This window comes from Glycine max, chromosome 8, assembly GCF_000004515.6.
Source record: "Glycine max cultivar Williams 82 chromosome 8, Glycine_max_v4.0, whole genome shotgun sequence".
In the NCBI taxonomy this organism is placed as follows: Eukaryota; Viridiplantae; Streptophyta; class Magnoliopsida; order Fabales; family Fabaceae; genus Glycine; species Glycine max.
Window position 1 is genome coordinate 18,608,703 of NC_038244.2, and position 72,089 is coordinate 18,680,791.

A 72,089-nucleotide genomic window follows, 5' to 3' on the forward strand; every position below is an offset into this window, starting at 1 on the left:
TCCATGTAGTTTATCATTTAATTTTCAATAGGTCTCTACCGTTAAAATTGTTTAACACCGTTAAATTATTATTGACAGTCGAGCTATCCTTCCCGAGAACTCCCTCTCTTCCGAGAGGCCCCCACCTTCTGCAACAACGAGGATTGCAGTTCCTCTCCCTCCGCCACCATTAACATAGCCATGACCCTCAACACCAATTACCTCTGTGGCACCATGAATGCAAAGGAAGAAGAACAAGAGATAGGTCGTTAGGGAACATTGTTATGATGATGTTGTGGCCGCAAAGGACGCTTGATCGCCATGGGACGGCCGCAAACGACAGCTTTGTAGACGTAGTCGTGGCTCCCTTTGTCAAGGAGCTTGCGGTCGGAGAAGCCATTGGTGGCAGCTTTGAGGTCACTGTACAGAAACTCTTGAATCTTAATGCTACTGCTTTTCTCTTTGAAAGAGGACACAAAATTAGAGGTTGAGACCACAGATTTGACTCTGCAAGAAAGGTAGAGGTACCCATCATCAATTCAAGTTTGTGGCTTTTTAAAGAATGAATCAAGAGGTGCTTGAGATGAACATAGAACAAGGTGAATGGAACAAAACAAAACAAAAGCAGGGCAAGCAAAAGATTTTGTGTTTTGGCCACAGATCAAATGTGCTTCTGAGTGTTACAAATTAATATCACAAAAAATTATTTTTTATGTTTTGTTATGGAATTACAAAAATGTGCATCCGTTTCATCCATGGTGCCGCGAAGGTAATTGGTGTCGAGGGTCATGGCTACACGAAGGGAGAGGAACTGCAGTCTTTGCCTTTGCAGAAGGCGGGGGCCTCCCGGAAGTAAGGGAGCTCCGGGGAAGGACGGCTCGACTGATAATAATAACTTAACGGTGTTAAACAATTTTAACGCTAGGGACCCATTGAGAATTAAATGGTAAATTCTCGAGACTAACAAAACTACTTATTAATTATAGGGACTAAAATAAATAAATTTGAAAACTATAAGAACTAAATGGGTAATTAAACATTTATTTATTTATACCTTACAATAGTGTCTTTTAAAAAGGGATCATCTTGTTGGTGCATTCGTGCGGTAACGGGAGGAGACAATAAACGTCTCCGTCGCTTACATAGCTGAAAACTTCCTTTCCCAGTATCTGTTACAATTCAACATTCACGCTCCAAAGTTCAAACCTCACTTCAGATTTTGTTTACTGGGTATCATTTTTTTGTGCTTTCTTTCATTCTTAACGTTATCTGATTCCATTTTGGACTCTTTCGTTGCATGAGTAGTTTTTCATATCTGCGCATCGTCTGTTCGATTATTTGCCCAAGTGGTTTACACGCTGGAATTTTTGCTTTTTGTTTATGTTGCTCGTGTACCTTATTTTCAGAGCTTTGAGTATGTTTGTGGGGTTCCATTTATATGGTTGACTCGTTAGGAAATTTGAAAATGGTGGAGGCTTTATTTTATTTTTTTATCAATTTGTTTTTTGGCGAGTTCAAAAGGAAGGGTTTTGGGTTTGTGACATTTTTTTATGATAATTTGTATTGCTGGTTTTTCTTGAAAATGCTAGATTGGCTTGTAACTGGTTTGTATTAGGGTGCTGATAGAAGCTGAGTAGTGACTATGCATTTTATGTTATAAAAAACTTAAATACTGCTCCTTAAGGACTTTTCGTGTTGTTCTCTAATCAGAATTGGAGTTTTGCCACCATAATCTATAGTGACATTTAATTCAAACCTTTATTATGCAGTTTACTGAGGTGAAACTCTAATTCTGATTGGAAAACATCACCAAAAACACCTAAGGAATTGCATTTTAAGTTTTGTTCTTCTATGTTTTGATATTGGTTTGTGGATGATGTGTTGTCATGCCTATACTGCAGCTGGGAGATTAAATGGTATTGGATTTTAATGTTGAGGTTGCTGGCTGAATTTCAGAAGGAAAGTGTTCAAAGGATCCAATCCATACATGAGACGCAATGGCAACAAACACACTCATGTTAGCTTCAATTTGTTATTATTGCTGCCACTGTGATTCATGAATAAGTCACTGTCTCAAAAGATATGGAGCTGTTTTCTTCCAGTGCATCTTTGGTTTGAAATTTATGTAATTTTCTCTGAAAAGTGATTACTAGTTTCCTCGAACAATAATGGAAGCAGCAAAGGTTCTTTCACACTGCAAAACTGCCCCTTTTGGTTTCTCTATCGTGAGCAACAAAGTGTCTCTAAGACCTTTCAACAAACATTTTCATGCTGATGTACTTGCTAACAGACCCAAGAACATTAGTTTTCAATTGAATTGCACCTTTGGAAACCCTTCTTCCTCAGTATCAAAACCAGCAAGAAAAAGGGCTGATTTGTTACATTTTCCCAGATGCTCAATTTCCAGTAATGCCAGCACTGAATCTCAAAATTCAGTCATAGATTTCTTCAGAAATCTATCATTTGATTCAATAAAAGCTACTCTCCTGCAGTTGACTCCAATTGATGTTGTAAAGTGGTCTGGGATATTATGCATCATAACCGCAGCCACAAAATGGACTAAGAATATGCTTTTCAGTCCCTTCTTTTGGATGTATTTTAGCTGGACCTGGTTGTTCTGGCCTTGGATGGTGGCCGTAGTGCTTGCAGTCTATGGGTTATATTGCTTTCGGAAACATCTGCATGGTGAGGCAAACATATTTGAGCAATTGGCAATTGTTACATCAGTTTTTACGTGGCTCACTCTTGTTCCACCTGGTCATTTCAATGGCTACCTTGAAGGCTGGCCTTATGTTTTCTTTTTTGTGTATCATTATTTCTTTTTCTTCAATGTCAGTGTTAGAAAGCGGTTATATGGAGATTATTTTGCTAGGCCCCATGACCCAAAGTGGGATGTGAACTTGCCGACATGGTCTCGCCTATTGTTCAGCACAGGAGTCATGGTTGGCCATTGGCTTGCAGCATTTGAAGGGCCTGAGCTTCACCTCATACCGGGTGGGTGGAGCAATCTTGGAATCTGGGCTTTAATCATTACAACTCTGCTAATGCAGTATAACGCAACATTGTATCTCGCCAAGTATTCAGAAAATGTGGTGGAGCCAACTGCTGTTGTGCAATTTGGACCTTATCGTTGGGTCCGTCATCCAATATATTCATCAACCATGCTTTTGTTTGTAACATACTGCATTGCACTTCGAGCACCTCTGAGTCTGCTATTTATTCTAGCAGTATGCTTGTTGTATTATAAGCAGAAGGCAGAGAGGGAAGAGGATTTGATGGTTGAGACTTTTGGCCAGAGTTACACAGAATATGCAAGCAAAGTTAAGTACAAGCTTATTCCTTTTATCTATTAGTTGATCTCCAGAAGTTTAGTCAGTCATCAAAATCTGATTGTAATGTCAGGTTTAGGCAAAAGATAGTACCAATTCTCAAAATCCAAGTGTATGTCTTTGTTTACTCTTTACTTTGTTATCTTTAGTGTTTTTAACTTACCTTAAATTATGGCATCCTGTGTCCTTGTGGTGATTACAGTTTGCTATTTTAGGTTTTCGATGATGTTTTGTTTCATATAAGCTTAGATGGTTTAATGTGTCTTTGCTCAGAACATGCAAACTTTGACTATATAAATCTTTTGTCTATATTGAGCTGTGTGCCTTGATTGGTGTTAAATTTTACTTTGCCTAATTCATAGAAACTAAAGTTTCTACCATATATAGCTGCTTTCTGCAAAGGGTTTTACTTGAAATGAAAGGGCCCATCCTCATGCATTTTCCTGTTCGTAGACAAAACAATCGATCATGTTTTCCTATTATAATATGACCTATGCTGGCACTCTTATCCAAAAAAATTGTAATAAAATACTTGGCATGTTGATGTGGTTGGGGTTTTCAGTTCTTGTGTTCATGGGCAATTGGCCATTCTGTCCCATTAATCTGGATTGGCCCAAAACTAATTATAACGTGTTCGAATTGTGTTTTGGATTGTTCTTAGTTTAATTAGTGTCCTGTATTTTATAAAAATTTATAACTTCTTTAACAATTATATATTACTAACAACTTTTTGACTCAATGTATAACATGTTAGGGATTGCTAGTATATATTTTGATATATATTGAAGAATACATCTTAATTTTAGTTTAATATTTCTTTAATTCAATGATTTGATTAAACATAATATTAAACTTTATATATTATGTCTCTATAGTGAATAGTCTATTCTGTTCATCTCATATTAGTGGGGCTTGACTGAGTCAGGTTCAAGTCTAAATAAATGATGCTATGAGAATTTCATGTTATGTAAGGATTAAGATAAACTCGGCTTATTTGTTCGGCGTGAAGGAGGGAAAAGCCCGAAGATAAACTCATGTTACTCATCTTAAGGACACTTCTTGCACCCGCCGGACTCCAATTCTTTATTGTCCATCAAGTTGCATTTTTTCTTTATGTTGCAAAAATCAATGTGTAATTGACCTTTTTTTGGGGGGTGAATGTGCTTGACCATTTTTTAAGTGGACATAAGCTTAGTATCAATTATCATTAAAAAAAATTTAAAAATAAAGCTTACTATCAATTTAGCTACAAATAAAAACGTAATATTTTTCTTCTTGTCATAAAATAAAATGGGAAATATGAAAACCATTTAAATTTTGGGTTTGGCTATTGGATTTGCACACATCCTGATCATATCAATAATTATATTTAGAGTCACACACACATATCCTGGTCATAACAATAATTATTCTTAGGGTCACACACATCATGGTCATTTCAATAATTATTCTTAGGATCCATTTGATTCGGTAAAATCTTGGTACGAGACAAGAAGAACAACATTTGATATTTATATTATTGGACAAATAATGGACGTTGCAAATAAAATATAATAAAATACTCTTTTAATATTTTATCTTAATACAATTTAGATCAAATTTAATGTGTTTACCAAAATAAAAGTGGGAAGAGAGAAATTTGAATTAAAAAATCTAGTATTTTTTTAAAATGATTATGTAAGTCAATTACTATTTTTTTGGTTATTAAATAGATAAAAGTGGAGATAAATGCCTTTTTAATACTTTATACTTGAGACAAAAAATTATCTCATAATTTTTAAGTAACAAACATTTTTTAAGTAACAAACATTAGAAATTTTATCTTGTCCTCATCTCCTTAATATGTGTTGTCCCCTAATCATTTTTCAAATCTAATCATCTAATACCATGATTTTTAATAACTAATCAAACGGTTCATTATTATTAAATTAATTTAGGAAGATAAATATTCTAACACATGCATACTAGCGGTCGGCGACATATAGAACAAACCAAACCAGAGATCAGATTTCAGATCTCAACACTAACTACCATGCCCGCAATAAATAAAAAAGGCAAAGGAAAAGAAAGCCCAAATTGTTTAAACAAAGGAAAACTGGCCTTTGCAGTTTGCATCCCCAATGCTATAAAAAGTCTGAACTTATCATCTTAATGTATGCTGCATTTGCATTATCCCCTAAGAATAGGAATAGTTCAATTTCCCCTCTCTCCATCTTCTTACCCAAAAATAAATAAATAAAGGAACTATGTTGCACCCAAATCACATTTTTTATTTTTGCTCCTTTATACTAAAATCCAAGTCTAAAATGAAAGATAAGGGAGTATGGATGAAAGGAAAATCCTAAAACCAATGAACACGTTCACAAGTCACCCAATGTTCACACCCATCCACCTACCTATCACAACAAATCCCAACAACATACATTAAACCCAATAATCTACACAAGGTTCCATTCCATGTAAGCTCATCCAACACCCTTCTGAAGAGATCATAGATCTAGAGCATAGTCACAAGAAACTGTAGTTGTTGTAGATGATGGTGAAGAAGAAGAAGCAAATGAAAGCATCTTCTTCTGCTTATTATTATTATCCACATGATGATACACCATGCTTCTTCCACCAGCCCCATTTGTGTCTCCACACTCAACACTATCCAAAACTGCACTCATGTTGTTGACATCACTCTCAGTCTCATGATCACCAGGTTGTGTGCTGAACAGAAAATCAATGTCTTCCTCAAACCCTGCACCATCAAACATGCCTGCCAAGTCATCATCACCTTTGCTTAAAGCCAAGTTTGGATCTTGAAACTGAGACAAGCCAGTGTACATGAAGCTCCATGGCAGATCCTGTTCAAGCACATGCTCCATAATTGTGACCAGTGATGATGATTCTTCATCCCTTGGAGTGACATGGTGGGTGTATTGAACTTGGTGTTCCTGTGGTAGCATGTGCAGATTTTCAGATGGGGGTGGTGTAGTTATTGTTGTTGTGTGTTGTTGTTCTACTTCTGCTTCTTCAGAGTCAGAGGAGTTAGGAACTGTTTCTGTTTGTACTTCTGTTTGTTGTTGTTGTAGGGTTTGGTCATTTTTCTTCTTTATTTTGTCCATGTAGTTGCTTATGTCAAAATTGGTCACTGCATTGACTCCACGGTACTCAATTGCTGCCATGTCATATGCCACTGCTGCCTCCTCTTGAGTTTCTTTGGAGTTCAAATGAAGCAAAAGAAAAAATGACCCCAAAAGATTAGCAATTAAAAAAGGAGAAAAAAGATTATACATTAAGAGTAAAATAATTTATACAGTCATCTAATAATAATCTTTCATGTATGATAAATTTATTAACTTTTAAAATAATTATCTTAAGATAATTTAAACAGTGATTTGCTATTATTGAATGTCAGTGCATAGACATTAAACTCTTAAAAAAGAAGAGTAAATAATTTATGCAAATGAATGTGTAAAGGATAAATTATTTTTACACTTTCATGTTTTCATTTAATTACATATCATTTGAAAAGTTTGTTACCTTAAAAATCATTCTAAGGATTTCTAACTGATTCAATGTAAAATAAATAAATTAGATTGACATTGTATAGAAATTAAACAGACTAAAATAACATGACTACATGAGTGACTGTTAAGTAAAAGTGGTTGGTGTCTATTTAATTCATCAAAGAATAAGATTTGCAAAAAGACAACTTTATGACATACATTATTATACATAGAATCTCACAAAGCTAAAAGCTTGAAGTATCACGGCAGGATTACTATTCACGTGCCCACTGGATTTGGGGGGTTGTTAGTGTTCTGCTTCTTGATCTAGTTTTCTTTTTAATTTAAGCATTTCTTTTTAGCTGACTATAAAATTATTTAAAATGAACTTTCATTTTTACTCTGCTTTCAAGATCGGCAATTTTTAAATTGTCACTTTTGACCGACATGTTGGCAGGAGATTGTGGACACTGCATATGAACAAAGTACAAAGTCAAGGATATGCTGTACCATCATGCTTGTCTATTGGGTTTAGGGCTCTATTGTCAAATGTTAGATTCAAATTTGGCCAACTAATTGTGCATCAAACATAGCTAAATTTTACATAAACACTATTTAGACATTTTTTTTAGTTTTCAAAAAATTGTCATAGCACAATATTTAAGTTAAGATAATCACATAATTTTATTTTGCCTATTGTCATTTTATGAATTTGGTTTCTTTTTTTTTTTAATTTGATCTCACTGATTTAATTGTACAATTTTGGTTTATCTGTATAATGTTGGACTACAAGTTATAAATCAAAATTGTACAATTAAAATAGGAAGATGATCAAATTCCAAAAAAATAAAAATAAGAGAATTAAATTTGCAAATGATGATAACAAAGGAACAAAAATATGATTAAACTTAAATTTATTTTCTATCAAGTCATATGCAAATACATCTACTATATGTGACAATTTATGAAAAATGAAAATTTCAATATGGTTGCACAAGAATTAGAATTATGGGTATGTTAACCCTACACACAAGCCCCTGGTGGTCACTTTAAATAAATTGGACCCATCAAGAAAGGGGTGTGGGGAATGCATGTGCCATGTTGCTTACTGCTAGCAGCTGTAACTTTCCTATGATCCTATTTTTATGTGATCCACAACCACATATTATACTGTCAGACCAGAAATTGATGCATACACTGCAACTAGTGGACAACAGTGCTGCAGCTACAGTTCATGCAATGAGCACATCTCACACATGCACCCTAAAACTGAAGCTTTAACTGTCTCATTAATTATGAGAACTGCAGTTTGACAAGCTGTACTGTGGTAAAATATTTGTCTTGAGGATTAAATCTTCCCCCTCTTTTCTATCTCATTTGATAATCTTTTAATTGAAAGATAACACCCCAACAACAAAAAATAAAAGAAAGAAAATTGCCACTAAAAAAAGAGTTTTTTTGTTACTGGTACGTTATTTTTTGAATGAATTTTTTTGGTCAAAGTTACTTTCCAATTAACAAAAATGGTAACAAAACAGGTAGAGCAGACAGAGAGAATAGGAAATTTGAATCCGCCTACATGTGGTTCGGACTGCTAAGAGAATTTTTGTCCTATACTATATATAAAAATGCAATTTTGAAGAAGCTACTAGATCTGTATATTTTGTTTAACCAGAAGGAGGATGAGTAGAAAGAGAAAATTTTGAAATCTGAATTGAAAAGAAAAAGAAAAAGAAAGAAAATAAAATTTTGTTATTGAAAGTAATTTCTTTATACTAATTCTTTAGTCAACTAAATAAAAATTACCAATATTCATTTTTGCGAGTAAAGGGTGGACTTATTGTGTGTAATTATCAAATAAATAAAAAGAATATTAATCTAATTGAATATATTTTATTTATTTATTTATTTTTTGTTGTCATGTTATTATAATGGAATATATCGATAATTAATTTTCATCACGAAATCATCACATTTAAAGGAGATTTTTTCTTTCAATCATTTTTTTATACGCAATGTTCAAACTCGAGTGAAAATATTTTCAAAATTAGCAAAAAAAAAATGCAGAGACTGGATGAAGGTGAAAAATAGCATCATTTAATTATGAGCAATTTATGAGGCGCCAGATTCCTTTGCTAACGGATAAAGGAATTTTATTTTATGAAACACAAATGCGAATGCGAAATAGTACTCTCGGGTCTACACATTGTACTTTTCCCAGCTATAGATAGCCACATGCCCATGTGACATTCTTTGCTTAGGTTGCCAAAGAGAGAAAAGAAATTACACTTTATATTTTCCCTTTGCAATTTCACAAAATTCACCTTATAGCAAAGTTTTAATCTAAGAAAATATAGATGTGACAACTTACTATATGTTCCCAAGTAGAGGTACTTGTTTCCACATACTCTTCCAATGCGAGCTTCCCAGCGACCATTATGATGATGCCTATCCAAAGTATATGATATGTATTAATTAATATCATAATACTTGATTTACTAAGAATATTTTGTCATTTTAATTACCAATGTAAATCCAAAAACCCATAATCTCCGACCCAACCAAGACAAAAAAAATAAAAAATTCACTGAAGTGAGTTAAGTGATTTTTTACACTTCAATTCTTATGCACCCAATTGTAAAATTAACTAGTGAAAGAAATCGACTTTAATTATGAGAAAATATCTTTTGAATGGAACTAACCTAGCAACCCCACGGTACTTAGAGATGCCTCTAGAAAAGCCACTGCTTTGGCGCCGCAAAGAAGCTAAATATTCTTCTCTTGAAACCTTGTCCATTTCCTCGAGGTCCTTGGTATAAGTTTCTATCTGCACGGTTCAACTATAATTAGTTAATAGAATAATTTTTTTATCATATTATAAATTATACAAAAATAATTAAAATTAATATACCGGGAAATTCAGGGTGGCATCTTTTCCCCAGTACTTAAGGGCTGCAAGGTCATAGGTACGTGCTGCAGATTCTTCAGTATCATATGCCCCTACATGAACAAAAATAAAGAATTGGGTCCAACCAACCGCATCAGGATCAGAATCTTTCTTGATCTTAAAAAATAATCCGAAAAGAAGGGATACTGCAATACAATTAATTAATTTGAAAAATTGAAAAGTCGACTAGGATTGTGTGAGATCCAAGTGCATGAGAAAAGGACTTACCCAAATAAACTAAACCAGCCCCAAGAGTGTATGTGAACGTTGCAATCACAAAGATTACCAGGAATAAAACAAGGTCAGAAATGATAATAATAATAATAATAATCACCACTTAAAAAAATACACAGCAAAAATAGTAAACAAAAGGTAATAGATCTCTTTGATTTTCTCTCTCTTGTATTTTTTTCTCTCCTTTTTTTTTAATTTTTTTTCTGCATTAATTTAATCACCCCACAGAAAACAAAATTACCTTGTTTACCCTTCTTGCTCTGAATGTTGTTCCAAGAGCTCTTATCCCATAGGTGAGCTTCAAACCTCCCTGTCCACCTATGCCTATTGATCAAAGAACAATTATTAAGTAACATGCAAATGCAAGTGAAACCCCATTTAGGAGAATAATAATAATGCAAAACAGAATTGAAAAAACAGTGACTCAAATCAAACCTTGTAACTCCTCTATAGATAGAGCTTCTTCTGCCACCAGTGGTGGTTTGGTTCTGCTTGCATTTTTGTGACTTCAAATTATTCCTCCTTGGATGCTTAGGCCTTCTTTTTTCAATGGGATGATGAACTTCAAACCCAACAGAGGAAGTGGATGATGAACAAGAAGATGCTGGAGACCTCTTCATTTGGAGCCTCTGTCTCAATCAATGCCAAAAACACCCACCTTTATTGCCCCAAAAGAACAAAAAAAATGAAAAATACTCAATGGGTGTGTTTGGAGATGAATACTAGACCACAAACAAAAAAACAAGGATTTTGAATGTGTTCCCACTTCCCAAGTTTCTCTCTTTTTATGATAGCATCTTTGTATATGTAGTAGCAGTAGTACTAGTAGTAGCAATCTGGTTACCTAAAGTGGTTTACCAAAACATAGAGAAAAAAGGGAGAATGAAGAAGGAAATTTTTTTGGGGGGGTTTTATAAAAGGAGGAGAAAATTAGTATTTAAATAAGCAATTGAATCTTTAATTTCTGGGGGGTGGGGGTGGGAAGGATGTGAAGGGAGTAATGGGTTTAACCTTGGGTTGGAATTTAACTTGATCAATTAACCATGGCTAATTAAGTGGCTTGAATTTGAACAACACTTGGCAAGGTGGTGCAGCCATGCTACCAATGGGGTTTTGTATTCGAAGCTGGCTGGCTTTCCTGGTTAAGGAATCTCAACCCTTTTGTCAGCAATTTAAATGGGTTTTTTTTTATTTTAATAAAAAAAATTAAAAATAATAATGATAATAAGATGAAAACTTTAGCTGGCTTGGATGGTGTCAAGCGTCCACGTCAGTTACTGTGAGTGTGTTTCTGAAATATTAATAGTTGGAACAGGGCATGTAAGAGAGAAGGGAGAGAAGGTATCTTAATCAGAAAATTAGTTGGGAATGTTATGTGCAAACGTTCTGAAAGTTAACCCAACAATGACAGGAAACAAAAAAAATTTCAGAGATTATGCAAGGATGGAAAAGACCCTCATCGTTTGTTCTGTTTGCTTGCTGCTGCTTTTTTTTTTTTTCTTTCGTTTTTTCCTTGACTCTTGAGTATAATAAAGATTGTAATCTTTGTGGGTGCAATTTACAAGACAATGAATGAATAGTGGGGCTTGGAAGTTGAATCACACTAAGCAATGGATTAATTAGAATTATTTCCGCAGATTCAAACATCAATTCAATCTTTCATATACTAATACGAAAATTACTTTGTCTGAATTGAATTTATCTTTCATCTATTGTATTGACTCATCTGTGATGCCTACTCACATCAAATAAATAAATAAATAAATACTATATGATACCTTCTAATTATATGATTATGTTTTTTCACTTTTGAATTAAAATTTAAATTTTCTTAAAGATGCAAAAATGATTATTTATCTTATTTTCTTTTTTACTCCTTCTATCTCTAATTATAAAAGTTTAATTAATTTATGTTCCTTAAAAAATAGTTAATTTAGTTAATCATGTTAAATATGTCAATTAATTATAATATCTTTCTAAAATTATCCTTTTTATTATATTTTTATTTACTTAAGTATTTTTTATTAATGTTTGAAGAGAGAATAATTAAAGAGTATATAAAGAAAAAATAATTAATACATCTAAAAATTAGAAAATAATCTTATAAAAAATAAATAGACAATTTTTTTAAAAAAAATTATAATCAACAATGAAGAATTATTAATTATTTTGAAATGATTCATTTAACAACTCAGATTTTTTACCATATAGCACGAAAAAAATGGAAGTAATAATTTGAAATACTGGCTTACATTAATTAACTATGAAGATAGGCCATTAAAAAACATTAAAAACATTGTCGCTTTAAAACTAAACATTTAATAGTTATTAGAATCTTATCGTTTACCAACCCATCGTTAATTTGAATTAAATTGATTGTTTATATTTTTTAAGTAACATCTAAGTTCAAATCTTGTGAGTAGAGTAAATGTAAGAGGAGAGATAGCACTAAAAACGGCTAATAAAATCCTCTTATAAAGATTAACAAGGAATTAAACCAATGAATGAATAATACAGTAACTCAAAAAAGAATTGTATTGTTCACTGTTCTAATTAGAGAAATGTTAAAACATACTCACTATGAATTGTTAAAAATTATTAGAAATCACATATATATTTTTTTGGGCCTCGCTTATAATTTAATAATTCTTTCTCTTCATTTTGAATTTTCAATCATTTTATCTAATAATAAAGTATGGTGAAAACACTTCTCTTCGAATTTTATGATTTAAGCTATTTGAATTAGCTATATGAATAAAATGGATCTCAAATCACTTTGAATCTTACAATATATGGATAAAAATCAATGCAATTTCTTATCATTAACACAAATCATACGATTCAATTTTTTGTTTTTTTTAATAGTAATTCTCGAGAAACAAATAAAAAGTCATATAAATTTAAAATGTTTTTTTTATTAAAACCCAATGTGTACAAGATGTACAGGTAATACATACATCAAAAAATGGCTTCTCCTAAGTTAACTTTCAGTCCCAAAAAAATGCCACAGTTAACTTCTCTAACATCATCACATAGTAATCACTGCCGTGACATATGTTTTATGACCGACATATGTTTGCCCCTAAAGGCTGTGTTGTTTCTGTGGTTTCATATGCACCACCAAATTGATTGATTTTATTTTTAGTTTATTTGTTGATTTTTATAAGATTTTTTTTTCAATTTTTCTTTTGCATTACTTTTTTTACTAAAATATTCTTAACTAGTTTACAATAAATATTATGAAGTAAAAATATAAATGTATTATTTTTCTTGTTAGGAATGAAGACTAGCCTGCATTAATTAATTAGATAGAAAATAATTAGTTAAAAGAAAAGGATGATGAGTTTCAATAGTTTTAAGGATAAATTTAAAAAAATAATATAAATTATTAATAAATTTAATATTATTAATTAAATTAATTTTTTTAAAGGATGTGAATTAGTTAAAATATCTTATATTTACGAACAAAGGGAATATAAGATATATTTATGCCTATAAAAAAATCTATAAGATTTCTTTTATTATCACATATAGATATAAATTATGATTAACAATTTTAAAATTAGATTGATGATTCACAAATTGAATAATAAATTTTTTGGCTTTGGTAAGCTAGTGGGATTCAATTTACCTAAATTTTTTAAGAAAAAATTGAATAAAAATTGATAACCTCTATGTTTTTAAATTTCTTATAAGATACCACTATCTCATACTCCCTTTGTTTTTTTTTATAAAAAAATGAAATTTATTAAGAAAATCAATTAAATTTATTAAATTGTATTATTTTCAATAAAAAAATCCTAAAATATTTTTTATTGGAACTTGATATTAAATATAAAGGTAAATAGTCATTTTTGTCCCTTCATGTGTAATTCATTAACAAATGTGTCCTTGAACGATAAAAATATAAAATTTAGTCTCTGAAAGTGTAAAAAGTGCGATAAATATATTCGGTTGTTAACTTTCATTCATCATCGTTAATAAAATAACTTACGTGACACAAAAAGATGAATTTGTCACTGAAATGATTGTCAATGTGATCATGTTGACTAGATTGGATGAAAATGTCAAGAAGATACCATTTTTGGACGCATATGTCTATAATTTTTTATTAAACGAAAATGTCAATATTTTTTTATTGGAGCAAAATGTAAGTTTTTTTTTTTACCTAAATATCAGTATGTTCCATTAGACCAAAATGACAATAAGTCATTAATATTGGATAAAAATATTAATAATTTTTTTATTGGATCTAAATATCAGTATACTTCTATTGAACTAATTTGTTAGACTCGAAATTTCATTTCATTTTTAAGGATAAAATATAATTTTAGATTAAATTTTCACTATTTTTTATTATTACAAGCATATCATTACAATAATCATTTATATTGGCAAACATAATTTAAAACAAACATAATAATAACAATAATATTAATTATCAACCATAATTTGTCTATCACAATAAAAATGATCCAAAATAAACATTGTAATAGTGTATCAATCATTACAAAAATTTTCAAATTATAATAATTAGTCACAATCTACTATAAATAAAAGATAAATATACCTCATATTTTACTTCTTCGAATCTTGACTATTTTATTATCAGTGACGGACAGAAGTTAACGGTCAGATATATATGTCACACTTTTTACACTTTCAAAAACTAAATTTTGTATTTTTCATCTTTCAGATATGTATTTGTCGGTGAATTACACATTTAGGAACAAAAGTGGTTATTTACCTTATCCTTATTCCCAAAGGGTGAGAAGAGGAAAAGTCAAGATCATATTATATGACAAATATGTCCCTGTGTTGACAATTAGAGATGGTCACATTGATAATCATTTTAGTGACAAATTCGTTCTTCTATGCCACGTATATTATTTTTATTAACGGTGACAGACGAAAGTTAAGGGCTAGATATATTTGTTGTATTTTTTAATACTTTCAGAGACTAAATTTTATATTTTCATATTTCAAGAATGCATTTATTAGTGAATTACACATTTAGAGACAAAAGTAACTATTTACCTGATATAAATATCCTATTAAATAAATGAAATTTTAAACATAGTCTCATTTTTTTTAATTAAAAATAATCAAGATTTCTTTATAAAAGAGAATAACAAAATTGTGTTTTTTTTCTTATAAAAAAACTAAGGAAGTATAAACTAATGTAGTAGTAACGTACATAACTTCTAAAATTTAACTTCGCTATCTTTCATTTTGGGCCATGAGTTTAATGAAATATTTAATGGTATTGATTCTTACTCTGTAATGATTAAGAAATATTTAATAAAATTAAAAATTATTATATTTAAAATAAAATGACCTTATTCAATATCATAATTTTTTATGTTTGTACCACTAATAAGGATAACTTTAACAAAAATTTATTAATTAGATCTTAAAAATCTAAAACATCAAATGTGTTGAAAAAAAATAAAAAATAAAAACATATGGAAAAGAGATAGTAATTAGCGTAGTCAATAAATAACATTTATTGACACATTCAAAAAATAATTAAAATTTACTTTCTAAATTTCCTATTAAGGCATCCCATACGAATTAATGTAGTAATGAAGTACTAAACAAATTCTAAAAAATAAATTGGTTATTGAATTTCTCTGATATCATATACATAAGAAAAAAACATTTTTTTTATTTTAAATATATTTTTTTTAACTAATTTTATCTTATGTTATTATTATTAAAATATTATTCATTTAATTAATGTGTTAGTTTTAATGATTTTTTTATATCAAGTTCCAATGAAAAATAAATTTTAAAAAATATCTTTTAATTGAAATTGATGTAATTAATTAATTTTTTTAGTTGATGGGTTATGTTTATATATATATATATATATATATATATATATATATAAAACCAGAGATAAGAGGAAGTATACTCTCCGAGTCTTTCATTTTGGCCAGAAGTTTGAATTTTAATCAAATGATATTAATTAATCATTTAATTCATTAAAAGATGGAGTTTGAATTCTCTTCCAATGATATTGATTAATTCTCACTCGGTAATGAGTTGCACGTTTCATAGCCATTTAATCTATTAACACGTCAAACGGTCAAAGAGAGTTTGATGGGTACCGGTTTCTTTATGGGTCGGCGCGTCGTTATACATGAGGCCGTTTTTGTTTTTCTTCCAAAATTTAATAAAGAATGGTAATTAAAAAAATATAATACATTTATGTATAATACTAAGTTATAACAATGATTCGGATTAATTGTCTTTTTAGTCATCAATTTTTTCAGTGAACATGTCATTAAATTTTTAAGATTTTTTTTTAATTTCTAAATTTTTTACTGTTATTTATTTTTAGTTTCTTTTTTTTCATTTTTATTTTTAGCCTGAAAAAATAGACTAAAAATAAGGATAAAAAAATTAAGGAATTAAAAGTAAGGTTAAAGGATTAAAAGTAAGAATAAAAAAAAGGTTAAGGGATTAAAACTAAGGATGAAAAAATGTTAAAGGAATTAAAAGTAAGAATAAAAAAATTAAAGGACCAAAAATAGGTTAAAAGTTTTCAAGAATTAAAAATATTTTTTCTAAAAAATTTTAACGACTATAAAGTTTTTTACATATTTTCTTTTTATAGACTTTTTTTTATAATAATTACCTCAAAATTTATATTAATAATTATTTTTTATTACATGCAGAGTATAAATTTTTATATTCTCAAAAAGCATGACCATCAAATTTTATTTCTTAATCATCTCTTTAATCAAATATCGCAATTTCACGTATAAAACTATATAGATACTTATGAATAAAATTTAAAATATTTTCAAGTAATTTACATCTATATATTAATTTAAAATACACTATATTAAAAGTGACTTAATTTCTTAATCTACTTTAACTTTAAAATATATCAGTCATGAATTCTCCTACGAATGGAGTTATAAAACTATGATACCGTTTTCAATGTTTACATATAAAGAAAAAGTCTTGAATTCTCCTTTTATAATTTGAATTCAAATTCAAATATTTTCAATAAATAATAAATATAATCACGATAATTTAAAACTTTTTCTTTTAGTTATATTTCTTAATTTTATTTAAATTATTGTGTATATACGTAATATATAACTTTAATTTATAAATATTTTTATTGTAAATTTGTTAAATTTCATAGTATGAATTTTAAAATAATGCATGATAAATGTTAATGAACATACGTGAATAAGTTGGGTTCATTGTATCTCATAGTTATATTGTTGCAAAATTTGCCGTGTGCAAGTATTTTCCCTTCTTTCATTTATAGAATTCAGCAGCTACGTGTGTATCATCTTGTTAAAATTCCTTGCTCAAATAGTATAAGTTTACTCAATTTTTTATAGGTTAAATAAAGTAATTTGGATCTTGTTGAACTATATATTTAACAACTTTTGATTAGTTATTTGATCTATTATTTTTTATTAGGTTCTTAAAATTATATTTGTTTCTTAATTAAGTCCTAACAAGCAAGGACCTAATTAAACAACAAATAGCAGTTTAGAGACCCCAAATAAAGAATAAATATTTGAGGGATCTAATTAAAAATTCTCAAGTCTTTACATGCCAATAATCCCACCTTTGTTAGGTTGACAATACTGAGTTTAGAATTTACATATTTGCAGAAGTGAGAATGCTGATCAGTAATGGTGAAAGTGTGTCTGTAAAGATACCACAATTTTCAATTAGATTCCTAAACTATGACAATCTTAAATATGTTTTTGAAGTATTTTTTTTCTTTCAACTGAGTCTCCTTAGACATAATTTAAAAAAAAACAAATACAAGTTTAAGGATCTAATTAAAAATATAATTCAAAACCCTAATTAAAAATTTGACACACACAAACACACACGGTGTGTGGGCATGCGTTTGTGTGTGTTGCTAGCACTCTTATATGAACACGCAAACAAATGCGCATTTAGATTTATATTACATGGGTGAATGATAAGGTCAAAATTACAAGACATATATAAATAAATAAATAAAAAAGTTGCTTAATCTATGCCTCCAAGTCAAATCCCTATCCCAGAAAATTTAGATAACAAATTATTACCACCACCACCACAGAGTATCAAACTACCAGACTCAATTCTCCTTTTTAGTAGTACTCTATCATTCAGCAAGCTCTCAGCAGAAGATTGAAAACTATACTCATGAGGGTCACAATAATTTGATCTCATAGCTGAAGACTTCAAAACATTTTTTTCGAACTTTTTTATGTATTGTTGGATGTCTTGTTGAAGTGCAGAGGTTTCGGATGGCTTCTGTGCAAAGGAGAAGCAGGGTTTGCTACCAGTTTCTGTGCTGTCAGTGATTGAACTGACTTGACCGTGAAAAGCTCCCACAGTATCAATGTTGGCAGGTGGTTGTGAAATGTCATAATGGATATTCATGGATTGTCCTCGTGTGCCCAATTCCTGTGAAAATGTACGAGATTTATTTTCTGAAAATTCATGTGCATAATTCCTTTTAGGGGTGTGTAACACAGAATATGCAACAACAACAAAATCTAGGCTCACTAGGTGAGATCGGCTACATGGAAACAAAATATGCAACAATGTCAACAAATTCAAAAACAGGTCTACATCACCTAACATTTTCCAACGCTTTCTTGAATAAATCCTTTACACTCAATGGAATGGAAAATTAAGGAATTGGAATCAATATTTGCACATGACTATGTCCTCATTGAAAGTTGAAGCAATGATCACTCCGTATATTAAAAGACCATTCCTCCACTTACTAACTTATGTACAAGATCTCCCCTAACTAGCCATTTGACAAGAGTTGTATACAAGTCAAAAGACATTTTCCACTCTTATCAATCACTTTTTCTCCATGCCTTCCGGTTCTCATTGTCAAGAGTGATAACCAAATGATTAAAAATAGCAACTTCCTTTAGCAATATTATTCTGAACCATCACAGAAGTCAGGTTTTTTGTTCCCACCTCTTCACTCTCTCACTGTGTTGTGTGTGTGAGAGAGAGAGAAATGTTACCGGCACACAATTAAGCAGCCTTGAATTTATTGTAAGGTCTAATATCAGCATGAGAAAGAAACAATAAAATTGAATCTTATAACATTCCTCTTTTGATAGATAATTATATGTGAATGCGTATATTTTAAATCCCATTCTCAGATATCTATAAGCATCATGGTATGTAGCCCTTAATTAGTTAATATATTTCAGTATTAATGTCTTTTTTTTTTAAGATTAGTATTAATGTCTTAAGCCACCAAGATAACAGGTTTCAAATATTACATTGGAATAAGATTAAGTAACAAGATATTATTTGAGAAGTTTATTTCAGATTCAGAAAAATATTATGCAAGTAAAGAATATCAAGAGAAACCTGTTAATCATTAAGGAAACTGCTAATGAAATGAGAAACTGAAGCATTAGAACTTGCCTCAGTTAAACATACAGGGCTGCCAGATGGAGTAGGTGGACCAACGAAATTGACTGGGGGATCCTCTGGAGATGAAAAGTCAGAACTATCAAAAGTTGATAGCGAGACACACTCATCAAAATAAGCCTTGGCATCTTCTGCAAGACGTTTTGACATCCTCCTTCTTTCAATGCTAGACTGTGAACACGTTTTTGGTTCATTAACAACGGAATAGAATTAAATATCAGCAATAAACAAAAGCTATCTAACTACAACAACTACAATATCATCATCTTCACCCCACATAGCTGAGAGATTAATGAGTTAAAAAATGCATAAATAAGATTGTCAGCATATCTGATTACTCAACAAGGGAAACATCGATATCTTGACTTCAATACTTGGAAAAAAGATGGGCTTTTTCTATTTAATATTTTGAAGTTCATGCGGTCAGAAATCATATTTTATTTATAACACAGCTACAGAGTAGAAGCTTCTTCCTATCCGTGAGAAGTCCATAACTCCATATGAAGATCCAAGATTCATAGTTAAAAGATAAAGTTTGGGCTTGGTACATGTCTGAAACAAGTATTTTTTTTTAGATTTCCCCCCAATCTTTCTGCTTTTATCCTACAGCCCTCCTAGGCCAATGTTTCCTCTCTACATACATAATTTATAAAGAGGTCCATGTACAACACAGAACAGAACACATGCTACATACGTTTTAATGGGCAAAGTATTTAAGAATCTCACATAACATGTTTGAAAAGATGCATTAGACTATACAAAATGCCAAAAGAAAACCTACTTTTCTTGCTGGACGAGGCTTTTGTGTAACAGGGGTCTTGGGATATGGAAGAACTTCTTTCAAGATTCTATCAAGTTCTTGTCCATGATGCTCTTCAACAGCCAGATCTGCTCGAAGATTTCTAGCTCGCTCCTGGGACTGTAGTATGACAAGGTCTACTTAATAAAGTGCAACTTAAAATAGAGACTATAACCCAAATACACAGTATAACCACTTGAGGAAAAATACATTAAGGGGTGGGCAAGATGTTCTGTAGTCATTTGGTCTGGAAAGGGTAAATGAACTAGTGACTCATTTGAGAGTTTCCACATAAAAGCATAAAGGGACTTCAGAAACAAAACATGTTCAAGCCTCTAGGCAACAATAACACCAAGTACCAACCCTCAAGCTCAACTATGTGATGACCATCAACAAACAAAGAAAAGTTAACCATACTCCATCTACAAGTATAGAAAGGAAAGGGAATATCACCTCTTCAAGCCTTCTGGCATACTCTTTTCTAATCTCTAAAACCAATTCTACTGCACCAGGGTTTACCAAGTCAGAAGGAATATCAGACAAATTGGTAACAGTGATGGCAGCAGCATTACTCCTTTGGATAGCCTTTAATTCCAGAGTCAGAAACAAGTTAGAAAATAGCACAAAACTTCCTTTTCCAATTATATTACAATTCAAAATTAAGCATACATGCATCAACAATAAATAGTACTCAACTATTCAGACTTTGTGAGTTGTGATGAGCAACCTAAATTTTTTAGTGCAAGCTATAAAGAAAGAAATATAATGAGTAAATGACTAATGTGAGTATGCACTTCCCTGGAAATGAAAAATCACAAGAAATGCAGCAATTGCTACACTTCATGTAAAATGCAAAGTTGTATCCCTGGACCAGTTGAGTTTTCAACTTCGAAAATGCATTGAAACCTGAAGAGATTTTCTTCAATTTTTTATCAGCAACAAGTTTATGATTCAATCACAGAGAACAAACTGTCATGCCCGGCTTCTTGGCTGATTCTGTTAATTATGACTAGTAGGTGTCTTATTCAACCTTTTTCTTTGACAGCTTTTTGAATATTTATAATGCATGATTTTAATTATTAGTCTTAGACAGACAGACATGCTTACACACACTCACTCACAGAGAGAAAGTTTTCCATTAAATAGTGACATATTGTATCAATCACCATTGGCTAAATCAATTCAAATAGAGCCAGTTGACTTAAAGCTGACAATGAAAAAGACAGTTCATGAAACATACGCTTTCAAGGCCGATTTGAATCTCAGAAATAGCACGTTTCACTTCAGAACGAACCGTTTCATATATATCACTGGCTTCTGGCATATCTCCTTGCACTGACTGCAGAATTCAAGCCCAAACATGTACCAAAAGTTATCCATTTGTCATGTAGAACAATTATTAATTTTATGCCTAGTCTTGTATCATAGAAGCATTAAAGTTTCTCCCTTGGAAGAATAATTTGTCATGGATTGAAATTTCCTATATGTAGAAAATAGAATCTACATCAATGATCCTGTGGCATAAAGTCTATTTTTTTAAGCACACATGACATGATTCATAACATTGTGTGAATTTGTAATGGTAGGAGGAATGAAATCAAACTGAGATGAAATGGAATAAAATAACTATAATATTATTCAGATATGTTATGATAGAATAGATTATAAACAATAAGTTGGTTCTATCATATACCACCACATTGCAGAATCAAAAAAGTATCTAACAAATTGGAAGGGAACAGAGGTAACAGATAGGGGGGAAATGGAATGGATTCCACTTGGTTTCATTCAATTTCACCATATTTTGAAGTGTAAACCTTCAAACTAGTTATCCGCAGTTACACGCATCACCACATAAGTCCTCCAAAAACTTTCATCTCCAATCTAGTTCTTCAAAGATCTAAAACATCGCCATAACAATCCTCTAAAGATTATATTAAGCAATTAGTCCCTTGAGAAAAAAATTCTACAGAACTACTGTGGTGATGTGTGTGGCTTTGAAGGATCAACTTGAGACTTTAACAATAAAAATTAATATTATTCAATTCCTTTCCTTTCAATCAATCCAGACATATCTGTATACAAACTTTTTTATACCTCACCTTCATTTGTTCAAAAACTGCCTTGATAGTTTTCTCATCAGAACCAAATCCAGAACTTGCAGTTGAAGCTTCATCATCACAGGTTTGAGTTTGCAAACCAGGCTGCAGACAAACAAAATGATCACTAAACAAGTAAACAATAAGTAAATTGTTCCTCATCTCAATGTTTCTAATATGCCTCAAACACACACCAGTAAGGAAGGAACTTACCAAAGTGGCAGCAAAACTATCTGAGACCTCAACAGACAAATGCCGACTAGACCACGTCCGCAAATCTTTCACTTGATCAGTCACACCATTCTCACTGCTTCCAACCAAACCACCTTTTCTGTTACTCCCTACTAACTTCAAACCATTCCCTTCTTTAGATTCAGCTTCACTCTGCACAAACAGCAAATGCACAAACAAGTTAAACTCCTTTCATACCCTTCTTTCAATGTCGCACACCATAACAACGGAAAGTTTCATTATAGAATTTAATTAGAATGCACTAATACTGTAAAATTTCATTATTGAATTTAATTTGAATACATTAACAGTGTAAAATTGATATTGTACACAAGACTATACAACTATATCTTTTCCTTACATTCTTTATTTTTCGTATGCATGCATCTCAAAAATAGACTGCAAAACCAAAGGAGACCACTTTTTGTTGTTCATGACATTTCCCCAACGGCAATGTCTAGGAGGTCTCAACTCTTCAGCGAATCTCCACATTTGTGCTTGAGAAACACATTAGTCCTCAAAAGTCAAAAGTACAAAAACTTCGCCTTAGCCCCTAAGGAAGAACCATAAATATTAGTTCTATTAATCCTTTTGAGTGACTTATGTGTCAAGTGTTTAAGGATTAACATCACCTTTTATAGCTTTTAAGACTAATGTGAAATTTTTGCATTATTGAGACTAATGTGTCCTGTGCCTGCCATTTTGAGGGCGAGCCCTGGTGCAGCGGTAAAGTTGTGCCTTGGTGACTTGTTGGTCATGGGTTCGAATCCGGAAACAGCCTCTTTGCATATGCAAGGGTAAGGCTGCGTACAACATCCCTCCCCCATACCTTCGCATAGCGAAGAGCCTCTGGGCAATGGGGTACGAAGTTTTTAAGCCGACCCCACCTAGTGGGATAAGGCGTTGTTGTTGTTGTTGTTGTACTTTATATAAAATAAATTATATGTGCGCTGCCAGTCGTGAAGTTTTTTACGTTGTTTAGCCAATTATAAATCGTCATATATGATAAGTTTGTTGACTTTTATAATAATTACCTTACAAATCATAACTAGGATCTCTATAAGTTTTTAAATTGTCATTCAATTACAAATTGTCATATATGGTAAGTTCGTTGAATTTTAATAATTACCTTTAAAATCATAATTAGGTTTCTAGAAGTTGTTTACATTGTCATTCAATTACAAATTGTTAAATTCATTGACTTTATGATAATTATCTTAGTAATTAGGAGGCTTAATTATCAGTTTGGTCCCTAAATTATTTTTAATGATTCAATTTGGTCCCCAAATTTTTAAAAGGATCAATTTGGTCATCAAGTGAAGGAATCAATTTGATCCTCAAATTTTTAAAAGGTTCAATTTGATTTTGAGGTTCAATTTGATCCTCAGGTTTTTTAAAATGAATCAATTTGGTCCCTAAATTATTTTGAAGGATTCAATTTGTAACATCCCAATTTTTCGTAAATAAATTTAAAAAGCTTTTTAGTAATAAATAAATAAATAAATAAATATAGAGCAAATAATAGGCTGAGTACCCTAGGTATAAATAGTTATGTTAAGTCAGCTGCCTCCTTTTGGCCTCATTTTCGTTTTTCCCCTTCTCCTCTCAAAACCCTTACTTTTTCCCGCAGCCCACCAAACCAATCTCAGAAAAACGACGATCTCGAATCCGTTCACCGTTGGATCGTCGTGAAATTTGAGTATCATGTTCGCAACACAATTCCGAGCATTCTCACCGTTGGGAATTTCGATATCATGTCTGAAATGAGAGAAAAACCCTTCGCATTGTAGCCTTTTTCTTTCCCGCAGAAATCCAGAGCTGTCTTGGTAAAACTACGATCCCGGTTTCGTTAACCGTTGGATTATTGTGAAATTTGGATATGTTGTTCGAAATTCAATTCCGCACGCTTCCACCGTTGGGATTTGCGAGATAATATTCGTGGAGGGAGAAAAAGGAATCGTATGAAGACAGTACAAGTGGAGGTTTCAATCTCTTCTCCGTCTCTCTGACGTTTGGGAATTCTATCGGAGCAGTCGGATGAATAATTGAAAGAATTTCCGGGAACCGCTAGAGATGTTGCTATCGCTGGCTGAAGACACGTGAGCCCGCTTAGAGGTAAGGGATGAGTTATTCACAGTTGGGGATTAGTGAGAACATGTGTAGGGATAAATTGCAATTTTTCCTTTATGATTATAAATAAAATATTGATGTCCTGATGAAAATTGTTTGATAAATTGTGCTCTTGATATTTGTATATTTGGACCTATGATTTGGATATAATTGTGTAATATTATTTGAGGGGTTTTAGTCCTCATGTTGTGATAGTATTTTATATAAATTGTTATATTGAGGATATGAAATGATAATTCAAATTGTGAGTATGTGATGAATTGTAGAATAACATGTTGCTTTGAGATTATAATATTGTTATTGAAATTGAGTATAAGTGTAAAGTTGAACATGTGTTAATTTGTGAGATACGTGTAAACATGTGATGGTGGATTGTGACACTATGAGATGTGAAATTGTGAATGAGTTCTAGTTGTGGATAAGTGTGTAGTTAACACTTGATGTGAAATTACTTGTGTTGTAAGCTATGAATTGTACAATACCCGACCAGCGTTATCTTGAGAAAAGCGTTGATGCGCAGTGTTAAAGAGAAAATGTAGGTTTCCTATTTAGGAACCAGTGTTAAATCGTAGCGCAATTGTGTTGAACGTGTTTAAAACACGAGTGTAAGGTCGTGGGTATTGTATAATTCATGAGCAGTGTCTGCATGTAAAAAAAAATTATTTTAGGGGTTGGACCTGAATCAGGAGGGAGAGGCCCTGACGGACTCTTCGGAGTGCAGGCCTTGGGGGTCACCGGGTTTGAGTGCTCCTTTAAGCCTATGCTGATCTCATATGGTTGGAGCATTCTCGCAAAACATCGTGACCCTGACTGGTCTCCCTATGATCTTACTTAGTGAGAGTGACCTGACAAACCCATTGTGTGGTGTGTCTTGTTATGTACTCCTAAGTGCCCCAGGGTGGTTTTTCACTGACATGGTACCACATTGCATATAAAATTGAGTCTTAGCATAACTATTGCATATGCTTGCTAATTGATGTGTTATTATATCTTGATCGAAGTGTGGGATTCTTGTGTAATGTGATTGATAATTAAAAAGTGAATTTTGAATGACGAAGTGGTGAAGTTACGTGAGCTATGTTTAAGCAAGTGGTATCTCATTTATATAATATGTATATTTAATTGTCTTGTTTCTCTATTAGCTAGGAATGTGATAACTCACTCCCTGTGTGTTGTTGTGTTTGGATCCTGTGATGATCTTGAACTTGTGTTCGGGGGAGCAGATGAATAGGTGGATGACTATGAAGAACCTCATGCTAGAGGACACGAGAACACCACGCTCTGATAGGATGTGACATTAGGATATAAGTTCTATATTAATTGTATGAGACTTATATGACTTTCTTTGAGTCGAGATGACTTTATTATTTATTTGGACAAGTTTGAATATGATGTAGAAGAAAGTGAATGTGAGCCTTTTACCCATTTGAAAAGCTTGTATTTAAAAATGTTTTAAAAATACTTTTAATTAATATTTGAATTTTTATTCCTTTATTAATATATATGTGAGGGGTAGAGGGTGTCACATTTAGTGGTATCAGAGCAGGTCGAACCTTTCGGCCAGTGTGTTATGTGCTTACCATATTCTGGTGTGCACTCTGTGTGGTTACTTATGAGTACTTTTGTTAAGCATGCTTGAATTTTTATTTGTATTTTCTCCTACATGATTAAATAAGACTTAATAATAATGCTTGTATGTGCCTTGCATCCTTAATGTCTGTTATACCATAAATCCACTGTTGAGTCATGAGTTATGAGACTGGCCATCTCTATAATTTGTGAAGTGCGGTTCGACATTATGGTAAGCCGTTAGGTGATGCAAGAAGCCTTGATACTGATGGATAATGCTTTAATGAGCCATTATCTTCTTGCTTGTATGTTGTTAATAAACTTATTTCTATCTTGATGTGTGGATTAGTGTTGTGAAAACCTTTTGAACCATATATATGTCTTGGATGAGTATGTCTTTCTTGATGTGTAAACGCATGACTACTTAACTCACTTTATTTTGTGTGTAGTCGTGAATGTAGTAGTTGAAGTTTGTGATTCTTTAATACATCCTTATTAACTATTAAATTCTTACTTCTTATATGTACGTTGTATACTTATTATAAGAACCTTATAATTCTGGGTATGTTAGTAGTATGGTGTTTTGCCTTAATTGCATAGATAGTATGGTTGTTCGTGATTTCTTGTTCTTAGCAATGTTGATACTCTATAGTTCGAGGACTCGTATCGAGATATATTTTATATAGAATACTCTTTTGACCATACCTTTTTATTCTAGTGTAAACTATTCTTTGTGTTGCGTACTTAAGTCGAGTAATTCGATTTCACTTGCAAGCTTGAGTATAATTCATTGTTTGTGTTATGAGCCTACATCAAATAATTGGATTATTGATGTTTCTGTCACGATCAAGTGATAGTTGATATCTCCATATGTGCGTACACTGTGATTATGTTTTCGTTTCTAGAATTCATTTGGAGTATCTACTGTTGATTCTAGATGAGTGATCCTTCTTGATTTAAAATTATTGTCTCCTAATCAATCGAGTGTTCATCTTATTATTGGCTGCTCATCTTCCAATCATGTCTAGTTAAACTGCTTGATAATCTTTCTTGTTGTTACTTCTAATACGAATAAAGAGAGACTTCGCCTTTGGCAATCATGTTAAGATGTTTTGAGAGGAAATACTTGAGTAGACATGATCATTGTTACCTATAGACGAAAGTCAAACTTAGTAAGACGTGTACCTGTGTTCCTTGAGGATATGCTTAGTTACCACCTAAGTGCAAGATTGAGAATCTTATAAGTGTAGTACCCATAGAAACTTGTAACCGTAGTTCGTGGGAAATATCTAGTGTAGAGTTGTTGGAGAACATAGTCTAGTTGGAAAAGTTATGAAGTATAGTTAAGAGGTTTAATGTGGAACCTTAAGAAGAGAGTAAGGTAGTTAGTAAGACATTAATTGTTAAGCATAGAAGGATTCAAGAGTGAGTGTTCTTGCGTAAGGTAGGTGACCTAAAAGATTATTGATGATAGTTGTACGATTAGCAAGATAAATATTAGTTCTTTTTACCTTAATATGGAAAAAGTTTGTTGATGCTTTAAGAAATACCTTAGTACCTATTGTGACCTCTATGTGTACCTGGTCATGTCATAATATGATTGATGTCTATGTGTGTTTGTGGAATGCGTGATAGGATCTCTCACCCTGAGTTAGCTCTTGTTGTGGTTTTGATGATTAGTGTTTAGTATGTTTCCAGTTAAGTTGAATTATGATGTGCATTATAAGGTTGCTATAGACCCTTGGACATCATGTTCCGAGCTAAGAGTTTTGTTATGCATTTGAGTTAGATGAAGATGACCCTTAAAGTATGCTACGTCTAGGTGAAAGATAACTACAAATCCTTCTTGGGCAGAAGTTGTTTTGAGATGAGAGGAAACCTAAGATTAAGATGAAATGTTCTTAACTAGTAGTCGAACCAAAAGGTTATTTTAGGACTCATTGGATTAACCTTAATGCTTGCTGGAGATGACTTAAGTAAGTTTAAGTTTTTGAGTGAGATCCTTGTAAGGAGTAAGCCATAAGTTCATAGAGAAGTCGACCACTGTAAATTGTTGAGTGTTATCTTAGTCGCGTAGGTCCTTATTGGGGTAGTAAAATATTTGAAATAATTTTTAAGTTTAGAGGAGTGCTTGTAGGAGGACAAATAGTGATCAATGTTTCTTGACAACTTAAGACTTATGAAAAGATTTATCCTATATGTGAGTTAGAATAGGTAACCATGGGGTTCACCATAATATTTTGGGAGACATTACCGTTAGTTTGATACATTGTGAGGATCTTTGGAGCTGAATTCGAGATAAAAGAGATGTGTAAAATTCTCAAGAATCTTGTTGTGAGTTTAGTTTTAAACGTTAGAACTAGCTTAGTAGTTAGAGTTTGAATAGGAAACCGATGATATGACTAGTGTCCTAGTTATAGAGTTAGATATCGTAAACAACAGTTGAAATCTCAACTTCAAAGTGCAAAGTTATAGGGTGACATGAGGAGCATAAATGTGTGAAGATTACCTCAAGGTGAACAAACTTACAGAAGTAGGGAGTAATCTGTATTGCTTATCTAATTAGCACCCAGTTAGTATCAAGTAGACAACCTTAGAGTTGAATCGTTACCATTCTTGAACCTAAGTGAGAGTTATGAGTCAAGTATACGAAAGTGAGAAAGATCATGTTGAAGGAAGAGGCTTAGACTCAAGGGTAGGCAAATCATGTATTCTCGATAGTCATCGTGAACTAGGATTGGTAGAGTGTGAGAGTCTCGAAACTCATTATCTTTCTTGAACCGTCCGATGTTCGAAAAAGAGTCGACCATGTGATCAGTCACGTCTCCTTGTGTTTGTTTGTTCTTTTCAATTTGTCATTAGTGTCTCCTATGATATTATTCTACTCCAAATAGTATGTCATTCAAATTCTATTATAGTTGAGATGTCACTCTCGTGAGAAGACTTACTTATGTAATACTATCATTGAGTAAACGAGGATCACCGAATTTAATAGTTAAGTGCAGAGGAGTCTTGTGATCAGAGTAACAGAAAAAGAGTTTCAACTAGACACACATCTTGATATTGAGAATCATATGCGTGATATCTTTTTCTCGATCTTTCGGCAAGTTTCGGGGACGAAACTTCTTTTAAGAGGGGTGGAATTGTAACATCCCAATTTTTCGTAAATAAATTTAAAAAGCTTTTTAGTAATAAATAAATAAATAAATAAATATAGAGCAAATAATAGGCTGAGTACCCTAGGTATAAATAGTTATGTTAAGTCAGCTGCCTCCTTTTGGCCTCATTTTCGTTTTTCCCCTTCTCCTCTCAAAACCCTTACTTTTTCCCGCAGCCCACCAAACCAGTCTCAGAAAAACGACGATCTCGAATCCGTTCACCGTTGGATCGTCGTGAAATTTGAGTATCATGTTCGCAACACAATTCCGAGCATTCTCACCGTTGGGAATTTCGATATCATGTCTGAAATGAGAGAAAAACCCTTCGCATTGTAGCCTTTTTCTTTCCCGCAGAAATCCAGAGCTGTCTTGGTAAAACTACGATCCCGGTTTCGTTAACCGTTGGATTATTGTGAAATTTGGATATGTTGTTCGAAATTCAATTCCGCACGCTTCCACCGTTGGGATTTGCGAGATAATATTCGTGGAGGGAGAAAAAGGAATCGTATGAAGACAGTACAAGTGGAGGTTTCAATCTCTTCTCCGTCTCTCTGACGTTTGGGAATTCTATCGGAGCAGTCGGATGAATAATTGAAAGAATTTCCGGGAACCGCTAGAGATGTTGCTATCGCTGACTGAAGACACGTGAGCCCGCTTAGAGGTAAGGGATGAGTTATTCACAGTTGGGGATTAGTGAGAACATGTGTAGGGATCCTTAGAGGATTAAATTGGGATTTTATTTTGGGATGTTTGTTAAATTGCAATTTTTCCTTTATGATTATAAATAAAATATTGATGTCCTGATGAAAATTGCTTGATAAATTGTGCTCTTGATATTTGTATATTTGGACCTATGATTTGGATATAATTGTGTAATATTATTTGAGGGGTTTTAGTCCTCATGTTGTGATAGTATTTTATATAAATTGTTATATTGAGGATATGAAATGATAATTCAAATTGTGAGTATGTGATGAATTGTAGAATAACATGTTGCTTTGAGATTATAATATTGTTATTGAAATTGAGTATAAGTGTAAAGTTGAACATGTGTTAATTTGTGAGATACGTGTAAACATGTGATGGTGGATTGTGACACTATGAGATGTGAAATTGTGAATGAGTTCTAGTTGTGGATAAGTGTGTAGTTAACACTTGATGTGAAATTACTTGTGTTGTAAGCTATGAATTGTACAATACCCGACCAGCGTTATCTTGAGAAAAGCGTTGATGCGCAGTGTTAAAGAGAAAATGTAGGTTTCCTATTTAGGAACCAGTGTTAAATCGTAGCGCAATTGTGTTGAACGTGTTTAAAACACGAGTGTAAGGTCGTGGGTATTGTATAATTCATGAGCAGTGTCTGCATGTAAAAAAAAATTATTTTAGGGGTTGGACCTGAATCAGGAGGGAGAGGCCCTGACGGACTCTTCGGAGTGCAGGCCTTGGGGGTCACCGGGTTTGAGTGCTCCTTTAAGCCTATGCTGATCTCATATGGTTGGAGCATTCTCGCAAAACATCGTGACCCTGACTGGTCTCCCTATGATCTTACTTAGTGAGAGTGACCTGACAAACCCATTGTGTGGTGTGTCTTGTTATGTACTCCTAAGTGCCCCAGGGTGGTTTTTCACTGACATGGTACCACATTGCATATAAAATTGAGTCTTAGCATAACTATTGCATATGCTTGCTAATTGATGTGTTATTATATCTTGATCGAAGTGTGGGATTCTTGTGTAATGTGATTGATAATTAAAAAGTGAATTTTGAATGACGAAGTGGTGAAGTTACGTGAGCTATGTTTAAGCAAGTGGTATCTCATTTATATAATATGTATATTTAATTGTCTTGTTTCTCTATTAGCTAGGAATGTGATAACTCACTCCCTGTGTGTTGTTGTGTTTGGATCCTGTGATGATCTTGAACTTGTGTTCGGGGGAGCAGATGAATAGGTGGATGACTATGAAGAACCTCATGCTAGAGGACACGAGAACACCACGCTCTGATAGGATGTGACATTAGGATATAGGTTCTATATTAATTGTATGAGACTTATATGACTTTCTTTGAGTCGAGATGACTTTATTATTTATTTGGACAAGTTTGAATATGATGTAGAAGAAAGTGAATGTGAGCCTTTTACCCATTTGAAAAGCTTGTATTTAAAAATGTTTTAAAAATACTTTTAATTAATATTTGAATTTTTATTCCTTTATTAATATATATGTGAGGGGTAGAGGGTGTCACACAATTTGGTCCTTAAGTTCTGAAAAATTTGGGGACCAAATTGATTCATTTTTAAAAATTTGAGGACCAAATTGAACCTTTTAAAAATTTAATTGATTAATTTTTAAGAATTTTAGGATCAAATTGAATCTTTTAAAAATTTGAGGACCAAATTGAACCTTTTAAAAATTTGAGGACCAAATTGAACCATTTGAAATAATTTGAGAACAAAATTGATAATTAAGCCTAATTAGGATGATCCTTGACCTGTTGACATTCTAAAAACTTTCACGTTCACAGTACATGTCCATTACACTCTAATTATATAGTTATTCATTTCAAAGCATTCCATATCTTACATTTATAATATGAATAATGAATAATTATAAGGACAAAGCTTAAATATAGTTACTTAAGTTTTGTTGGAGGTGTTCTCCTATCAAGATTGGAGCCTCAATAATCTACGTAATCCTTTAGATTAATGCATATCTGTATCATGTGGATTATTAAGGTGAATCTTCCATTTTGATTAGAGAACTGTGTTTAGGTTTTGTCCTACTTTTAAATCTTCCTACATATCCGTTTTAAATTTTCTAGATATTACATCTACTCATTTATTTAAGTACTTGGAAGATCTGTCATACTGGGATGCAACATTACGTGAATTTTTTGTAGTATGAACCGCTAATTTTCTCAACACAAATTCGGGTTTCCAAACACTCAAAATGCTGTAAAAAGAAAGACACAAACAAGCAAAACTCTCATTCCTCGATTCACATTCTATATTCTTTCAACAAAATTAATTAACAGTTTTTAATTGTAATTAGAAGGCCAATTTTTTTTTTTTTTTTGCCAACCATGCTAATATTGGTACGAAGTTATCTGCCAAAAACTGTGACAAACCTTGTGTATAATATTTTCCTCCCAGCATCATTTATTCCAAATAAAAAGATCAATTTAAAAAACGTGCAGCATACCTCGGAAGTAGAATAGTTCAGATGCCGCCTCGAAACCGGGCACTGCGAAGCGGAGCGGGCGCGTCGACCCGAATCCGCTATTGATAGGACCCGACCCGTTTCCCTCCGACCCGGTCCGGCACTTCGCGCCGAATTCGCGGGCGTGGAAGTTTCGGTAAGAAGAGCTTTGGTGGATTGCGTTTCGTCGAAGAAGAGAGGGTTGTCCCTCTTGTTGAGGAACTCGGTGATGGTGGAAATGTCGAAACTGCCCCTGGAGAACGCGCTCACGCTCCTCGACCTGCGAGTCGGGTTCGGAGCTCTGGTGGAAGATCTGCCAGAAGACGACGTCGTGTTCGGAGGCGCGTTCGAATGAGCGGAAGATTGGGTTCCTCTTCGCGAAGACGATTTGAAGGCTGCAACCGCCATTGGAGAAAGTTTAGAGAAAATGATGATAGTGATAATAACGGAATGTGGAAAGAGGATGCTGGGAAGGTTGCATTCATCCTTGAATTGATCGGAATCTGCAAGGCTTTTTTTTTTTTTGTTTATAATTATTTTATCATCATTTGTTTTATTTTATTAGCTTGTTACTTTTTGTTATTTTTTTACATTAATAAAAAAATTGATTAAGAAATTAAAAAAAATTATTAAGATACGCAAGAATATATTTTTTAATTTCAAAATTGCAAAACTTTATTTTTTTTATTATTTGGTTGGCTTTGTGACCTGATCTCTTATCATTATTTAAGAAAGTTTATTAATTATCAAGGATCGAATGTTCCTTTAGGACACCAAGAGATGAACGATTGTTCATTGCATAAGATTTTTAAGATTCTTTAAGCGTTACTTGTGAATATTTTTATTCATGATTTATCAAATAAAATATAATTTTGATTTCTTATTTATATTTTAGTTTTTAATTTGTTTATTTAATATTGAAAAGTTTTGCTTTGGTCCTCACAATATTTTTTATTAGACCAAATTAGTCCTCATAATCTTTTTGCACTAGTTGTGATAATCTAGACTAACAAGACATCACTTTTAATTTCTCACGGATGATCAAGTTGACAAAATAATGAGAAACAAATTAACAAAAGTTATGTTTCAAAAATATTTCATTTAATTTTTAGTTTTTTTATTAACGGAAAAAATTATTTATTTTTTTTTAAATAATCTTTTTTAGTAATTTTTAATATTTTTTGAAAGATAACTTAAAGTAGCATTTTTTTAAAATGTTAACTTCTAACTTCTTATTTTTTATATTTTCTTCTCTTTTTATCATTGATATATTTATCAAATTTATATTTATTTTTTTAAAATAAATTATTATTTTATTATTTTTTAATCAGTTTACATTTTTTAATTACTTCACACAGTTAGTTTTTGTTTTACTGAATACTTATAGTTTAATGAGTTAGTTTTTTAGCTTTTAACTAATTTTTCATTTTCAATTAGTTTTTTTAACTAGTTTTGTAGAACATAACCAAAATAAAATCTGTTATAGTATGTTTTATCAACATTAGAGAGATATTTTGTGTCCTTTTATCAAAGCACCTCTTTTTGAGTCAGGTTATGCTAGGCTTTGAATAAATAAGACTAACATGTTTCATAAAACTAAGGCTTAAGTATGATCTATTATCTATTATAGGCTTTGTTGATAAAAAAAAATCTATCATAGGCTTTTTTATAAGCTAACTTCAACTTTTTAAAAGCATGTTTAAAATCATACTTTTTATTAGTTTAATTTTAAATTGGCTAATGAGCCTTTAAAAAATAATATATGGTAAAAAAAAATGATCCCTTCCATTGTTATAAAAATTAGTTTTTAAAAGAGTAGAAAACTAAAAGCTAAAATATGTTTTTCGTTCTTATAAATATTGAAAAGTTTAGAATCTATCCCTAGAAAATTTTTGATATGTTTTTCTTCATTGTAAAATTGAAATGTGTTGTTTTCTGGTTTGGAGCTAGGCTCGGATTCATATGAGTCTACGTGACATCTTTTACAACTTAAATTATAGGCAAAAATATGTTTTCCATCCCAATAAATATCAAAATGTTCGAAATTCACCCTAGCAAAATTTTGAATCTTTTTTTCATGATGCTCAGAAAATTGAAATCTATTTTTTTCTAAACGTTGGTTCAGCTAAATCCAAACCTACATGTCACTATTTCATTGGTTCCATTGATAGCTATGAGAACGAGTGATTTTTTGAGTTAAAAACCGCCACAAAATACAAGAAAAAAATCCCATAAATTTGTAAATCTCTCTTTCATAATCTTTTTCTTCCTTAACTTTCTTCATTTTCTTCGAATTTAAATAAACAATTGGTTCCATTGATGGTTATGAGAATGAGTGATTTTTTGGAGTTAAAAACAATCACAAAATGCAAAAATAAAAAAACCCCATAAATTTGTAAATACTATTTCCTAATATCTTTCTTTCCTAACTTTCCTCATCTTCTTCGAATTTAAATAAATAATTTTTTTTTAAAAAAATGTTCTTTTCAACTGCAATGCTCAACATCACCTTATTGACCCTATTATATTCTTCTTTTTCTTTGAATTCTTTTTCCTTCTGAAAACCTAACACCACCTAACACCTTCACTTCCTAATTCAACCTTACGAATACCAATTTCAATGTTCTATTGAAATGAAACATTGCTGACAAACTCAACAACTTGACTTCCAAATTCACCCTCTCTCGGATTACCCTGGTAGATGGAGAAGATGAAGAAAGTTAGGGAAGAAGGATTTACAAATTTGTTGGTTTTTTTTCTGTATTTTGTGGTTATTTTTAACCCTCAAAAATCACTCACTCTTATAGTCATCAATGGAACCAATGAAAGAGTGACGTGTAGGTTTGGATTTACCCAAACCTACGCCGGTCCAAAAAGTAATAGATTTCAATTTTTTGAGGACGAAAAAAATGTTCAAAATTTTGTAAAGACAAATTTCAAACATTTCAATATTTATAGGGATGAAAAATATATTTTATTTTATAAATGTAAGTTTTCAAAAATATCATGTAGGCTTGGATTCATCCAAACATAGTTCTGGGTCAAAAAACAACACATTTCAATTTTACAAGGATGAAAAACATACAGAAAATTTTGTAGAAATGTATTCCAAACTTCTCAATATTTATAGGGGCGGAAAATATATTTTAGTCAAAACTAAAACACTAACGAAAGAGACAATGAAAAATATGCTAACTCATGTGACATGGCTAACCTAAACAAACTAACATAAAAGCCAAATAAAAAAATTAAAATATTTTTCGTCTTTGCAATTTAACATTTTTTTCATTTTTCGTCCTTACATTTTTTTTTTTCATTTTAGCCTTACAAAATGTGCTTTAGATGACGCTTTGAACACTGAAAAACACTTTCTAAAGCATATTAATTAGAAAAAAAACAAAACAAACACATTTTGCCAGAGTTAAAATGAAAAAAAAATTACAAGAACGAAAATAAATAAAAAAATGTTGAATTGCAAGAACAAAAAATGTATTTAAGCCTAAATAAACTAATGTAAAATATATATGAAAAACTAATGTAAAAGCCATATGATATGACAAGATTCTTTTACTATAAGGATAATCCAAAGTTTTTTTTTAAGAAAAGCAAGATTATTTCATTTTATTATGAATCAAATGCAAAATACAATTTAGAATATAATCATATTCATAGATATGAGTATTAAACCGAGAAGTTCTTGCAAGGAAATGAACTACTTGATTTGCTTCTCTCCTAGCAAAATTTATCATTGAGTTTTGAATAACTATCAACCTTGTTCTACATTCAAGAAATATTTTGTGATATTAAGAAGAACCATGCTAATTTGCTTGCAAATTATCAACCAAAGGATAATCCAAAGTTAACCAAGGTTTTAATGGATAAACAAACATGCACTAAAACATAAGAGACCAAACCAAAACTTAAAATGTATATAAGAGACCAAAGTTCTATTTTAGCATAATTTATTTTAATTTTGATTTCTATATTTTAAAAGTTTGGATTTTTATTTCTATAATTTTACTTTTTTTAAAGTTTTAATTCATATAATTTCATTTTGTGTAACATTCCATTTGAGACAAATTTGCTCTAAAGTAAAAGTTAATATTTTATGGTGTTGATGTCTCAGTCGCGCATGACCCTTTATTTGTTGATGGATTCTAGAGTGTGAAAGTAAAAGATTTTTCACATGATACCAAAGCAACCTCAACCATTGGATCTATTAGTTTTATAATAGAGTTCAGATTTTTTTCTCCTTTTTTCTTCTTTTTGGTTTTTTTTTTTTTGTCTTTCAAAATTTACTCCTACTCTTTCTCCATTTCAATTCATGGAATTTCTGTCGCGACGACCCCTAAGTAATTGTCAATGGCAACACCACTGTTTCCAAGCACTACGTTCTTAGTCCTTGTCACCTCCAAAGAACTAGTTGGAGTCTTTCACCTCCAAAGAATCATCGATAATTGTGACATCCTCTATCCCAACATGATATAAATGAGAAAAACATATAAAACACAAAATCTAATTAAATCAATTTTATTCAATAAAATTGTAAGTAAATTTATGTGGGTAAAGTGATAAATAATTGTTTCTATTTTATATAGTATTACTATGTTTTTAAGAATAAAATCATTTTTTTTATGTTATTCATGCATTTAAAAACCTGATAGCATCATGCCAGTAACACTAATAATGTAAAAAAAAAAAGGGGCAAGTGACCCATAGTTGATCAAAATTAATTAAATCGAAATGTTGCACCATTTTCTTTTGTATACTTATCTTATGATTTTAACTCTCTTCATTTTTTATTATATTATTTATTAATATTAATTACTTTCATTTTTTTTCTTCTATTTCTCTCCTATACATCCATGTCCAATGAACCTTATCCCTTATATAATATGAACTTATACATTCTAGGACGAGCACGTTTTGTTTTCAAAAAGAGAATTATATATGTATAATTACTTTACCTTTGGTGTAATTAATAAAAAATGAACATAAAATCATGGTGTACGTAATATTTAATTCTCACGTGTAAGGCTTCAAGAATACAAATACCACTCTTTGAGGGGGGAACATACAAAATCAGTTGTAGGATCCCTAACCCGCTATTACCGTCTGTTTTTCTTTTTCTATTGCTGTGTGGATAAAGTCAATAAAACAATTAATAAGCATCTAATGCATTCATGTCCATGCTCATCAAGGTCAGGTTACTTGGAGACATATTGGTGAGGCGAATCAAGTTGCGGATTTTTTTGCCAAGCAATCCATTATGGCAGTGAATTCTGTCCAGATTTACCAGTTTTCTCCTCCATGTATTGTTAATATGCTTCACGAGCTGATTTAGATAGCTTTCCCTAGAGGATTCTTAGTCCTCATTTGCAATTGTAATTCAATATATATATATATATATATATATATATATATATATATATATATATATATATATATATATATATTAACAAGTTTCAGCATAATTGATAAATGACTATCAACAAAGTCTAATTGAGTGACTGAAATAAGATGCATGAATTGTTGGAGACTCTGATACTTATATTTGATTCATACAAATAAAAAAAGAAAGATAATTCATTTCTAATGAATAATTTTTTAGAATCTTCAGTGTGTTACTTTTTATAATTAAGTTTTATAAAATTAACTATTTATAGATAAAGTTTTAAATATTTTGAACTAATTTAGAAAAAATTACTCAATAAACCCTTATGGGAAAAGATCTACAATACTCGTTGAGATAATATAAAATTATTTACATGATTCAGTTTACATAATGTAAAATTATGTACTAAAATCGAATTGTACATAATATTCTAAATAAGAAATATGAAATTAAAGTCTTGCTCTAGTAATTATTTGAAAGAATCAGCACTGTCTGAAACACAAAAAGTAAAAAATGTAGAAGATGAACAAAATAAGAGGCTTTCAATTTTGACTTGTTGGTATGTAAATATATAAAGAATTCCAATGAATCAAAACAAGAAAGAATCAGCACTAATTGTAGTGAAATTAATTGTGTAATTATACTCAATCAAAATATTATTGTAAAATTAAAATTAACATAAAATTAATCATTTACAATTTTAGAGAATGTCAAGTGTCAACGTTCTTTTAGAAAACATTCTTATATCTATATATTATTATAGACTATAGATATAGATAAATTATATATTTCCCACTTATAATTTTTTTTGGTAAAATTCTTTTTTTAGGCAACAATTAATCAAAGTCTTACATACTATTATATATATAATACTTATCCTTGCACATGTATTAAATTTACATTAAATCCTATTTTCTTAAATATGTGATTTTAATCTTTTATTTTTTTAATTGAAACATTTTATCTCTTATTTCTAAAAAAATTTAGATTTTAATTCCTTATTTTTTAATTGAGACATTTCATCCCACATTTTTAAAAAATTCATAATTTTGTCTTAGTTGTCAATTTCAAACGTTAATCCATGTACTCTTAAACATCATCTAACACATGTTTATTTATTATCCACATGACAAATATTTTTTAAAAAATTATTTAATTGCTAGCAACCTTAATTTATAAAAAAAATTAAAAAAATACATAGTCAAGTGCAAGATGGAAAAAATGGATTAAAATCATAGATTTTTTAAAAACTGATGGACAAAATATTTCAATTAAGAAACAGGGGGACTAAAATTGTGAATTTTTAAAATGGGGACAAAATGTCTCAATTAAAAAATAGAGGAACTAAAATTATAGATTCAAGAAAATAGAAAGACAAAAATTATATTTTAGCCATTCAGTATATTTAAATATATTTTTTTTAATTATGTTATTGGTATAAAGTGTCAAATAACTTTGTTGATGACTAATTTTTATAAAAAAGTGAAATATGTTCACACGGCGAAACATTCTTTTATAGTAGATTTTTATATTAAATTAATTAATTAAATATGGTAAGGTTATCATATATATAAAAATATTATAAGAAGTAAGATCAATTTATTAGAAAATAATGATAAAAATTAATAGAATCATTTGGATATATTAATTATAGGTATGATATGGTTTAATTTATTTTTTATTCAATTTAAGTATTAATAATATAAATAATAATTTGTAAATTGATTCAAATCATTGTTTATTTATTTTTGAATAAAAATATATTACTTAGAATTTAAATTAAATTTGCTAAAATTTGTAAAATATATTTTAGAAGAAAAAATGTGTCAAATAAAAAAAATTATATACGGGAATAATTAGATATAGAATTTTTTAAATTAGAAAATTTTGTATATAGGAATAATTATATACTTGTGTTAGAGAAAATGTATCAATTTTTTTAAAATAATAATATAAATTTTTGTTACATTAAATAATAATAGAAGAAATATATTAAATATTGATAAATAATTATATATCAGTGTTTAAAAATATATCAAATTTTTAAATATTAATATATGATTTTATTTCATTAAATATTGATATAATAATTATATGAAATATTTATAAATAATAGAATGTATAAGAAACCCATAAATGTCACACAAAAATTGTAGCTCACAACAAAAAGGAATGTATAATTCATAAATTAATTATACATGTTAATTATAGAAAATCATGATAATTAGTAAACAAATTATCATAACTATAGTACATTAAATAAATTAAATATCATATAATATAAAATTTTCCGAATCAATTTAAAATGTAATGAATCAATTTAGTCTTAAATTATTTTTTAATTATTAAATTTTTTAATCTCATACATAATTTAAATTATAATTCTTTCTTAATAGAAGAAATGTCTCACTTAATAGTATCATGATCAATTAATAAAATAGAAATCATTAAAATGAATTGAATAATGCTATTTAATAATCAATTCCATAATTAAACCCAGAAGAAGAAAAAAAGTTAAGGGATAATAAAATTAGAAAATTTGTGATCTAATAAGAAATGAGAATAAGAGGAAAGAAAGTATGCTAAAAGAAAGTGAAAATATATGATAAGGCAAAACTCCCATTCATTCAGCCATGTATAAATATAAATATTATTTAATAAAAAATATATTAAATATATATTTTTGAATCAATCAATTAATTTAAGATTTATTGGACTTATTAAGAGGATGATAAATGATTTTTGCTTCCCTGGTGGATGGGGGGTGGATCTCGCGTGCTTAGAGGGGGTTTTACATTAAGCTATGCATTGGTTTTAAGCTGGAGGTTGGTTCTAACCTTTAATCATACATGAGTTGTGCATTGGGTTAGTGTCTCTGTGTTTATAAGGTTGGTTTGTGCTTAAGCCATTGGGAGGGCTAATGTTCTCTGGCTAGACTTCGAATCCGAGGGAATGGTCTTTTTTCTCTGGTATTTTGTTTGCGTCTTTTTCTTGTATGTAGCAGTTTTATGACTAAAACTAGTCGGTAAAAGAAAGGTATACATATCAATATTTGTCTTCAATAATTACTCCACATTTTAAATATGAAATTGTCAATTCATACTCTGTCTTCCTTTCTGTTGATAAAGTTTATTTTTCTCTAGCTTTATCATTTTATCTTCTCTAAAACCATGAAATTATTTAAAAACTAAATATCATTATCCCTAAACAGCATCTAGTGAAAAAACCATAATTTTTAAAAGAGTGAATTAAAGTACCTATACAAATGAATGCAGAATAAAAATATTTTTTTTAAAGATAGGAGCAATAAAATACTGATATCGAAAAAACCAGATAAAAAATATCTTTTTTGTTATTAAATGACAAACATATTCATATATTTTCAAAATTTCAAAGTAATTCAAAAACATCTATACAGTTTCAAATCAAATTATACTAAAAAAAGAAAATAATTAAAGCAGTGATAATAAAAAGGGTAAAATGAGAAGAAAAGAAAATAACTAAATGAATGCAACGCTTCAAGGGTGGTGTCTTTGTCTAACAATCTGAAAAAGATTTTCTTGCATCTTCATAATTACCTTTAAAATTAAATCTCAATAACTCAATTATTCGGCTGTTGAAAATTTAAAAAGGAAAAAAATCATTCATTTTTCTTCTTCCTGTATTTCCCTTAATAAGCAAATGCAGAAAGAGAGATAGAGAGAATAAAATGGTAGAACATATCAATATTTGTCTTCAATAATTACTCCACATTTCAAATGTGAAATTGTCATTCCAAACTCTGTTTCCCTTTTTGTTGATAAAGTTCATTTTTCTCTAGCTTTATCATTTTATCTTCTCTAAAACCATGGAATTATTTAAAAACTAAATATCATTATCCCTAAACAGCATCTAGTGAAAAAACCATACTTTTTAAAAGCGTGAATTAAAGTACCTATACAAATGAATGCAGAATAAAAAGATTTTTTTTTAAAGATAGGAGCAATAAAATACTGATATCGAAAAAACCAGATAAAAAATACCTTTTTTGTTATTAAATGACAAACATATTCATATATTTTCAAATTTTCGAAGCACTTCAAAAACATCTATACAATTCCAAATTGAATTATACTAAAAAAGGAAAAAAAAATAAAGCAGTGATAATAAAAAGAGCAAAATGAGAAGAAAAGAAAATAACTAAATTGGTGGTGTCTTTGTTTAACCACTGAAAAAGATTTTCTTGCATCTTCATAATTAATTGGTTGCTAAAAATTAAAAAAGGAAAAAATCATTTATTTTTTTTCTTCTTGTATTTCCCTTGATAAGCAAATGCATAAAGAGAGAGGTAGAGAGAATACTCAATATTTAATGAAGAAGAAAAAAAAATCTAATTTTCACCTCTACAGACTTCCTTTGAGCAACAAAACCAACAAAGAAACAACTCTTGGTTGAAGACTCTAAAGAAAAAATTAGATCAAACTTTCAATCATAGTTATCAACCTCATATAGTGAAACATAGCAAACAACTCTGAAAACACTATAGTAAGATTGTAGGATGCAGGATGACTGTCAAAACAAAATATCATGATTGAAACTTCCTTTTTTAGAACAGTTTTCAGAATCGCAATGCTAAAGTAATAATCCAATATATTGAAATCACACCAAAATTTACTAACAAAACCATGAGTATAATAGAAAAAATTGAAGTACTTTTTTTTTATAAAAAAAACATAAATAAAAGAGAGATAGAGAGTATACTTAGTATTTAATGAAGAAGAAAGAATCTAATTTTCACTTCTGCAGAATTCCTTTGAGCAGCAAAACCAGCAAAAATTAGTTCAAACATTCAATCATAGTTATCAACCCCTAATCCTTTTTATTTATTTTCTGATTAGAAAACAAACTAAGAAACTATAGAAGAACAACCTACGTAGTAGTAGTAATAATAATAATAATAATAATAATAATAATAAAGAGTACACTTTTGATTCACTCTTAGAGTTTTTTGACAACATTATCTAGATAAGTATTTGCAAGCCACCAAAAAAGTTAAAACTTTGAAAATCATAACCAATAATTGTTAAAACTTTTAATGATTTGACAATATGCGATTAGATCAAAGTGTAAACTCAATGATACAAATTAGCTTTTAAATCTATTATTGTCAACATCTTAACTAAAAAAAGAATGCAATACACATAATTACATAATTATCATTATGCAAAAGCACTGCATAGCATTACCCACATATCCTTACCCTATAGTTGCAGTTCTACAAATTGTTCACAATATCTAAACAGAACAAAGGAAATATATAATAGATATTAACATTAAGAAGGAAAAAAAAAGAGTGGAAAGAGGAAATATCACATTTTTCTTCATGGTCATCAACATTTGTTGCATCTGGATGCCTTACATGTTAGAAACCCAAATGCATAAACTTGATTAGAATCAGAAAAGTTAAAATGAAAAGAAAAAAAAGGATGGATGAGAACCACCACATACCCACAGCTTCTAGTTGTTGGACGAAATCCATTTGATCACTCACATGGAAAACATCAAGAAATCCATAAAAGAAAATTTAGGGATATTAAAAACAAAAAATAAATATGAAATACATGTAATAATAAGAAAGATGTAAATGACAAAAAAGATGAGAAAACGAACTTACCAATGATATCGATGTAGTGGTGAAAGAGCTCACTGCGCAAGAAAATAACATAGAGATGTATATATTAATATGGAAAAAATTACTTAGCCACACTTTCTCCCAAAGAAACCCCACTAGAAACTAATTCAAAGACAAAGATACAAAAAATCCAATCATGCATTCACAAAAACCCAAAAATCTCAGGAAAACATCAACAAAAAAATACTTAAGCTAAAGAAGCTCTACCAAACGTCAAGTCCTTCAAAAGTTACAGAGAAAACAAAGAAACTAAAAAAAATAAAAAATAGAGAAACTAAAAAAAAAATAATGAAAAAATAGAGAAACTCACCAGAGCTTACAGTACTTCCAACACCACCACAATCCACAAACCTGAGAGCGTGCTCTTTTAAGACCATATGAAAACCCAGCCACATTTTCTCCCAAGCAAACCCCACCAGAAATTGATTCAAAGACAAAGATACAAAAAATTCAACCATGCATTCACAAAAACCCAAAAATCTCAGGAAAACATCAACAAAAAAATACCAAAAAAAATACTTAAGCTAAAGAAGCTCTACCAAACGTCAAGTCCTTCAAAAGTTACAGAGAAAACAGAGAAACTCAAAAAAATAATTGAGAAACTCACCAGAGCTTACAGTACTTCCAACATCACCACAATCCACGAACCTGAGAGCATGCTCTTTTAAGACCATATGAAAACCTAAATGCAGAAACTTGATTAGAATCAGAAAAGTTAAAATGAAAAGAAAAAAAAAAGATGGATGAGAACTATCACATACCACAACTTCTAGTTTTTGGACGAAAGCCATTTGATTTCTCATATGGAAAACATCAAGAAATCCATTAAAGAAAATTGAGGGAAGAAACAGAAAGATAAAAGAAAAAGAGGAGAAGATTGAGGAACAGAAAGAGAAGATTGAGGAAGAGATGGAGTAACGTGGAAAAGATTGAGGAAGAGAAAGAGAAGATTGAGGAAAAGAGAGTAAGGTGGAGAAGATTGAGGAAGAGAAAGAGAAACGGAGAGAGAAGACACTATTAAGTGGAATTAAATGGGGAGTTGAAATCCGCCAATCAGGAATTGACACGTGTCGCAGCCTTAGATAGGGGTATTTTTTATTTTTCTAAGTACTTCTCTCTTATTAGATAGTATATAGATACGTGGGGTTTTGGGGTAACTCACTTATTTTTATGAGGTCTTTGTAACTCTGCTGGGATTGCTACTTCTTGCAGTTATCTATTGTGTTTTCCTTATATATGAATTGTTTTGCTTTTTCAAAAAAAAAATTGAATCAATCAATTAATATATTTATCATATCAATTCATTTAAGATTTAATGGAATAATTAAATCAATTTAATAGAATAAATATAAAATCTATATTAATTAATTGAATTATTTAGAGGGAATGAATACGAGATTGTCACGTGACTTATGTTGAATCAAAGTTTGAAGCCTTGAAGATTTGTCTTTAGGTCTTAATTTTGGTGTGATGATTTTACAATGTTAAACAAGTTTTATAGGTGTGACATTTGTAATGATTGTTCTAGTCTATGCATGATGTTTGATATAGTTCAAGATTACCAATTTTTGTAATCTATTATACAAGTCAGTTTCAGAGGAAGGAAGACTTTGTAGCTTGAGATAATCAATCATCATTTTTTTTTTGTAATCGATTACTTAGTTTCTGGAAATGCAGAACAAAGAAGATTTTGACGAATTAATCGATTTTCATAATTGATAATCAATTAAATCAGTTTTATCTGTCAAAATTATAAATAGTCGCTTATGTTCTTTTCATCAGTGACTCTTGATACGTTTTTAACTTTGAAAAAAAAAATACTTCAAGAAAGTCAACTATGAGAGATTTACTGCATTTCTTATGGAGATTCAAGTTTGTGACACTCTCTACCCGAACATGTATATAAATGGGAAAACATATATAAAATGCAAAATTTAATTAAATCAATTTTATTCAATAAAATCGTAAGTAAATTCACATGGGTAAAAGATCCACATTTGTTTCACTGTTACCAAATAAAACTTCTCAGAAACATTTTTGGCTCAAAACAAGGTCATTCAAGTTTACAAAAAAAACTCAAGTTAAGAAGTAGAATCAAATAAAGTAAAATATTTGGAACATTATGTAATTAAAATAGAAACTCATGCCCCAGTATCACATTCTATTATAGTATTGTGTCCCAGCGTCCTCTAGTACAATGTTCCTTAAAGCAATTCACCTGTCATTTGCTCCCACAAACACAAGGTTCGAAATCATCATAGGATCCAAACACAAATAACACACGAGAAGTAAATTATCGCATTCCTAATTAGGTAGAGATAAACGAAAGCCCACACACATACACAGATATATATAACTATAACAAACTCAATTTAACACAATTTGTATCATTTTATCACTCATTGCGTAACATTACTTGTCCCAAGGATTTAATCACAAAATCACATTTCACACCTTCACATTAATCACATGTTCAAAATAACACATTTCAAGTATAGCACAACATCTCAAACTCACACAATTCATTACATACCATCATGTAACAAGTCACAATGATCATTACACGGGTGTCATGCAACAGATACACCAAGACTTAATCCTATATGCAACGTGATACCATGTCAGTGAAAAACAACATCAAGGTGCCTAGGAGTACATAATACAAGAGGTATGTCAGGTTACTCTTACTAAGTGAAATTATAAGATGACCAGTCAGGGTCACTCTATTTTGAGAGAATGCTCCAACCATATGGGATCGACATAAATTTAAAGGAACACTCAAACCGAGTGTATTTACCTCTCAAGACCTATATTCTGAAGAATCCGTTAGGGCCTCACCTTCATGATTCAGGTTCAACCCCTAAAACAACTTTTGGATGTAGACACTGCTCATGAATTATACAATATCCATGACCTCACACTTATTTTCAAACACGTTTAACATAATGCGCTACAATTTAACACCTCAACTTCCTAACTTAGAACCCTACACTTTTATTTTAACACCTCATGCATTGCGCTATAAGTTAACACCTTAGGTTCCTAACTTGAAACCCTACACTTTTCTTTTAACATTTCACGCATAAACACTTTTCTCATGACAAATATCAGTCGGGTTACTGTATAATTCACAACTTACAACACAAGTAATATCACATCTAGTATTAACCACACACTTATTCACAATCATATCTCATGTCCACAATTTAACATCTTATAGTTCATGAATTATATAATACTCACGACCTCACACTTGTTTTCAAACACGTTTAAGATATTACACTACAGTTTAATACCTCAGGTTCCTAACTTGGAACCCTACACTTTCCTTTTAACACCTCGCACATAAACATTTTTTTCAAGGTAAACACCGGTCGAATTATTATATAATTCACAACTCATAACACAAGTAATATTACATCAAGGATCAACCACACACTTATTTACAACCAAATTCCATGTCCACAATTTTAACATTTCACAACGTCACAATCCACCATCACATATTTATGTGTATCTCACAAATTAACACATGTTTAACTTGCAACTTATATTCAATCTCAATCATAATTTTATAATATACAAATAGTATTACATATATAAACATACACAATATATAAATAACTAAACAAACAAATATTATAATCATGAATTTACAAAGTGAAATATAATTAAACAAAACTACACTAAGGATTCACTAAAACTTTCGAAGAACCTTATAGTTAAATAAAATTTGGCCAATTTTAAAGAATAATAATATAAAATAATATATAAACTCATACTAAATGTTAAAACTAAAACAATAATTGAGAATGTCAATCAGTTAGCCTATTCTAATTCCAAATTATAATATTAATTCCAAACTATATAAAAAAAACTTAAGAAGCACGAAAAAGGGAAAATACAAAATTAATATCTCATTCCCTCTTACGATAAATTTCTCCTTACTTAATTTCATCAATTCACGTTAATTAGAAAAAGGCCCAATTTCTAGGATTCACACTCAACACAATAACATATTAATTTCACAACGATTTCGCATCAGAACATTAATTCATCCATCAAACACAACCAATTCACAATTAAAAGCATGCAAACAAAATTGAATTTCATAAAACAACCAAAAATAACCCAAATATTAATGCTTAAGAGATCCCTGCACATGTTCATTCGAATCTCCTAGCGTGAGCAACTCATCCCTTACCTCTAAGCGGGATCATGTGTGTAATCTGACAATGATAGCGATGTCTCTAGTGGTTCCCTAAGATTCCTCAAGATTTTATTTTGGTTTCTCTGTTAGGGTTTCTAAGTGTTAGAGAGAAGGAGAAGAGATTGGAGTCACAATTTTACAGTCTCTATGCAAGTGGCATATCTCTCTTCACATATATTATTTCGCAAATCTCAACGGTGAAAATGTGCAAAAATGGGTTCCGAACTTGGTGTCCAAATTTCAGGACGATCCAACGATTAATGAGTTTGAGATTGTAGTTTTACTGGAATTGATTTGAGTGTATGCAGGAAAAAATGATTTTTGGGAGAGGAAGAAGGAAAAAGGAAGTTGGGAGGAAGAAAGAGTGTAGAGACCTATCGTAATGGTAAAAACTAAATTAATATGTCTCTATTTATAGTTAGGATACTCTGAGTCTATTATTTACTCTATTTTTCTTTATTTTATCATTTTATAAAAAAGAACTCTATTTTACTCTTTCATTAACTAAACCAATTAAAACATCTATTTATTTTCTAAAACATGATTCTATTCTATTTATTTTCTAATAATATAAAACTCTTATTTTAATTAACAAAACCCTTTTCTCTCATTTATTATTAATTTTTTAAATAAAAATATTTTTATTTATTTTACGAAAAAATGAGGTGTTATAAAGTTAATCAAGATTCATTCATTATTTATCATGATTTGATCATCCTTAGAAGAAGAGTTTGAAGATGTTGTGATCTACACATCAAGGTGTATTCATAAGTATGAGTTTCCTTATTGTTTGTGATCTTGGTTAGGATTACCAAGATGTTTGTTAGTTGATATGATTTCAACTCCTCTTTTCTGTCTTGTAGAATTCAAAGGAGAAGTATGTTGAACAAGTGGCCTCAATAAATTAAGAGGTGGGATGAATTAAGTTTCTAAATTCTCACTAACAAACTTTTAACCCCTTTTGAATGATAGACTCAGAATGCAGAAGAAAAAGCAACAATTAATTTAATAATGTTCTTTAAACATACAAGATAAAATTGATTGCAATAACATATATGAGATAAGGGAAAAAAGAAATACAAACTCAATTTATACTGGTTTGACCACTTCCCGTGCCTACGTTCAGTCCTTAAGCAGCCCGCTTGAAATTTTCCACTACCTTTGTAAAAATCCTTTTTACAACTTCTAAACACCCAAGAAATTCCTTTCCCTTGTGTTCAGGAAACTCACCATTCAAGAGACAACCAGTCTCTGGATTACAATTGACTTTCTGAGAAGAACATAAAGATTTTTCTCCTTTAGAGTGGATAATACAATTTGAAATTCTTGGATGAACTCTCAATAGATTTGCAAGTGTTTGCCCAAGAGTTGTTGAGAAAGCATTTGACAATGAAGTTCCCTTAGAATATTTCTCTCTTTCTTTTTTAAGTTAGACACATATATATACGCCTTTCGTGCCTTCTCAAAATGGTTTGAAAAGATATGTCTTTTCAAAAAGCTTTTTTTGAAATTTTTTACTAGTAATCGATCACAGATTTTTGGTAATCGATTACACAGTTATATTTTGAAGGGTCATGATTTTTGAATTTAAATTTCAAGAGTTCCGTTGCTTAAGTTAATCTTGAAGCAATATTTTGTTTGTTGAAACAACCTCGTATTAATCTTGAAACAATGCTTAACCTTTGAAACAACCTTGTTTGATTCTTCTTTGGTATCATCAAAATCATATATTCATTCATTCACAAAGTAAAATTTAGAAAATTGCATATGCATAGTATTTGTATTTAATTAACTACTAAATTATTAGTGAAAATTCTACGGGATAGAATGACTAGATGTAAGTCCTTTAAGGACTAGACCAATATAAATTTTGTCTGATTATCTTTCTCTAATCCTTAATTTTGTGATTTAATCTTGGAAATGAAATTGGTGTTAAAGAGTTACAAAACTTTATTTTTCATATGATTGTGTTATCCTAGTTTTTTTTTTTACAATCTCTTAACGAAACTTTGATTAATAAAAAAAATGACCGTTTTAATTGAATTAACAAACAAAGTGATAAAAATTTCAAAAAATTTTATTCAATTCTTTTTTAGATTCCTTGCTAAGCCAACAACACCACCTCATAGAATCAAATTTTCTTTTATTTTTTTAATTTATAATTAAATTTACCTTAATTATATAAAACAAGATTTTGCTATACGAAAATAAAATAAAAACCAAAAGTGAAAAATCCATGAAGTCTAAAATAATAATATCTTGATGTATAAACAATAAAAATTAATAATATCTTCTTCTTTTGTCTTCAAATTTCCTTATATAACTTTAGTCTCTAAATAACATAATATTTTTTGTTTAATTATATAATTATTTAACTCGATACTTTTCATTATATAATTTTCATAAGATTTGTTAATTATTTAACTCGATACTTTTTACATAAGTGAATATAACTCATGTACAAATATTATATTTTTTATATTAGTTACTTGACAACTAATCCCCATGAGCTTTAACCAAATTGAATATTTATATATGATGAAAAGAGTGTAATTATTTCATCTTAAACCAATAAGGATCCAAATTAAATATTTTAATAATTGAAAAATTAAATTAAATCTTAGAATATAAGGAAGGGACAAATTTTATGATGAAGTTTTTTTTTTAGATACATATTCTTTTGTTTTAAGGGACATCTATTCTCCCACTAGAAGAAGTCTAGAACTATAGCTGCCACTTTCAGAACGACGTCGAACCTCGCTTTTCGCCGATGGCCGGAAACTGCTTGCCGCCGGTGAAGCTCACCGGCAGCGGCCGCCCGGTGCTCGAACCCAACGAAATCGAGTGCTTCTTCCTCTCCGGCGTTGACCTTCTCAGCGAAGACGACCCCAGCTTCCCTCACCTCAAATCTGGCCTCCTCATCCTCACCACGCACCGCCTACTCTGGCTCCCGGACTCCGCCGCATCCGCCGGCGGCACCGCCGGCGCCATCCCCCTCGCCGCCGTCTCCCACATTTTCTCCCCCAAGATGTCCCTGCGGAAGGTGTTCGCCTCGCCGCGGGTCCGGTTCCAGGTGTCACTGTCGCCGGAGGGAAGGGTCTCCGCGGCGGGTTCGCGATCGGTGGTGGCGACGGCGGTGGTGAGAGGGAAGGGGGATTGCGACGCGTTTTTGGCGAAGTTTACGGAGAATTGCCGCGCCAGGGCGTGGCAGGAGGCGGAGAGTGGGTCCAGTTCGGGGTCGAATTCGGCAGTGATGGCGGCAACAGCGACATCATCATCGTCGGGCGGGATTTATTCGAGCGACGGAACGGTGAGGATGGTGGGAGTGTCTGGGATACTGAGGAAGGAGCAGGAAATGTGGGAGAGTACTGATAGGAGCTTGCAGGAGGCTTTTCAGGATTTGAATGCTCTCATGGTATGCTAATGCGTTTGCAGAAATGTTTTTTTCTTTTGTATAGTTAGCTCATGTTTGGTAGATGGAAAATCTTAGATTGGGAAACTATGATTCTCATGTTTGGTTATGCAATTAATAAAAGAAGAATGAAGGGAAATATGATTCTCGGAATCAATTTTAGCTCACTTTTCTGCAAAACATTCCCAAGGGGGGGGGGGGGGGGGGGTGGGGACAGGAATCCAACTTTTCCGAGTGGAGGACAAGTTTTAGTTACATATTTTATATGAATCTTTAATTTCCAAGAAACATATTAAGACTAACCAAATGTATTTTACATATTCCCAGGAATCATGATTCCTGGGTATGAAAAAACTTCTCCCCTATCAAACACCCCCTAAGGTTAAAGTAAGTAATCACAGTCGTAGTTAGAAAGCAAATGGTTAATATTTTAACACATTTATGATTTGTTATACATGAGAATTATAGACAGCTGATTTTCTTATCAATGATTGTTTACTTTCCCCTTGACATTGAGTTGCTCACTTTAGATGAGTTGGATCCATTTTGAGATGGGTGTATACGCAAAAAAGGTTTACAATGAATGTTCTTATGGTATGATAATGTGTTTGTGAAAATGTTATTCTTGTAGTTTGAATGCAACAGCTAGTCCCATTTGATTTTGGGGAGTGTTTTTTGAAGGATTTGACTCCTTGAGTAAGGGTAAAGTTGTTAATGAGAAAGTAAATGACTAATATTTCAACACATTTTTAATTTGCTATACATGTACACGTAATATTGATGGTAGTTTTTTCATCAGCGGTTGAGATATGCAATTTGCTATACATGTTCAGTTCATGTGACATCGACTATTGATTTTCTCTATAATGACGACTGAGATTACTTACTACTTTACCCTTTAAAGTAAGTTCCTCGCTTAAGAGGAGCTGGTTTCATTTTTGAAGGTGCATGTATCTGAAAAACAAATGACTGATAGACATAATTATGGATGATGTCAATTATGTCATGTTTAAATAATGTGGTGTGTTTATTTGTGTCTACTTTGATTGTGTGAAAGGGTTATTTGATAGATAATTTTTTCCTTGTTGGAGCAAATATGGATTGTTTTGAGTTTTAGCAATGGTATTTGGGAGGAATGACTTTGGTGAACAGTGTTATGAATGACTTTTATAACTCATCAGGAGATAATTTCATGTTCAAATAATGTAACCAAATTTGTTTATTTGTGTCTATTCTGAATGATTGTGTGAAAATATTATTGGAAATTGGATAGATAATTTTTTTGGTTATTGGATCAAACAAGGGTTGTTATGATTTTAGCAATGGCATTTGGCAGAATGGTTTTTTAATTCATCAGGAGAGAATGGATGTACGAGTGGGGAGATAAAAAATTATTGTAAGAGAGAGAAATGTTACCCGTGTGTGTCAAGGAAACTGTTCCGTATGGATTATCTGCTTTGAGCTTTTGGTGGAAAGGGGATAATATAGATGGATTGAATCTAATTGAATTCTGCTTCCCAGAAAGTGTAGTTGGTTTGCAGTTGAGGGAGCTGTAACCTATAATTTTGGCATAGGATTTGTTCAGGATTCACAAGTGCACCATTTTTCAAATCTTTATGCTTATCATGACTTGCTTGGGCTATGAGTTGTGAGGAAATTTGGGTGGTTGTTGGCTGTGATGCTTGCATATATAAGCTGCATTTTTATCATGCTGCCAAAGGTATTCTTAACCATATCATCCCTGCAACCTAATCATGCAGATTTATGAAATTGTACTCTATTTGTCATTGGCAGTGTTGAATTATGTATATATGGAGTAATTTGCAGAAAATATGTTTCCTTCTCTTTTTAGGATTAGTAAATAAGAAAGGAAACATCACTCGATTTGATTGACGAGTAACCACTAAGGAAAATAATCGATGATCCAATAAATGGCATAATTTTTATGCTTATTTTGTAGGTGAACTTGTGCGCTGAACATTGAACTCTACCTTTATGCTGTGCAAACAGTCATTAACTCATAGTTTCTCCTACTTGATTGTGACAACCGTAGTTAGATCGTAAAGTATTTTTGTACTGAAATTCTTTAGCTGGTTTTGTTTTTAGTTTGTATAAAGATAAAGGTGCTTAAGTTTTGTGTTGATTTTGGATTTGCAGAGCAAGGCTAAAGAGATGGTGATGCTAGCAGAGAAAATGAGGCTAAAACTTTTGTCTGGCTCAAATTCTCAAACCAATGCAACTAATGATGAGGAGATGGGTTCGAAGGAAGAAATGCAAGATTGGTTATTGAGTGTTGGTATTATATCCCCTGTTACGAAAGAGTCTGCGGGTGCTTTGTATCATCAACAACTTTCTCGTCAGGTTGTCTTATCACTTCTCCTCAATCATGCATTACTATCTTAGTAATTGAAAGATCATGCAAATTGTAAGACATGTTTTAAGAAAGATATTTATTATTATTATTATTATTATTATTATTGGTCTTTTTTCCTTAGCATCTAAAAGAATGATTTGATCTAAACAGTTCAAGATTAGGATTTTTTACCATGGAGCCTTTTGTTCCTGCTCTTTTTATTGGGGGCATTCTCATGACTTATATTGTTCAGTTTCTGAAAAAAAAAACATTTCCAAAGTCCGCAGAAGATTAGAATATCCTGGATTAATTGAAAAACAGAAAATATGCTTTGTGTACATAAAGCTATGGTTTAAATCATTATGCATGAAAAAAATTGTCAGTGTATCTGTTTCTCTGCATTGCACAATATTGGTCTTTTGGCTCAATTGTTATGCAAAAATCTAGAAAAAGCTCTCCCATTCAGTCTCTCATACCTGGGGATATGAGTTGTTGATTTTGATATTTTGCTAACACCTACAGGCTGCGTGCGTATCATTTTATATGTTTTTCTTACTTGTATAAAAGTACTAAGAAAAATATGGCCTTTATTTATTTATGTTATGGAGTTAACCCATGGTCATTTGACTAATTGCGTTTTGTTAGTTTTCTATTTGTTTAAAATAATCTAATCTGTCCTTGTTAATGCTTAGTTGGCAGATTTTGTTAAAGTTCCACTTGAGAAAGCTGGGGGAATTATCAATCTTATTGATATATATTGTCTCTTCAACCGTGCTCGTGGCACAGGTTTCAAAACTGTCTCTGTGTTCCCTTAGACATGATTTTCTTTCAAGTAGTACATTTTTTGAATTAATGCTTCCCTTCTTTTGATTGTTTAATAAACAGAATTGATCTCACCTGATGATTTGTTGCAAGCATGTTCTCTGTGGGAGAAGTTTGATGTGTATGTTTTACATTATCTTCTATTTAAATTACTTCTGTTACTGTGATTCGGTTAATTACTGTAGACATGGTGAGTGGGTGACTTCATTTCATACTCCATGGGATTCATGGTAGTTAAAATCGGGATTAAAAATTATAAAATTGCAGGGTTTTACGATGTTAATCCCTCCGAATGACTCAGATAGCACATGGAATTGTAGTTGGAGTGAAATTGTTGTAAAATCCTGATACAAGTTGTAAAATTGTGATTTTATGATTTCTCGAAACTGACCCAGTTGCGTTTTCAACCCGGTTTCATATTTTACCTGCTTTTAATGTTAGTGATCTTCAAAGCTGCTGCTTCTTTGTTGACAGCAAACCCTAGTTGAAGGACAAAGAGGCTGCTTCTGCTTCATAATGAATCCTAACCACTGTTATACTCCCTCTGTCTGAGTCATCTGCCACCCACCATTGCTGCTTGAAGTTTTATTCTCTGCACCAGTCACCATTTTTTCTCTGTTCTATTATTTGTTTGAATTTCTTCTCTGTTTGGCACTGTTGACTGCCCAATTGTTTGGCGCTGTTTTATTCTCTCTTACATTCTTGTTAGAACCCACATCCACCTCTTATTATGTTACCTTGGTCACAGTTCTGAACTAAAGTGGAAATGGATTATGGGTTATGACTTATGAATATTGTGCATGACATTTATGGAATATGGATTATGAATATGGGTTATATGTACTAATAGGCATGTATATGAATTTATATGCATAATAGCATATGCATACGAACTTTGTAAAATCTTACGATTTGATTTACGATTTTACAATTTGTACCCTCCTTTGCAATTTGAGGTAAAATCTTGATTTTAATTACCTTGTTAGGATTCTACTCTGTTCAATACTTTAATGCAATTCCCTTTTTGGTTTGTTGTATTTCCGTGCTTTGATTATGTTATTCAATTGTTTCAGCCAAGTGGTTCTGCGCAAGTTTGATAGTGGAGTCATGGTAATACAGACGAAGTCCCACAGTGATGAGGAGGTAAGTTCATTTTATCTTTTCTTCTGTAGTTTTTTAATTTTTATTTTTGGTTTTGTTGTTGTTATTTAACTGGGGAAATCATCCTTCTATTAATTACAAATTTGTGGGATCAGGTTTGTGGATTGTTTTAGAATGCTTGTATTTATACTACCTATGTTTGTCTAATAAGTCCTGAGTTTAGACTTTTACTTAGATTCTTCCCTGTTCCCAAACGGTGTTATAGGACAGGGTGGGTCCCACAGATGAGGTTGGGCCTTTGTCTCCTGGGCCATCTAGGACTGAGAAAGAGCATAGTTGTATGAACCATAGCAGCCTGCCTTGAAAACTGAAGATTTATCAGCAGATTCAAAACTAGGTTACTGCAAGTAAACTTCATCAAATAATCATGTTCCTTATTAAAAATGGTTATTAACATCCTGCTGATTAAACAGAATGTTGTTTGGGGGATAGAGAATGGAGAGGTGGAAGAAGTGGTAGACAGTGAAATCAGAAAAAGATGAAGTGGGAGTAATAGGAAATGAAAGAAGAGGTGGATATGCTGAAATGGGGAGAGAGGGGAAGGGCAGAAAATCGAGAGTTGTCAGACTTAAATGAAACACAGAAGAGGATATCCTTAGAGATATAAAGCATACCATCTTTTGATAAATCATTTGTATCCTTTATGGGTGGAAGACATGTTATAGTGACCTAAGGAATTTATAATCAGACAGCCTAGTCTAAAGGGTGAAACACCTGTTCACCATCAGGCTGGACATATTTGCTTTTGGTGTTTAGTAGCAACTCTACAATAGATTTAAACTAATGAAAGATAACAGCCCTCAGATTTAGAATGGAGTAAATAAATCCAACTTTAGTGCGTGCAGGCATCAGCATAAGTTACATGGTCTGAGATTCCACCAGATGATAACATAGGAGCTAGTCCCTAAGATCAGTAAATATAAGTTAAAAAAGGGTAAATAGCAGTAGATGACAATCATGACACGGAAGGCAACTGATGAGCCTTCCCCAAACAGCATGCTGAGTGGATGTCAATGACTATTTTTTTATGAATGAAATATTACAAGTGTCAGTGCAGTTTTAACAGAATTTGAATCAGCTATAGGAATGGGGGCAAAATTTTCGTTTTAACTTTTAAGGACTGGGTAATCCTCTCCCCTTGAGTTAGCTTTGAGGTTGAGTTAAGTTTGGTTCATTTCTAATATGGTATTAAAGCCTATATGGTCTTGAAGTTGGGTTGATGTCCAATGCTGCAAGCTTCATCCTCTAGAGGTCTAATGCTGGTAATGAGGGTACATTGACTAAGAATATGGCTAAGTTGCTCCTTATAAGTCTTGGGCAATCCTCTCCTTTCGAGTTAGCTTTTGGGGTTGAGTTAATCCCGGTTCATTTCTAATAGGCAGCCTACTCTACAGTGCCAAATTGAGCAGAAATTTTGAAGAGATGACAGAAGCATAGAAAGAGGAGCTGATCTAGTTGCCTCCAATCCTGGTAGTCATTTGTTACTTTGCCACTCCACCATCTTCTGTGAGAAACTGATTTGGAATGTCGAGGTTTACAACAAATCTGTTTATTGAATGACCTTCTGTTACTCTTTACCTGCTGCTTTTACATGAGGAAAATGTTCTATTCTAGGGGCTCATATTCAGAGTGTGCAAATGTCATAGGCACAGTTGCCAGAATTGGAGCATGAGCAGAGGAAGAGTAAACATGAGGATCACCTGTGGACTGAAAGTTTGAAAGGGATTTCTAGGCGAGGCTATACTAGAGTTGAAAATCAGGTTCTAGATACCAAACTAGGGTTGAAAATCAGGTTCTAGATACCAAACTAGGGTTGAAAATCAGCCAAGCTGCCATGCTGTCGCAGATGCATCAAATCTTGAAGGTGATCTTTATGGCGTGTATGTGGCGCTCTTCTCTGTGACCAAGTCCAAGATTGTTGGGGGTGTCGTCCCTTTTGCACATTAGCCGCTGCAGCTGATTAGGAATGCCCTCCTCCATGTCTGGTAGTCTATCAACCTTTGCAAGCCTCTGCTCAGTTTGAACATATTGTTCTTCCACTTCATTCATCATCACCTGTGATCATGTTTCTGTGCTCTTGATACCACTGATATTGAATTTAGGTGAGAAAGATAAACAGAAACAAAGAGGGGAGGAGAGAAGAATAACAGAACAGAGAGGACAGAGGGAGAGAGAGATTAGAAACAGATCAGAGAAATTGTGCATTGTACTTCTTGATTATCATTTCAGTCTGTCTAAAATGTACAACAACTATGCTTTATTTATTGGCAGCTACCCAACGGCTTACAGTTATAAAATTCTAACAAACAATAGCTGCCTAACTAACCAACTAACATTTTTTTTCTTATTTATATTTACTATCAGTTTATCCTTATTTTAAGGTTGATTTTTATCAAAATCCTTTAAGCGTCTTTATTTCGGTTGCCTCAAGGGTTTTTGTTTTGCTAGTATATATTTTGAATAGGGTTACCTTTTTTACAAAAGTAAAAGAAAAGAAAATAGCATGAGAGGATGAAATAACTAGTTCCTCTTTGCATAAACTTGGTTGTTTGCCGTTTGTATCTCTTCTGGTTGGATCACTGGACCAGCAATTCGGCCGGTAATCCTGTGATCTGGCCTTTTGACTAGGTTGATCAATGGTCTAGTTTGTGCAAAGCAGTAAAGCACTATATCTCTTTCCAATTACTTAAGCATAAAGTATTTCAGCCGTGGTTGTTCTTTTACCAAACATTTCATCATGTTATTTTAGTTCCAAAGTTGAACTTTGGATCTCCCATTCTTAGTTTTGATTTTTTTATCTGCAATGGACTATACAACGTCTGCAAAATTTTATTGGTTTCTATTATTTCTTCCATCTGCCATATAAATTTCTTTGGCTAATGTGCTTATAACTTACCTTTAATAGGTTGCTATGCGGACATGAGATTATATTTTAGATAGATGATTTCAATTTCTGCACTGTTTTTTTTTTTTGATAAGATGGGAACTTTGCCTTATTTTTGTTTTTCAAGATGTCAGTCTTCATTAATGCTTTTGTCATTTTGACATCAACTTCTACTAATGTTGAGATGGAAGGCGGTCTAATTAGCCAAAAGTGACTAACTGTTGTTTGGTGTAGGTTTTCAATAAAGTCAAGATGCTTGTTTTGAAACCTGACGCCCTTCGAGCTGGAATAAGTGCTAGTGATGCTGCAAGGACACTAGGGGTTGCTCCAGCAATGGCAAAGGAGCATCTCTTGTCTGCAGAGAGCAAAGGTATGCTGCTGGATCACTTTCTTCAATACTATTGGGTTTTAGCTACATAACCGACTTCTGATTTTCATGGAATCTTTCCCAGGTTTACTATGCAGAGATATCAGCCCTGATGGATTTCGCTTTTATATTAACTTGTTTGTGGAAATTGACCGAGATTATATGTATTTGTAAGTAAACATTCTATACTTAATCTGCAGTTTTGACTTATTGATATTCCAGCAAAACTGTTCCCCCTGGAGCCCCCTTGAGCTAAAACTTGTATGTACTAAGGCTACATTTTATGCTTGTTCAGTATTTGTTGACCAATTGTCCTTTTCTTTTTGTTTTGTCTTTCCGATGTTCTGTTAATCTTTTCAAATTATACTTGAGAGTTGAGACAATCATTGCATTCCTTCACACATAAAAAAATAATTCTCTTTGTAGTTGCAGTGTTTCAAGATTAGAAAAATTCTCTTTATATAATATGCTAAAATAACCAAGTCTTCCTACTTCATATAGATTGAGTATGCTATTTTTATTTGAAAATTAATGCTTCACCTTTTGAAATTAGTATCACTGGCCTTGAAGTCCAGCTTTCTGCTTTGTAGCTTCTCAAGCAATATTAATTGCTATCCCTGTTCCTACACCTCATTGGTTTCTGATATAACATTTCAATGATAGAACATGATTTTGTTCATTGATTGATTTCACTAATATAAGCTGTTTATTGTAAAGTGTTATTTTGCCATTTATGCAGAGTGAAAGATCAGGGAATTTATGCCTCGTGGGTACAGGCTAACGATACTCATGCTTGAGAGTCCCAAGCATGTTTAATTCAAGGTATGCATAAATTTTAAATTGATAAAGCGATGATAAGCAGGAAGGGAAAAATGTACACACACACGCATACAGTTTTACTGTGCTTCAATCAATGTGAGATTTTCATTGTAGAGGACACTTCACATAATCATTCTGTAGAAGGATTATAAATACTTGAAAAGACTCGAAGCAAAACTTATATGTATCATGTCATATCATTCCAAAAGCTATTGTTACTCTTAGCCTAGCTTTCCATACATGATGTATGATGATGTTGAGGATTACTCTGATATCCATCCCCCTTTTTTATTATGATACCAATACTCAACGTGAGTTCTTAATTATTTGTTATTTGTTAATTACTTTTAATGAGTCTTAAATTGTTCACACTAGAGAACACACTCACAAACCTACTAGGGTTGGCCTAATGGCGAGAGATTTGGATAGTTCTCACGAGATTCTAAGTTTAAACTTCATTGCCATCCTTGTACACCAAAAATAAAAAGAATACACTCATCAAATACTCTTAAAGCTTAGTATGTACATGACTTGGGCTAGTCATGCTATTTAACTATCATGTCTTAACAGTTCTCTCCTTTTCTAGGGGGTGGTGTGAGTGGTGTCTTAATCACGTATGATGGGAGGGTGATGCTGGTGTCAATGGTGCCTTAGTCTCATTTAAGAAGGATATAGAATTTTATTATACTGGGCTTGAGGGCTTAAGGCTTGCTGATTCTATGGGATTTTAGGACCTCTCAACCATTGACACGTGTTGTTCACAATAATTAAATGGTCGACCTTATGTGTGTAGTTTGTCGTGATAGGCTCTTGGTTGGACAATTCACAGTTCTTCAAGCATCAAGCCTGAAAAAGGTGTTGGCAATCTACTTGGTTAGATAGTTCACAACTCTTCAAGTGGCAAACTAAGGCCTAGGTGATTTTACTTGACCAGAGTCTTCAAACCTTTTTGATAAAGCTAATAACCAAAAAGTATTTGATAACTCGCGTAGGTTTGGTACCCTTATAATTTGAAAATGGTCTGCTAGTGATTCAGGTTCTTTTGTTATACAAGACATGCCTAAAGTATCTTGTCACAACAAGAGTATAGGGAGATATGGTGATAGGCAATCTATACGGAAAACTTAGGACTTAGATGTAGAATCATCATTAAGTTGAATTTTGTGTGTCTAAAATAAAAGAAAGCGTTTTACTCATTATTCAAGTTAGTGTAAGATCATCATTCAAGAGCAAATAAGAAATGTCGTTACGAGACATAGGTGTAATCTTATAAGCACCTTTTGGCTCTATTTTTTAATGAACAAAAAAACAATAGTACTTCTTTAATGAAAATATAACAACTGTAATAACTGATATGCATGTGTTTTTATTGAAAAATTTATACAATTATAGAATAATATTCAACTTTTGTCGTTCTAGAAAAAGAAGTACAAAAGCCAACTAGCAAAATTTACAAATTTGAAAATTAAAAGACCCAAAGTCCCAAATAAGTTACGAAAAGTTACATATAAACTTATTTCTTAGTTGGCTTGTTATCAGTCAGCACTAATATTCCTTTCACTTTTACATACACATATCATAAAGCCTCCCATGTGATATGTCATTTTATCATTAAATCTCTTTTATAGGAGATTTAGTAATTAAAGAGTATTTGGTAAAAATAAGTAATTAAAGAGTCTAGGGAGTAAGTTGTGAAAGCGTAACATTACAAACAAGAACAGCGTAATTTACCCAATAAAGTAGCAATCAAATCACCTTGTCACCCAATAAGTTAGGCTATAATTGACAAATTGGGTCTGGCCACAAATAAGAAGGCTTTGAAACTAGGCCGAACCAGCATTTGGGAATAGTTGAGGTAAAATTTAAATTAATACCTTAAAAAGGATAAGTTGTAAGATGTGTTATGATTATTTTTTATATAAAGTGGTAAAATATTTAATGGCTTCAATTTTTTATTTTTTAAATAAGACATTAAAATTGTAAGAGTTTTTTTTTCCAGATGACTTTAAAGTCATAACAAATTTATTTATTTATTTTTCATTGAAGTCAAATTATTTTATGAATTCATTTTTTTCCCGTAAAGTATTCTTTTAAATGGTAAATTATATTTTATTTTAATTATTTAATAAATTAATGTATATTTTCTTTTTTTTGGGTTTTATTTAATATTTTTTATATTGTTTTATTTGATATATTTTTGCTTAAAATATTACAATATTTTGTTACTAATATTAAAAAATAATATTAACTTATAATTTATCAACAACAACATACACATAATCATTGTAGAACAAGAGGAGGAAAAGATCAAAAACAAGAGGACAACAATCACCAACAAAATACAATGCAACATAGAAAATATATTAAATAAAAAATACCAAAAATATAGAAAATATTAAATAAAACTAAAAAAGAAAAATACATTAATTTATTAAATAATTAAAATAAAAATTATTTATCATTTAAAAAAAATACTTTACGAAAAAAAATTGAAGTCATAAAATAATTTACGACTTCAATGAATAAATAAATAAATAAATCCTTTATGACTTTAAAGTTGTCGAAATAAAAATTCTTAGGACTTTAAAATCGTATTTAAAAAATAAAAATTAAAGTCATAAATTTTTTTATGATTTCAATGTAAACAAAAGAAGAAATCATACTACATATTACACTTAATCATCCTAGAACAAGAAGAGGAAGAGATCATTGAACAAGAGAAAACAACTATCAACAAAATGCAATGCAACATAGAAAATATATTAAATAAAATAATATAAAAAAATATAGAAAATATTAAATAAAACTAAAAAAAGAAAAATATATTAATTTATTAAATAATTAAAATAAAAAATTATTTACCATTTTGAAAAAATAATTTAGGAAAAAAAATTGAAGTTATAAAATAATTTACGACTTCAATGAATAAATAAATAAATAAATCATTTACTACTGAAAAAAAAACTCTTATGACTTTAAAATCATATTTAAAAAAAAATAAAAAATCAAAGTTGTAAATTTTTTTACGATCTCAACGTAAAAAAAGAAAAAAATTAATAGATGTTACCACTTATTCCTTTCTAGCTATTAATTTAAATTTTATTCTCAAATGATAAATTTGAAAAAAAATTGCCCCGAATGATCGTTCGGCCTTGAAACTTAAAATCCAAAATCAACAAAAATTTAAATGTGACTATTACACTATCTTTTATTATGTTGAAATATATAATTTTATTGCACAGATTTCCTCTCTCTCGTATTGAAATACATCATTCATACTTTTTATCTTAATATCATTAAAGGACATTCTTTAAAAGATTTTGAATATATTTTATTTAAAGTATATAAATAATTTTAAGACTAAATTATAATTTTAATCTCTTAATTTTTTAAATTCATGATTTAGGTCCCTTTAATATTATAAATTGATGGTTTTGGTTCATCTGATCATTAACTAATAATTATAATTAATAAAATTGTTAAGTTAATTATAAATTAATTAAAAACCATTACTTTGTTTTAGAAAGTCTAAACACGCCTTCACAAATAGACTCAAACGAAATTTTTTGTGTAGTTGAGCTTCATGAAGACCCTTAAAATGCCTTCTGATACTATAAATTTAAACATTTATACATTTAGAATAAATCTCATATAAAACTCCTCTGAGTCTCCTTGAATAACAACATTTGTTTTAATTAAATGTGCAGAATCAAATACCAACAACATATGACTTTTAGAAAAAATACCTTTGCACATTTCATGTTTGATAAAAAGTCCAACCAAAAAGTGCAGCATCAGCAAATTCTTTCAAACACCCTTAATTCCCGGCAACTACAAAAAAGCATAAACCCACCTCACCTCCATAATCATATAATTGAGGAAAAGGGGGTTTGCCTTTTCTTTTCCATATGTGATACTAAGAAGTATGATACATGTGCTCTCTACAAAAAAAAAAAAAAACTAAGAAATATGATTAATTTTTTACTTTTATTCCTTAAAATACTCTGAAAATAGATTAAACATACACTATTACTGGTTAAATGTATAGATTAAAAACAAAGAAGTTAAAGTGAGATTAGCTTTTTTTAAAAAATATTTCAAGACATTAAGAATATATTTAATATTTTATAATTGCATAAAATGATAAATTATGTTAAAACTTTAAAATAAAAAATAAAGATTAAATGACTAATATTTTTCGTAAGATATAAGATAAGATGGGTGGTGATAATAATGTTAGTAACCCTCCCGCGAAAGAAAGAAAGACGCCAGCTTATCATTACCGCTACCGCCATTGCAAAACGACGATAGTAAGGGGTTTAAGGGTATTTCCGTCATACCACGCCCAACGGCTACTTCCTCATGTGACCCCTCATATAAAAAGAAACCCTGTTTTTCTGTTCAAATCCACTTCTTCTGCTACTCACTCATCACTTTCTTTCTCTGATCTGAACGCGCTAAAAGCTTAATCATTCATCAACCATCACCATTACCGTTCTTGTCTCTCTGTTTTTTTTTTCTTTTTTATTTCCTTTCTTATCGCTTTCTCCATTTACTTGTTTTCCATTTTTGCAGGGCTTCTAGATCCAGCCATGACCAAGTCCCGATTCCCCTTCCGCAGAATGAATTCTCAAGAAATCGTGAACCCTAAACCCTAACCTCTTTATTTTTCTCGAACAAGAACCCTAAACCCTAACTTCTTTATTTAACTCGAACAAAAATCCTAACTTTGTTGTTTTTGGAAACAGTTGGACAGGTTTATTCCTAATCGCTCTGCGATGGACTTCGATTATGCGCATTATATGCTCACGGAAGGGAACAAGAAGGGAAAAGAAGAGAAAAAGAACCCTCTGGTGATGTCACCATCGCGAGAAGCGTACCAGAAGCAACTCGCTGATGCCTTCAACATGAACCGGACCCGAATTTTGGCCTTCAAGAGCAAACCCCGAACGCGGCGGGTTGAACTCATTCCCAATTCCATCTTTTCCCCTCCTCCTCCACCCATTTCCTCTAAGCATAGACGCCACATTCCTCAGGTATATTGAAAATTCTTCTAAACCCTGTTTACTAATCAGACACTTGAATAATTGTACTCTAACTGTTTGAGAAAATGTTATCAGAGTTCGGAGAGGGTATTGGATGCTCCGGATATACTGGATGACTTTTATTTAAATCTGTTGGACTGGGGCAACAACAATGTTTTGAGCATTGCCCTTGGAAACACCGTGTATATATGGGATGCATCTTATAGCTCCACGGCTGAACTTGTCACTGTGGATGAGGAAGAGGGTCCTGTCACAAGCGTTGCCTGGGCTCCCGATGGATGCCATGTAGCCATCGGTTTGAACAACTCGCATGTCCTGCTCTGGGATTCTAATGTTTCTAGGCTGGTAAATATTATACTTTTTCCCAACAAATCTTTGTATTATCATAGTACGCTGGCTCATAGTGTAATGTTTTGTAACACTGTTATCCAAGTATGAATGATCATATAGTTAAAATTTGTTGATTTTAAGGCTTTTTGTTATAGTAAATAATAATTTTCAAAAACCTTATATGAGGTAAATTCTAATTGGTTTACTGAGTAGAGCTTTATTATAAGGTTGATGGCATAGAATAGATTGTTACAGTGATGTTCTTTTCTGTTCTTATAAAATTGAAACTTTCTTTTTATGCAATCTGATGATTTGATTTTGCTGACTATAGGTAAGAACATTGAGAGGTGGACATCAAGCACGGGTAGGTTCACTGTCTTGGAACAATCATATTCTCACAACAGGAGGGATGGATGGTAGAATTGTTAACAATGATGTTAGAGTGAGACATCATATTGGTGAATCTTATAGGGGACATCAGCAGGAGGTTTGTGGGCTCAGGTGGTCTCCCTCCGGACAACAATTGGCAAGTGGAGGCAACGATAATGTTATTCACATATGGGACAGGGCTATGGTTTCCTCAAATTCACCGACCCGTTGGCTTCACAGGTTTGAGGAGCATAAAGCTGCTGTGAGGGCACTAGCTTGGTGTCCATTCCAGGCAAATCTGCTAGCTTCTGGTGGAGGTGGGGGTGATCACTGCATTAAGTTCTGGAACACTCATACGGGAGCATGCTTGAACTCTGTTGACACAGGCTCACAAGTGTGCGCTCTTGTGTGGAACAAGAATGAGCGTGAATTACTTAGCTCGCATGGTTTCACCCAGAACCAGCTTGCTCTTTGGAAATATCCTTCAATGCTGAAGAAGGCAGAGCTCAAGGGTCATACCTCCAGGGTGCTGTATATGGCGCAAAGTCCAAATGGGTGTACTGTGGCCTCTGCAGCAGGGGATGAGACACTGAGATTTTGGAATGTCTTTGGAACTCCACAGGCTTCCAAACCAGCACCCAAAACTAACGTTGAGCCCTTTGCTAACGTGAACTGTATCCGTTGAATATGCATGTAGAATTAATTGTCTGCTAGCCTGCGACTGAGTTGTAAATATTGTAGACATTTTATTAAACCATTGTTTAGTTTTTAGTATTACCCTGACCATTCTTTGTACATATATATTATGACAGATAACAGATTTATAAACATACATGTGTTCGTTTTATTGTTGGTTTGATCTTTCTCGTTCTGTTTTTAATGTTTTTGAGAGCCACCAAATCCGTAAGTTATCTTATTTTGGTGTCTAAGTATAAGAGCATTGTTAACAGTGAAACAGTACCATGATTCTCTCACTAATTCTGAAAAGGAAATAAAAAGTATAGTGGGATTCACGATTTACTTTTCTAACTTAAGAACTTAAACTAGTATGTAGTGTGTAAGGAGCGGTTGTAATTGTAATAATACCTGGAGAATATAAGAACCTAAGAACTTAAAGAAGTATAGTGTAAGCAGTATGTCTTGTTAACAATTAGGGATCCCTAAATGAATGAATAATCTCAGGAAAAGATGCCTGGTTAAATTAGCCGGTTACTGTGGTTCAATCTCAAAGCTTCCAAGTGTCTCGTAATCCCTTTTCCAATAGAGTCTTGTAGCAGCCCTCCTTTGCAAATTATTTTAATTAAGCCCCGAATTAGCAATTGCAGCAGGCCCTGCAAAGTCAAAGGTTATATCTAACATTTATATATTCCGATGTTCACATCTTTAAACACTGTTATGTTATTCAATACTTTAGTAGTGTAAGAAAACAAATCACACAGACCCAGCGATAAAATTTCTGGTTGCAACCGGAGTCTTTGATTAATTGTTGAAAAGGGCAAATAAGAAATGGTCTCTATTTTTAGACTTGGTAAATATATATTAGTTATGGTTCGATTGTGACCCAACCTCTCACAAAATTTCCATATTCCATGAACTACTTTGATTATTGTGTTTAAACTTGCAACAGTAGCAGGAAACCAATTTAAAGTTTTAAACTATTATCATCAAGTCAGTAATTTTGAGATAAAGTCTAAACTTAACTTTGATTTAGTTAACGAAACACTTGCTTTTTCTTTTCCACATATATGAACCTTCTCCTTAGTCTACTCTTTGATTCCGCACCTATGCCTCATGCATGTAGTTGTTAAGGAATGGTTCCTCATCAGGTAAAGAATTAACAACGGTACAGATAAATTGCAAACCAACTCAACGCTTCATCCCTATAAATAGTAAGTTTCACATGAATCAAAATTCAATTCTCACAAGTGATTACACAGCAGAATCATTTAAGAGGGAGAAAAACGAAAGTTGTCTACTTCCTTGTTGCCATCTTGGCTCTGACATCCTCTGTTGTCTCTGCCTATGACCCAGTCCTCTGCAAATTTGTGTGGCAGCCAAAGAAAAAGATGGTGGTATGTAAAATTAAACATTCCTCAACACAAAATTTAAGCTTGTTGCATAATATATATAATTTTGCTAATATAGACACGACATTATTTTGAAGTATGAGTGGTTTAATAAGTCATAATTAAAGAATATCTTAAAATACATAATGACCTACTTTGCTAAACACACTCCTATTGATAAACAAAGGTGTATACATTAACAAATGCTTGTTTGCGGGGTTTATTAATATGCACATTCTTATTTTCTTAGTATAAGTGCGTTAATAAGTTATAATTAAAAAATATCTTAAAATATATAATGATGTAACTTGTTAACATACTCATACTAAAAAATAAAATATATATATACATTATTAGTATATTTTAAAATATTAACGTACTTATACTAAAAAAACAAAAATATGTAGGTTAGCAAATCCCATATATATATATATATATATATATATATATTCAAGAATATTATTGTGATTGATGATTTTTCTTAATTAAAACCTTTGCCTTGTGATTTGTAGTATTTGTGAACGGAAAATTTTGCATAGACCCTCAGCTTGTCAAACCTTAAGATTTCTTCCTAAACGTGGAACCCGGGAACACTAACAACCCTAATAATGCGCAAGTTACTCCTGTATTTGTTGATCAACTACCAGGACTTAACATGCTTGGCATATCTTTGGCTCACATAGATTTTGCACCTAAGGGCATAAACCCTCCCCACACTCACCCTCGAGGCACTAGATCCTTATAGTTCTTGAGGGAACTCTCTACGTTGGATTTGTCACTTCCAACCAAGGCGAAAATCATCTCTTTACCAAAGTGTTGAACAAGGGTGATGTGTTTGTGTTCCCAATTGGTCTCATTCACTTCCAACTCAATGTGGGATATGACAAAGCTGTTGCCATTCCTGCTCTTAGCAGCCAAAATGCAGGAACTACAACTATTGCAAATGCTTTGTTTAAAGCCAATCCACCTATTTCTCCTGAGGTTCTCACCAAAGCTTTTCAAGTGGATCAGAAAGTAATTGATGAGCTTCAGAAGAAATCATGGTGCGACACGAATTAACTAGTTTGAGAACATGGACGATCATTACATACCAGTTATTTTTTACATGTTACAATCACCCATGCAATTAAAAGACCACCAAATTGTTATGCTATATAATGCAATAAAATAAAATGTATGTGGCTTATTTTTATATACCATAATTGTTCTGTTTAAAACTACTGGTTGATTTTATTTATAAGAAACAAATTATAACATAAAATACAGTATAACTTTTTTTTTTTATATAAATATAGGATCCGAGGTAATACAATGTTTGAGTTTAAAAAAGGAACCTGTTTTTGTTGGAGTTGTGCTTGCATCCAGTCTTTGGGTCTCTTTAGTGTCAATACTCAATAGTAAGTATTAAATGCATCTAAATGTGTTACTTGCCGTAAGTCTACCAGAATTGGCTATTTAAGCTTTAGTAACTATGGAAGACATTTTGGGTAATATAATTAACAAAAATTATTTTAATATGTATATAATTATATATTAAAAAAATATGCATATTTAGAAAATATTTTAAAAATTGTTAACAAAAAATCACCAAAAAACCTTGTATTTTGTAAATACTTTACAAATTAATTTGATTTTATTTTCTATTTATTTTGATTTAAAAATCCTTTATTTACAATCTACTTTACAAAAACAATTAAAATATTATATATTAAGTTATAACATGTTATTTAACCTTAAAGTATGAGTTTTCAATTAGAAAAATAAACAGATGCTTTTGTGCAACATTTGAAATACTACAATTAACATGCAAGGTTTTTATATGTCAAGAATACACTATTACAAAAGGTTCTTTTTATGATGTCATTTGTAAGATGAGTCTGAAAGACTGTTTTAGATCAGAGTGCGGTGACATTTTTGTAATTTGGAGGATAAAAATCGAAAATTACATCCCACATTCTAAGATGGTTACAAAGAACCGTCTTAGAATGTAATAGGTCAAATATTGCCTCGCGCCAAAAAGCACTAATAACCCCTGAAGCTCTGTCCCCCTGAAGCAGTGGAGCTTGCACCGTGAAGGCTGTCTCCCTCATACTGCGCTGGCGTCGTACCGGTAAGTCATTAAACCCGCTTAATGAATGCTTACATATGTCCCGCTGATGGATTTGTGCTCATTCGTAAACGGAAAGTTGGTGACAAAGATGCAGTAAACGGAACAATAATTAACTTGGCTGCTTCAGTAAATGGTTCTCCCTCATACATGCTTTTATGTTTCTCACTCTTTCTTTCTGTAATGGATTTGCTTGTTGATGTGAATGCACATTGTTTGCTTATTGTTTGTTCAGTAAATTAGTTCATGTCATCCCCATCAGGACACTTAAACACATACAAAAGTGTTTCCTTTTTATCCCTTTGTAAGATTCCACAAATTTTGACTTTCCTAATAGATTTTGACTTGGGTAATTTAGAATGCACAGAGAATTATGTGGTTTAGAAAAGGGATAATTCAGAAAATAGCACGAACGAAATGCTGTAAGTCTACATACAATATCTGTGGACTGGACCACCAACCACGTACATCTAAACTTTCTTTAAGCTTTCCCTTTTATTTTCCCATTTCACAATGCTTCTCTTCTCTGTTCACTTCATTTTCACGCACTTAGTGATAGTGATGGTTTTCATATTTATGCTTTCGCTGTTTTTTTTTTTCTTTAAAAAAACCTCATTTTCTTAGCAGAGATAGTGAATTGTTTGTTGGAATTCAATTGGGATAAAATGGTTCAAGAGTTCTCAATGTTGATGCTTGTGTAAAAACTAGAAACTACACTTGTGTGCTTTGTCTTTATTAAATGTTTGTTTTGTTCCCAATAGATCCAATTATATTTCCCTTGACTTGCATTACTACTACATTACCAATGCACCAAAACACACATCCTCACAGATAAACTGTTGTAGGCTCTAATCTGTATCTATATATACCATCTACAGGAACCTTGTTATGCTTTGTTTCTTTGTTTCCTTGTGTTGTTTTGTTTGCTTAGTATATAGCAGAATGTTGGTTTCTAGACACTAGAAGTAGGTTGTTTATATACCAAACTATCATTTGATTTCTTTTATTTTAACAAATTATCAAACTAGAAAATATTCATTATAATTAGCTTAAGCATAAGCTTCATTGCTTCTTGCTCCCTTGTCCTCCAGCCACGTTAAGAAAAGCACTTACATAAAATCAAAGTTGGTTATTGGCTTAAGATTGTACGTTAGTTTACATGTGGAAAAGCAAGAAAACACCACAATAGGAATATCAGAAGTAATCTACAGACTAAACAAGCATGCAAGCAAACACTAGAATGAGTCTATCGCCTAACACAATTGATTATCTTGGTAACTTCCATGCTGAAGCAACAATCAAGTTTTTGTCTTCCCAACCAAAGTGAAGCGCTCCCATTTCCTCCTTAATCTTGTACCTGTCGCAATACACCATCTTAATAAGTTTTCGGATTTCATCGGTGACATTTGTGCTCATTGGGGATGAAGTGAAGCCAGCCATTGTCATCCTTGCTCTCCATTATATAATATTTGTCATCTTAAAACTAATTTATATTTACATTGTTTTAAAATTAAAAATTATTATTTTCATACTGAAGCATGAAATACGAATAAATAAAGTCTTTCAATCTTTAATAATGCCAATAATTTTTTTTAAATGAATCATTATATATTTTTAAAATATATGTATAATAATTGAAAAGGTTGGAAACACTTGTCATACAATTAGTTTGTCGAAAAAAATGATTAAAAAAAATCAATCAATGGATTTTTTATAAAAATAGTACAAATTAAAATATTTCCAGATAAAATAAATATGTATATAGTACTTAATATATATATATATATATATATATATATATATATATATATATATATATATATATATATATATATATATATATATATACAAACTAAAAAATTTCTCAAAATAATTTAAATAAAAAATTAAAAAACTCTTAAAAAGTAAAATAACACCAACATATAAATCTCGCCAGAATATAAATATTTATATTTCTTAATTTTTATCCATACTAAATTATTTTCACTTTTATCTAATATCAAATCCAAAAATAATCCTAAAAAAATAACTGTAAACAAATCAATCCTAGTCTTATAAAATAAAAGAAGACTCATATAAATACTAATTTTCAAACGAAATTTTAATTATTTTTCAGGTAAAATAAAATACCATTGATAATAGAACATTTATTTTCAAAACAAATAATGTGAGCAATTAATTTTTTTTTTTTGAAAGGTGAGCTAAGGAATGACAAAGAGATAGGACTTTCCAAATGTGTTAACACCTCCTCTCACAGCCATCGTAACCTGAAATTAATTAGTTATTACTAGAGATATATAATAGAAATATTTAATGGTAGAATTAATATAAAAAATTGTTTACTATTCAAAAAATGAAATTTATACCTAGCAAGAATTATATTTTAAAATTATAGAATATTTTATAAATCATAATAAATATATAATATTTTTAATTATACTATGATAATTTTTAATAAAATTAACAAAATAATA

At 31.4% G+C, this 72,089-nt stretch overlaps 5 protein-coding genes and 1 pseudogene across 6 annotated transcripts; 4 read left to right on the forward strand and 2 right to left on the reverse strand.

Moving 5' to 3' along the window:
- The first annotated feature begins 1,048 nt into the window (after positions 1-1,048).
- Positions 1,049-3,617, forward strand: LOC100781970 (uncharacterized). Of its 2 annotated transcripts, none has more exons than XM_006585631.3 (2): positions 1,049-1,209; positions 1,881-3,617. In XM_006585631.3, the coding sequence occupies exon 2, from the start codon at positions 2,148-2,150 to the stop codon at positions 3,330-3,332; it is 1,185 nt and encodes a 394-aa protein (XP_006585694.1). In that variant the 5' UTR covers positions 1,049-1,209; positions 1,881-2,147; the 3' UTR covers positions 3,333-3,617. The 2 variants fall into 2 exon arrangements, with proteins under 2 accessions (XP_006585694.1, XP_006585695.1); XM_006585632.4 differs by having other exon boundaries at positions 1,057-1,209; positions 1,936-3,617.
- A 1,767-nt stretch (positions 3,618-5,384) lies between these two features.
- On the reverse strand, positions 5,385-11,091 carry WRI1A (ethylene-responsive transcription factor WRI1a). Its single transcript, NM_001371064.1, has 7 exons — positions 10,419-11,091; positions 10,225-10,307; positions 9,978-9,986; positions 9,714-9,802; positions 9,505-9,629; positions 9,174-9,250; positions 5,385-6,510 (listed from the first exon to the last, which is right to left on the reverse strand). The coding sequence occupies exons 1-7, from the start codon at positions 10,601-10,603 to the stop codon at positions 5,798-5,800; spliced, it is 1,281 nt and encodes a 426-aa protein (NP_001357993.1). The 5' UTR covers positions 10,604-11,091; the 3' UTR covers positions 5,385-5,797.
- A 6,802-nt stretch (positions 11,092-17,893) lies between these two features.
- Positions 17,894-33,253, reverse strand: LOC100790310 (uncharacterized). Its single transcript, XM_006585634.4, has 8 exons — positions 32,608-33,253; positions 22,533-22,703; positions 22,323-22,424; positions 21,461-21,559; positions 20,674-20,805; positions 20,203-20,340; positions 19,416-19,592; positions 17,894-18,422 (listed from the first exon to the last, which is right to left on the reverse strand). The coding sequence occupies exons 1-8, from the start codon at positions 33,010-33,012 to the stop codon at positions 18,018-18,020; spliced, it is 1,629 nt and encodes a 542-aa protein (XP_006585697.1). The 5' UTR covers positions 33,013-33,253; the 3' UTR covers positions 17,894-18,017.
- A 17,279-nt stretch (positions 33,254-50,532) lies between these two features.
- Positions 50,533-59,970, forward strand: LOC100783044 (vacuolar protein sorting-associated protein 36). Its single transcript, XM_003531742.4, has 8 exons — positions 50,533-51,295; positions 53,450-53,653; positions 54,338-54,431; positions 54,531-54,588; positions 55,541-55,610; positions 58,747-58,882; positions 58,965-59,049; positions 59,619-59,970. The coding sequence occupies exons 1-8, from the start codon at positions 50,651-50,653 to the stop codon at positions 59,674-59,676; spliced, it is 1,350 nt and encodes a 449-aa protein (XP_003531790.1). The 5' UTR covers positions 50,533-50,650; the 3' UTR covers positions 59,677-59,970.
- Positions 59,971-63,980: 4,010 nt separating this feature from the next.
- LOC100783578 (cell division cycle 20.2, cofactor of APC complex) lies at positions 63,981-66,272 on the forward strand. Its single transcript, XM_003531743.5, has 4 exons — positions 63,981-64,338; positions 64,447-64,734; positions 64,819-65,088; positions 65,405-66,272. Exons 1-4 carry the CDS (start codon positions 64,291-64,293, stop codon positions 66,125-66,127), a joined length of 1,329 nt encoding a protein of 442 aa, XP_003531791.1. The 5' UTR covers positions 63,981-64,290; the 3' UTR covers positions 66,128-66,272.
- Positions 66,273-67,253: 981 nt separating this feature from the next.
- LOC106799543 (germin-like protein subfamily 1 member 16) lies at positions 67,254-68,598 on the forward strand (annotated as a pseudogene).
- The last annotated feature ends 3,491 nt before the right edge of the window (positions 68,599-72,089 follow it).

Coding starts and splice junctions, on each gene's coding strand:
- LOC100781970 (XM_006585631.3), top strand. CDS start 2,148: ATGGAAGCAGCAAAGGTTCTTTCACACTGCAAAACTGCCCCTTTTGGT.
- WRI1A (NM_001371064.1), bottom strand. CDS start 10,603: ATGAAGAGGTCTCCAGCATCTTCTTGTTCATCATCCACTTCCTCTGTT. Junction 9,251..9,504: donor AAGTACCGTGGGGTTGCTAG/GTTAGTTCCATT, acceptor TACTTTGGATAG/GCATCATCATAATGGTCGCT. Junction 6,511..9,173: donor CCTCTACTTGGGAACATATA/GTAAGTTGTCAC, acceptor TGAACTCCAAAG/AAACTCAAGAGGAGGCAGCA.
- LOC100790310 (XM_006585634.4), bottom strand. CDS start 33,012: ATGGCGGTTGCAGCCTTCAAATCGTCTTCGCGAAGAGGAACCCAATCT. Junction 22,704..32,607: donor TGAACTATTCTACTTCCGAG/GTATGCTGCACG, acceptor CTGTTTGTGCAG/AGTGAAGCTGAATCTAAAGA. Junction 20,806..21,460: donor TTCAAATCGGCCTTGAAAGC/GTATGTTTCATG, acceptor CTGGAATTAAAG/GCTATCCAAAGGAGTAATGC.
- LOC100783044 (XM_003531742.4), top strand. CDS start 50,651: ATGGCCGGAAACTGCTTGCCGCCGGTGAAGCTCACCGGCAGCGGCCGC. Junction 53,654..54,337: donor ATCAACAACTTTCTCGTCAG/GTTGTCTTATCA, acceptor GTTAATGCTTAG/TTGGCAGATTTTGTTAAAGT. Junction 58,883..58,964: donor CTTGTCTGCAGAGAGCAAAG/GTATGCTGCTGG, acceptor AATCTTTCCCAG/GTTTACTATGCAGAGATATC.
- LOC100783578 (XM_003531743.5), top strand. CDS start 64,291: ATGACCAAGTCCCGATTCCCCTTCCGCAGAATGAATTCTCAAGAAATC. Junction 64,339..64,446: donor GAATGAATTCTCAAGAAATC/GTGAACCCTAAA, acceptor TTTTGGAAACAG/TTGGACAGGTTTATTCCTAA. Junction 65,089..65,404: donor ATTCTAATGTTTCTAGGCTG/GTAAATATTATA, acceptor TGCTGACTATAG/GTAAGAACATTGAGAGGTGG.